The 72,089-nt window shown below is 36.3% G+C and overlaps 3 protein-coding genes and 2 pseudogenes across 6 annotated transcripts; 4 read left to right on the top strand and 1 right to left on the bottom strand.

Annotated features, from left to right (window-relative positions):
* The first annotated feature begins 28,387 nt into the window (after positions 1–28,387).
* On the top strand, positions 28,388–28,531 carry LOC113354783 (annotated as a pseudogene).
* A 5,299-nt stretch (positions 28,532–33,830) lies between these two features.
* Positions 33,831–35,693, top strand: LOC113353582 (protein DETOXIFICATION 51-like). Its single transcript, XM_026597135.1, has one exon. It carries the CDS (start codon positions 33,905–33,907, stop codon positions 35,558–35,560), a length of 1,656 nt encoding a protein of 551 aa, XP_026452920.1. The 5' UTR covers positions 33,831–33,904; the 3' UTR covers positions 35,561–35,693.
* Positions 35,694–41,215: 5,522 nt separating this feature from the next.
* Positions 41,216–46,537, bottom strand: LOC113348111 (nuclear poly(A) polymerase 4-like). Of its 4 annotated transcripts, none has more exons than XM_026591818.1 (13): positions 46,188–46,537; positions 46,029–46,106; positions 45,705–45,812; positions 45,053–45,115; positions 44,788–44,946; positions 44,369–44,482; positions 44,226–44,288; positions 43,820–44,152; positions 43,566–43,730; positions 42,440–43,423; positions 42,206–42,313; positions 41,934–42,050; positions 41,216–41,799 (listed from the first exon to the last, which is right to left on the bottom strand). In XM_026591818.1, exons 1-13 carry the CDS (start codon positions 46,323–46,325, stop codon positions 41,794–41,796), a joined length of 2,436 nt encoding a protein of 811 aa, XP_026447603.1. In that variant the 5' UTR covers positions 46,326–46,537; the 3' UTR covers positions 41,216–41,793. The 4 variants fall into 4 exon arrangements, with proteins under 4 accessions (XP_026447603.1, XP_026447604.1, XP_026447601.1 ...); XM_026591819.1 differs by having other exon boundaries at positions 41,974–42,050; XM_026591816.1 differs by having other exon boundaries at positions 42,206–43,423.
* A 17,847-nt stretch (positions 46,538–64,384) lies between these two features.
* LOC113348110 lies at positions 64,385–66,911 on the top strand. The gene is made up of 4 exons (XM_026591815.1): positions 64,385–64,531; positions 64,618–65,016; positions 65,238–66,343; positions 66,546–66,911. The coding sequence occupies exons 2-4, from the start codon at positions 64,665–64,667 to the stop codon at positions 66,615–66,617; spliced, it is 1,530 nt and encodes a 509-aa protein (XP_026447600.1). The 5' UTR covers positions 64,385–64,531; positions 64,618–64,664; the 3' UTR covers positions 66,618–66,911.
* A 156-nt stretch (positions 66,912–67,067) lies between these two features.
* Positions 67,068–72,089, top strand: part of LOC113351429 — a 5,087-nt pseudogene continuing 65 nt past the window's right edge.

Raw genomic sequence — 72,089 nt, 5'->3', positions numbered from 1 at the left:
TCAGGCACTCTGCTACTTCTCAGCACTTGCAATGCACTCAATATAAGTTCCCATTGTCACAGCCACTGAACCCTTCCTAACACCAGCAGCACAACCTCTCTGACAAAACTTGTCTCCTTTATTTCAGCCGCAAATCAAACTAATAATCAACAGAAGTCACCTTGCTCTTATCGGCTGTAGATTGATCGAAAACTGCAGCTGCAACAATACCATTTTACAGCTGCACTTCCACTGTACCTTGCATATTTTCACCTTCTCCAACTTTGAGTCCCTAGCTGCAATCGCAAAAAACCAACAGCGGCACAGCCACGACACATTCTTGCTAACTGTCACAGCCAGAAACTGCAACTCGATCCACCACCAGCTGCATCACTACATCCAATATGCAAAACACCATTATCAGCTCCATCAATCTTCCGCATGTAACTTGACACCACCATTTCACTCCATTGGCATCTACTGCTTCTTCAACCTGTCTGTAACTTCAACTGCAACGTTACCTGCAACATACACAATCAACAGCTCCGGCTTCACAAGCCAAACATCCACCAGATTCGCGGCTAATTTAGTTGAAAACTTAACCTTCTCTGCGCCCTTTGTCTCAAATCTAACACTAACAACACCTCCAGCTCCACAAGCCAACAAACCAGCGAACCCTTATACAACCACCTGCACTCCATCTCAGTCACACACAAATCTTACTTCCCATTTCAGTTCACAAACTCTTTATAATGTAACCCTTATAATCACCACCTGCAAGACTCAGACTTGTTTTTGATAGTAATCCATTCTTCTTTAAGATCATTATGCGAAGCTTCTCTTCTTCATTTTAGTGACAACCAAACTACTAACAAATTCAAACTATATAGTCTCAGCTGTCAATTTCAGTCACCAACAACAACATGACTAGCCACCTGCTCTTGGAACCAATCCTGAGCCACCACATCTTCCATAATCTGTACAATCAATTCCCAGCTACCATTCAACACCACCTGAGCTCAAACCCATCTGCAGCTGCAACTTCTTCTTTTTCATCTTGACTGCAACAGGTACAAAACCATTATTCAATTTCATGGCGCAACAGATCATTTGTTCATCTGAATCTTCACCTATAAACTACAAATCTTAGGCAAACTTGAAATCAACAAAAATAAAATGCAACCGGTTTGAAACCCTTCTCTATTTCATAGTAACATCAACTGATTCTCCATGTAACCTTGATCCTGAGACAACCCCGTACTTTTGATTCATCTCAAACCCTTGAATTTCTTCATCAATCCATGACAACAGCAAAGCTTCTCTGGATCTTCTTCCAATCAGATTCACAGCATAACACATAGAAACCCATTTAGATCTCGATTTCAAATCGCTCATATTTGTTTCAACAGCAAAAGATCCCATTCCTACTTCGATCCAGCATCATCTTATTCTTCTCTGTCGATGAAATCATTTCCAACTTCCCAAATTCATCGATTTCTTCCACCAGCAACCGCTTTTTCTAACTCAGATGCAGAAATAAACGAGAAAAAATAAATTCCTCTCGGCTTTAGGTTCTGGTAATGATGGAAATTTATAATGGCACCCACAAATATCATAAGGACTGTCAAACTTGTATTGGTGATGTAGACTGTCCTTTCTCCTTGACTGGCTCCCCATGTCACATGCCTGCGCCCTTATGATCCAATTGAACGCTTTCTCCTTCTTTCGAGTTCTTCCGCCTACAACAACCGTCTCTTATTTCTAAAATTCACTTCGTCTCTTCAATGTCTCTTCATCACTAAAGCAGTCATGCTTTTCAGACAGAATTCACATCACTAAAGCTGACATGCTTTTCAGACAGAGTTAAGGAAATAAAATCAAATAATGAGAAATAATTCGCCTCCAACACTTTTGCCCTGTTTAAGCGACGTTTCTTCTTCTTTTGTTCCAAATGACTCCAAAATACCTAAACACTCAAAAGAAAAGATAAGATACATAATTTATAAGAAAACTTAGCAAAGAAAGCATAAACAATAGATAATACTAAGGTGTTTTAGACACCTATCAAAGTGCTAGATATAAATTTCTTATTAACTCATTGTTTTGTCATCATTAAAATACGCATGACTGCTTTCAACGCATTGTTTTGTTATCATTAAACTGCTCATGACTGCTTTCAATGCGTTGAATTATTGTTAGTCAATGAATTAACCAAAAAAGAAGTTCATTTGTTGCCTTCTGAGAACATGTAGGGTATGAATTACTGATCGGATTTCAAACAATGTTCTGTATTATTTACTCATGCTTGTATAAGTTATCTTACTCACATTTTTTTAAGTAAATGCTAACTTATATTGTAATTGGACAGGCACTATATCTCACTGTAAATGATGCTAATACTTGTGGAAATATCTGGACTAGTGACTTCCAAATCAACATGCTTCTTAGTTGCATTTTGGCTTGCCTCTCGTTGTTGTTAAGGCCATGTTCACAAGTACCTTGAAAGAGTTAACTGATGAGTTAATCGTTTTAAGGAGAATGGTGAGCACAATTGGTTCGGATCAAGCTACTGTCGGTGGTAATGAAAGTGACTTTACGAAGATTAAAGTCCTAGAACCTAAGGCGTTTTCTGGCACAGAGATATGAAGGCAATGGAGAATTTCATGTAGGACATGGATCAATACTTCAAGGCCGCCAGAACCCCGGAAGAACAAAAGTTTACACTCGTTAGCATGTACCTGGAGGGTGATGCGAAATTGTGGTGGATAAATAGAACTGATGATGACCTTAATGCTGGTCTTACAGGCATCGTGATATGGGATGTCATGAAAGAATAATTGAAGGGTCAATTCTTACCAAGCAATGCATCTTGGCTAGCCAGAGAGAACTTGTGTAAGCTGCGGCATACAGGTATACCACGGGAATACGTGAAATAGTTTTCGTCTCTGATGCTAGATATTCGCAACATGTCCGAGGAAGACAAGTTGTTCAATTTTACATATGGTTTTCAATCGTAGGCTCAGGCCGAAGTAAGAAGGCAGGGTTCCAAAGACCTACCTTTGGCCATGGAAATCCTGGACAGCCTTGTTGATTTTAGGTCAGTTAATACCTCAACGGATGCTAATCGAAAGGGAAAGGATAAGAAGAACCATAAGTGTAATGACAAGGAGAATAAGAAAAGTTATGAGTCCAAGGAGAAAATCAATCAAAGCGATGATAGTTTAGCTGTGAAGAACAGAGCTGGTAGCTGTTTTTTATGCAAGGGTCCTCACCTTGCGCGTAATGGTCCTAAGAAAGAAAAATTGCCTGCAATAGTCACTGAGGGCAGTGGAGACAAAGAATAAGTTGATCAAGTGGTGCATGTTAATCATATTCAATTATGCAACATAATAGCACAAAAAGCAGCAACACATCATGGGCTGAGTGGCGCTGGCCTGGTTTATGTGAAAGTTGGAATTCACAATCATCGACTCTGGGGCATGAAAGATACAGGTGCTTCATACACTGTTATGAGCTTGTCGATGGAAGAGTACTTGGGTTTGGAAGTATATCAGGCTGATCACTGCATGAAGACAATGAATAATATAGATAAGCCAATAAAGGGGATGGTTTTAGAAAATGTTGAAGTGGGAGAATAGCATGGCCAAGTCAGTGTATTGGTAATGCATCTCAAGGAATTTGAGATGATCCTTGGTAACAACTTTTTCAAGAAAGTAGAGGCAACAATGATGCCTCACCTTGGAGGGATTTTCATACAAATTCCAAGTGCACCTTGTTTTGTGAAAGGTGTAAGGAAAGTTAGTCTGGTTAACATGAAGTGTGACAAAGGAAAGGCAAGTTACATTGCTCCTGTCCGTTCGTTCGAAGAGCTAATCATGCGGAATTTGGATTTCCTACGGATCTTAGTGTACCTTTTTCGCAGTAATTAGCGTGTGTATGAAGCAAGGGCCTTGCATTGTTGTTTGCAAATGCCTGAACCTACAAGGTTGCTAAAGTATGGAGACTTTGGCATGTTTCTATTACCTGTTTTTTGTTTGAAGTTTAAGTTGGGTGTTGCTGATATTATGGTTTTAGAAGATGGCACACTAGTTGTTGGTATATTTTTTTAGGTTATGTATTTTATTTCAGTAAGGTCGAGTGTTGTCCAATGGTGCAAATGGGAAGGATTCCCTATGTTTCTTATGTAAGGATAATGTAATTAATGAAGGTGGTGTTTAAGCAAAAACCTTGTCTCTTTTTGCTTAATGTAAAGCTAGTCTATTGGGGAAGCACTACAAGTATACTTAGTCAAATTATACAATAAGAGACGCTGAAAGCAAGGCCAGACAAGATTTGAAGTTGGTGGCATAGGCGAGTTTGTTGTTGGGAGAGTTATGTAGAAGTGCGACAGTATTTGGCAGCGATAGCATGGAGTAACGCAGCAAGAATGAAGATGTAAGTCCATCAATCATATGAGTTAAGAGAAACTCATAGTTAGGAAGAACATGATGTTGTTTTTCCGCTACATTAAAGTGTAGTAGTTTGAAAGAACAAGTGAGCCCTTGTTAGTTTCAAAGGCGCGTGAAGAGGAACCTGGTCTAAAGAGACGGTGGGATGTTCCGGGTATCCTAAGTCATGGCAAAGCACTTGAGTCGATTTTGCACAAGAGTGTTGAAAAGTGATTGAAGAACACTTAGTCTACAGTATGGCCTGTTGAATTGCAAGAGTGCAATGTCAGTCGGAATTGAATGCAGTAAGCTAAGTTATGCATATCAGGGTGATATGTTAGTTGTTTGGCGTGTACACTTAGGAACGGAATGGCTGGAGAAAATATTTGTGATGCCGATGCAACAGATGTGGAAAGTTGGCTGGGGATGTAGCTGGAAAATTCTGCTGAATTTCAGAGAAGTTCTGAAAATGCATGGCAACAAATGGTAAGAGCATTTGGGTGTTAAAATGTGAATGAAGTGGAATTGAAGCATAGTCGACGATGCGACACTGAAGCTGGAATTCGTAGGCTTAATGGAAAGGAAAACAAACTAAGTGGCGGCGTAAAGTACTAGGCATAGAAGTTTTGGCAAGGTTCAAGGACAAACAAAGTTGTTGATTTCTAAGAGTGGCTCAGATGCATACAAGGACAAGAAAAGTTCAGTAGAGTATGGATTGATGTTGTATTCAACGATGACGTTGAATGGATTGGGTGGGGGAGGTCTATGACATGGCCCAACAGCTAAGCGCAACAGTTGCGCAATACTGAAGTTGTAGCCTGGCAGATGGAGCTGGACAGTCTGACGATGTAGCCCCAACATGGATGAGACAAGAAAGGCTATTTAGCAAATGCAATACGACGCGATAGTGTTGCATATTCTTAAGCAGAGTTATCCCAACTCAAGGAAAGAGTAAAGGGTGAAATGCAAAGTCATGATATGACTTTGGCATCGTTCCAAGCATTGGCCAAGGATTGGACAATGCATATGCAACAATTGCGTGGCCAAATGCGTTATTGATGATTCTTGCTCGCCAAAAGAGATGCAAGTGATGCATATGAAGCAAGAAGTTGAATTAAGTAAGTCAAGATCAGTTGGTATGATATTTGGGTGTTGGCATCCAAATAAGCTAAGTGCATGATCAGGATGAATGAAGCGCAACTATTGCTAGATACTTGACAGAAGTGCAAGTCGAATGAAGCGCAACCATTACCTAATATTTGGCGTAGGACAAGAGTGAGTAAAGCACAATCATTTTCGAACATTGGCATGGGCCAAAGTTCATTGAAGCGCAATGATTTTCGGATTTGAGTTCAAGCAATCAGTTGCGAGTGTGTGTGCATCACATGCATGCCAAAGTGAAAGAGCAAGTTAGAGACGGTTATAAAGTGGATTTATAACCGAGTTTGGAATAGCCTAACCGTTTGAGACAAGTGCGGCGCCATTCTACACACCAGCACTAAAGTTAGCAGTTAAAAAGTAAGTCTGGCGGTTAGCGAAACTGCCTATGGACAGATAGTTGTTCATAGGGCGTGCAACAGAGTTGCATATGGATTTTCCCTGGTTCTTGGCATTATAAATAGCCATAAAACCCTTGCAGATGAGAGTTTTTCAATATTTCAAGTGTTGAGGAACCACATTGCAATAGAGAGTGAATTTTGTGTTAGTCTTAGAGAATAAGCTTGTAAGTCCATTGGTTGGACGAGTTTTGTATCTCCCTTTAAGCTAATAAAAGAGAGTTTGTTGGCTTACATATTTGTCTTAGTATTATGTTGATTCGAAGCTACTCCCTAATTCTGTGTGTAGATAGAGGATTTTCGACAAAGGCTAAAATCGTAAAACCATAATTGTACATACTCCTGATCCGACAATCATATGAGTATTGAGGCTCATGTCTCTCATTGAAGCATGAAAGCTCATGCCATAAAATCTCTGACTGAGAATGCTGTCTCTCAGAGTATATGAAGATGTGTAGTCTCTCATCTGAGGCAACGGCACATCTCATGAATACTAACCATTTCAGTAATTGTTTCTATATAGAATCGAAATATTGGACGGCTCCTAGACATCATGCCTGCTAGTATAAAGCAATAACGTCTTCAGGATGCAACAAGGTTTTTCCTGACTATATAAGAGAAATATGACGTTTCAACAAGCTCATATCTCTCAATTCTCAGATAATTAATGCTCCTAGATAGCATGCCTGATAGTATAGAGACATCAATTAATTATCTCTAATCTTTAACTGAATATTCAACAATATTCTACGATATTTCATAATATTTCGTCACTTCAATTTGTGGTTCTTCCCAGCAGAATTCCACGGGTTAGTGATAAATATTCAACGTACGGCATCTGAGCAGCTCTCGAGTAATCCCCGACCAAAATGGTGCAAGTGTACTCAGCAATAATGCACAAACGAGCACCTGAATGCGCAAACGAGCATTCCAAAACACGAAGGAACGATAAAGCCACGCAAAACAGGAAGAAAATAATAAATAATAAAATATTAATCGAGGCGCTGGGGGACTGGGAACCGGCCGGCCGGTCGTGCCGTGGCCAGTCCCACGCCCAATTTTATATTTTATCATATTTTTATCATTTTCCCTGATCTCATGAAAATCCCTTCATTTGAGCAAATCTCCTTCGTCTCAAGGAAACTCCCCAGTCTCATGGTGTTTCCTCGTATCAATGAAATAATAATAAATTAGGAAAGATTTCATGGGACTGGGCTCACTAGCCGGCTGGCCATGCTCTAGCTGTGGACGGTCCCACACCTCATGACTCCTTATTATTTTATTATTATTTCCCTCATCCATGAAAATTCATTGAATCTATGAAATTTCCCTCAAGTCGTGAAAATCATGTAAAATTAGAGAAACTCGTGGGACCGGGACCTAGCCGGTCTCACACGCCCCTTATTTTATTATTATTATTTTTTATGTTTCCCTCATCTCATGGAAACTCCCTGATTTCAACAAATTCCTTGGTTTCAACAAACCTCTTGATTGTATGATATTTCCCTAAAATAATGAAAAATATTATAAAATTGGGAAAAGTGCCTTGGGATGGACTCTTTGGTCGGTCGGCCATGCCTTGGCCATGGCGGTCCCACACTTCATGACTCCCTATTTTATTATTATTATTTCCATAATCTCGTGGAAATTCCTTAACTTCATGAAATTCCTCAGTTTCATGATATTTCCCTCACATCAGGGAAAATACATAAAATTGGGAAGGGTGTTGCGGGACCGAGCTTGCCAGCTGGCCGGTCCCACACCTTGCAATTGCCTATTTTATTAATTATTTTTCATCATCTCATGAAGATTCCTCAGTTTCAGCAAAACCCTGAATCCTTCATATTTTCTCAAAATGTTGCTCAAACGCGAATCAGAAAATATCGAAACTCTCAGGACTGAGACACGAACATTATGGTGACACGGGCATGTCTCCTTAACCGACCAAGGCTGGCCCTGAAGCTTGCAAAGAGCCAGTCCCACGTGTTTTAACAATTTTGACCTAATTTGCTCAATTGCTCATATTGGGCCCAAACTCTTCCCAAACAACTTGGAGTTTGCTCAAACGACCATCAGCTGGTCCCATGATCAGCAAGGGCCGGTCTCATGCCCTCTTGGTCGGTCCCTCATCTCTCCATAATCAGGTTTTACTACCTCACACTCACACGAGCACTATTTTAATAAATGATTAAACCAACATTTAATCATCTTTTCACCAACTGGTCTTCATGAGACTTTGGTATTTTGCTCACTTAAGCATCTGGGAGCTACACGGTCGATTCATCATCCCATGTAGTCGATCCCTCTTTCATATCATGAACGGTTTTCAATAAATCATCAATTCAGCAATTGATCAAAATTTAGGTTTCGAATCCAGAGCTCTGCAAAAAACATAATTCTGAGCAAATTCAAACATTAACAATTTTACGTTGATCCCGTGGTCAACATTTTAATAATTATGCTCGGCTCAGATGCCATCATCTTAAATCAACATTTGTTTAAATGAGCAACATCTGCTCACACCAAAGAATATTGGTTCAATTATTAATATTCAACAATTCATCAAATGAGCAACATTCGCTCAAATGGACAATATTTGTTCACGCTGAAGAATGTTGGTTCAACTATCAACATTCAATAATTCATTAGATGAGCAACATTTGCTCAGACTAGCAATATTTTCTCAGACTAAGGAATATTGGTTCAACTATCAATATTAAATGATTCAGTAGCACATATTGCTCAGGTTATCAACATTTATTCGACAATGATATTTTCTGTCTCAGTAGACATGTTCGATTCATGAGTCTCAAAACATTTGCAAATTATGTTCAACTCAGCAATACAAGGACTCATAGTCCCATAAAGTCAGCAACTGACTAACTAAATACACGTCTGTCTTGCAGACTCCACATTCATGAGATATCAATCGTGTCACATGGGGGGATATTAGCTAGGGATTTAGTCTGGAGGTCTACGGCACGTGTGTTCATACACACGATGAGAATGTGAGCAAGTCGTGCAATCAGTTGGAGGAGTTAGCAAAGTAGTGGGTGGAAAGTTAACCAAGTCTCCGCACGATGAGCAACTGGTTTCAACACGATTTTCCACTTCCCCACTCTTTGACTCCAGCAACTGTCACACTTCATGGGATCATGGTGTTTTCAATTCATCAATATAAAAGGCCTCTGAATCATGATTGAAACAGACAAGAATTTCTCGACAAGTTCATACAGACAATCTTTCGTCTACACGAACTCATCGTCTAAGCAATCACTCTCTAACTAACTAAATTCAATTATTCAGAACTTTCTTACCTAGAATACACAACACACCTACAATCTCGATCACCATTGATCTCACACATTTCTCAGCTTCCCTCTTACAGATCGACAGATCCTCTCTTGTGACCGAATTGACTCTGGAATGGCCATTGTCTTGGTTTAGGTCAGAGTCCTACAGATTGATCTCTCGAACTTAAAGCACTCCCTTCTTGCAGTGCATCTGTGTGAAGTTAAACATTTTGCTCGGTTCAAGGAAACTCCTCCGCACGGTCATCTCCTCAATTCCGTAAAAACCAGCAAATCGTTTTTCCCCATCTAGACTGTGAAGCATAATCATGGCACTAACCCATTTGTACGTAGTATGGCCTGCATTGTTGGTGAAGATAAAATCTAAGTCTTCCGTTGCATACTCAAGGTAGAGTTGGCTGTTTGCATAGGTGCAAACTTATAATACTAAAATATGAGTGGGTGATAAGAGATCACTGAACCACTGCATTGCCGGGTTATACCTTCGCGAAACATTGCTTGGAGCATTTGAAGGTGTGACACCTTGCATACGTGGACAATGATATGAACACTGAGATATACATATTATATTTCGACTTTAAATTTCATCAAACTTTGTTTACTTTAGTTACCAAGTTGACTTAACGGGGTAATTAGAAAAGTAATTTCGTTTTCTTTTCTCCAAAGGTTCTCATGGATACCTGAAAGCTTACATATGGTTGTCGTCAGAGTGGTAGTAGTGGAGGTGATCTGAGAAAGGACCCTTTGGCCTTTTAAGATTAAGAAGGGTTATTGACTTCTCTTTTCTACCGTTCATTTTACAAAGATCTGCTTTACTCGTGGAAATTATTACTTGGGACGTCAGCTCTTTACTCGTGGAAATTATTATTACTTTTTCCACGGAAGAGTATCATCACACACACAAGTTAATAATTACCATCAAAACTTTGATATAAGTTTCCAAGGCTGCTACACCTTACAGCGGTTAATGAGTTCCATCGGAAGTTACTACTCTTAAGTGAACATCATTTCTTTTCTTTTTTTTATTACGAGTTTCATAACGTGTGTCGAGTTTGGCAACTCCCAGTAGCAGTACTACAAAGTGTGGAAAATTTATTTACTTTTTTTACATAATTAATTACACTTCATAATGTAAGTTATAAAGCTTGAGAGCAACTACAATGGACGACTAAACCCAAATTTTTGGTCCAGATACGTGAGCAGTCGAACAGAGTAAAAATCAAAAACCAGACTATACCCAAATTTCAGACTATATTTGATGCGGATTACGGACCAAAACCAAATTTGGTCGAACGAAGTTATAAACTTTGCCCGGTAACAGACGTTTATATAATGCACGCTTCAGATGAAGCGGTTGTATACTTCTCCCCCATGGTCAGACGTTTATATAACGTACGTCCCAGTGAGACGAAGCTATAATGTACGCCTCATCAGGCGTGAGTATAATGTACGCCTAAAGACATGCGTTCATAAAGTATCCGCCCCAATTAAGTATTGTAGCAGTTCATCTCGGAAGTGCCGAGGCAACTTCATTTCACTCTTTTGTTTGGATACTTGTAAAACGACAATCAAGTATTGTAAATGGGTTTAATCAGCTCACTCATAATCAGTATTGCATATATGACTTCGTGATTTAAACGTTAATTAATTTGTTGATGTCGATATTGGATGTTGATAAGGTTGTTTTTGTATACATATGGTTCATTCTCATCTCTATATCTACGTGTGTTCATGGCGCGGAGATTATATGTACACCGGGTTTCATACGTGTAACTATATGTACGCCCCGTCAGGCGTAGATTATACCTTCGTTTCTTGACCGGCGTGAACTATATGTACGTTCCACAACGGGCGTAATATATATCAACGCTCCACGACCGGCGTAAACTATATGGCCGCCTCAACTGGACGAATTTTATAACTACGTTCCACTCTCAAACGTAAATTATACATCCACTCGACTAAATATACTCATCATCGTGACACCACGGACTAAACTTAAATTTGATCGTTTTGTTTGATCTTTGACCTTTGGTTTTGATCGCACCATTGTGGATGCTATAAGACAATCTTTTCTTCACCCAGAGTGTGCAAAATTTACAATATTTTATCATGCAAGATTGTCACGTGTTTACCAAATTCTACGGAGTTATCAAATCCCAATTCAAAAGAACTCGTTGACGGGATGCAATTTCATAACCCAACTTGTTTTACTGGGGCTCTGAACTGTAATGTTACGGGCGTGTATATATGTTTGGCAGCGTGAGGGATAGCGACCTGACCACTGACCAGTTGAGAATTGAACTTTTGCATGGGATATTATCAAATTATCTAAAATCTAAACCGACTTTCTTATATTATTTCAACTTGCAGTATCTTAATCCCTAATTACATACTAATTAATACTTCATTTGTTATCTGAAACCTAATAAACTGTACCCTAAAGGCTGCACTATGACGATAACACTATGATTATGTCTCAAATAAACACTAAATAATACGTTGAAATTTAATACATTAATTAAAGGGTAGTTAAAACTAAACATCATTTAGATTATACCACCACCATTGATCTAATCTTGTACTATGAATCCCATTTCTAATTAAAAAGAAATGTTAAACAATCTCATTCCACGCTCTCTCAAGATTGCTAAAGATCGTTCAAGATAAGATGAATCAAAATAAAAAGAATACAGCCGAATTTCTGATTTTCCTATGATTAGTCAATTCGATCAAAAACCTATGTAATTAATAATCAAATGCAGACTTTTGTTTCTAGACATGCTATTCGAAATCGACCACAAGAATCTTGTCTTGAGGTTGTTTTCAAGATTGAGATAGTATCCAGCTTGAAGATAATATTTTCATTTTACTTTTTTGTTATTTAATGTGGGCGGTAATTATATATATATATATTTCTCTGGGTAGAGTCGAGCTCTATTGGATGGAATCCTTTAAGGAAAAAGAAAGTGGTTAGACAATGATACTCAGATGTTTATATTGAATGACAATGACGAGAACTAACGTAATTATAATAGATCCTAATCCTAAGTTTAGCCATTACATTATGAAATCTTTAGGTCTTTCATTAGGTCCAATTTGGATTTGCAAAATCCCAAACAATCAGTATTGCCACCCTTTTGTGAGAATCCTCTTAGAAATGATTCCAAACAATTCTCACACTAAAAACATTTTGTTCTTATAAAATTAGCGATCCCCCACAAACCGCCACTTCTATTATCAAATAATTTCACCACCACTTGCTCGTTTTGAGACGAAATTGTCAACTCTTAACTTTTTTCTAACTTCTCTTATTGTTTTTCTCAGTGGATTTTCATTGACTGTTTTCTAGTCTCCTTCTAGTTTAATCCAAGATGACGAAAATAGTACGTCGTCATAGGATGGGCGTGTGGAGAAAAAACAATGCATGACGGAATCGATATAGACTTTCGTTATCCCCGGTTCATACGGTGTTTGAGGAACCATGATTTCTTTTGGGCTTGATCTCGAGTCTATGAAACTAAAAAAATTCCCGTGCCAAGTTCCTGTTAAGCTCAGACCTAAAACTTCTCATGCGAAGTTCTCATTAAGCTCAAAAAATTCAACCTGCAAGTTGCATGCCGCCAACCACTACTAATGGCCTTGCTCTTGTGTGCATAATTCAACCTGCAAGTTGCATGCCGCCAAGGCGCCAACCACTACTAATGCCCTGGCCTTGCTCATGTGTGTATTTGCATGAAAGGAACAAAGGACAAACTACAAAGCATTCCCCATCGGTGGTCACGTGAAGGGTCTGTTTGGCACGTGACAACCACCTACTTCGTTGATGATCATTGATCAATCTATCAGCATCAATGCAAAAATAACCAACCTATGGTTGTCATTGTCGAGCGGGGGCTTGATTGAAATTCGCCCCACACTCCAAAGATTTGTGAGAAGAATGGTTTCCAACTTCCAAGCGGGCACGCAATCAGCAAAAGCAAAAAGCAATATTTGACGTGGAGGGTTATTATTTGACTTATTTTGTACAAGTTAGAACAAACCACGTCATCACCACATCTCTACCATGTGAATGAAATGAATCCCACGTGGACACCTCATGCGTGAGGGCCTCTTTTACTTGGAATAGAAAAAATAGCACTTGTTTTTTTGATTTAGAAAGTCTTCCATTTCGGAGGAATACAAGTCCCACACACAACCCTAATGTTGAGATTATTAGTCTCATATTGTCTGGACAATCTAAGATCCTGTGGTTTATAATCCCTTAGGGCCTCTCCACTCATTGTCAATTGATTTTGAGTTGGATGCCCGTATTCTAACATGGTATCAGAGCAGGCTATTTGTGACGAGTCATTGACCGCGTCTTTATTCCGCGTCACCTGATTTATTGTCCACGTGTTAGACCCAACGAGGCTACACGTGAGGGGGCGTGTTGAGATTATTAGTCCCATATTGTCTGGGCAATCTAAGATCCTGCGGTTTATAATCCCTTAGGGCCTCTCCACTCATTGTCAATTGATTTTGAGTTGGATGCCCGTATTCTAACACCTAAAGCCATAAAGCCATGGGGTGGCTGTCTTGCCAGAATCTCCTAGCTCTATGCACAAATGACACTGAAGTTCTTCAACCTACACCAAACTCATTGAATGATCGAATGAAATGTGCTCAAATTCTCTATTGCATGCAAGCTGCGTTTATTTGACTGCGAGAGTACTATATACCTGTAACCACACTGCAGTAAGTATATCCCCATGGCCATATGCCGATTCTCGGAGAGCTAAAGTATATTAATCTCCTTTCCGGCGATTTCGCAGTTCTGGACACTTGGTTAGCTAGCTAGTTTTATACCCTTGGATTCGTTCCTAATCAAAAGAGACGGTCACTGACTCACTGTTGTCATCTGATGATGAAATGATGCAGGTGCAGCAGCACATCAGGAGACCGAGTGAGTGAGTATTAATTTGTCAGGCGGAGATGACTCGTGTGGGTCAGACACACAAGTTGGATGCCTGTCTAAAACTGAGTTCTGAATCTACCAGACAGACTTCAGCTTCGCTGAAAAAAGAGAAACAAAAGATAAAAACTACTGCGAATCTCAAATGAGTGGTGGTTATGAATAGTGCGGAGATTAAGAGTGCCACTATAAAGTCTTGTCCAAAAGCAGCAACTTAAGTGGGACCTACCAAAGCTCATTTTGGCCAATCACAAAACATTCTTCACCTTAGTTTGGTCCCACAAAAATATTCATTTTCTTGTGATATTATCTTTCGGGGATGACCTGAATAATCCCTTCTGGTTAAAAGAAAAAAACCATCTCCTCCCTCCCTCCTAAAAGAAAAAAAAAAATCTCAGAGCTTCCTCTTTTTTCTTGCTCAGATTTAGTCTTTTGATCTAGATTTAAGCAAGGATTTTTTAGTTTTTTATGAATAAGAATAATCTAATTTGTATTTTTGTTGTTTTTGGTGTCTATGGACACATTTTTTCGGTGTTTGGGCGATCTTTTCTTCGTCTTTGGACGATTTTCTCTTCGCTTTAATAGCGATTCTTTCAAATCTTCATGGTGTTTCTTGGCTTGCTATTCTCGATTCATCAAGAACATCAACGATTCTGCTCGGCGTCGCTTTGGATTCATCTTCAACAAGAGGAACTTAGGGCACTCGGATTCGTTTGGATCTATAAGATTTTGGGCAAAATACTCCATTTCATTTGGAGCATCTCTTATTGAAGAATCATTTTAAATGGTCGGAGTTGTTTCCGGTTCATACCATCATTCATCACTACTACATCTACAAAAATTGGACGTTTTTGGGGTTCATGGCTCTTTCTCTTCACGATGTACTTGCAATTGGTGTCATCATTTGTATTTGGGTTTTGATTATCTTGTATTTTGGTGTTTTTGATAATCTAATAAACAACCATGTAATCATCATTTTGGTTTGAATGAATTGAAATGTGATTTCCAAAAAAACAAAAAAAAAATCACCAAGAATTGTCGATAGGAATACATACTACAAGTAAAAATCATATCCTACTTCAAGTTTGATGGCGGTTTAGCTGATGTGTTCGTATTTTGTACACTGTGGTAAGTCCATTTTTTATACCGTCGAATCATTTTATTTTATTTTCTATAAAAAAAACGAAAAATGGGTCATTTTTTCAAATATTTCTAAAACATGGTTCAAATGGGCGAGTAAAAATTAGTATGGGTGAAATGGACACCAAAAAAATAGCAACGATAAAACTGGACTTAAACTTAAAAAATAGCAAGGATGAAATTGGATGCATCCTGATGTAAATTAAAAATAAGAAAAAGTATTTGAAAAAGGGTAAGATGAAACTGTTTACATCCTGGCTATTTTTACATTTTTGTCCATTTAAACAGTATCAAAATCTAAATGTCTTTTTCACCCAGGAATTGTTGATTTTGGTCTTTTTAACCAATTTTGTGAAAATAAATCATTTTATTGCAAAATTCCATTTTTATTTGTTTTTGATTTTTGATTCATTGTTTTCCCCAAAACTTTCATGATCGCTAGAAGGGGTTACCGCGATTAGCAGAGGGATATAGTTTGAGTGACCACGATCAAGATTGGTTTCAATTTTTTTTGTCTTATATGAAACAGAACCCCTGTCAATCCTGATAACCCCTGCAATCATGCAAATTTTGCACCTAGGTTTTTCCTCCATATATGTTAGTCAGCTATTGGTTAGTCATGATTTTCGTCCGAGAGAAAAATTAGAACCAAACAGAATGACGAAGCTTCAACTCAAAACAGTTATAGGAAATAATGGGTATTCATCTTAAATAGCTAGCATGAAATGGGAGGAAACATATGCTAAATATTGTAACTATATTTATATTAATTCCTAAATTGTGAATTACATTAGGTGTTTGTGCGCAAAAATGCTAATCACAAAAGGCGATCTGAAGAAGCGGGGGTATAACAACCACACCCAATAATTCATTCGGCAATATGTATGGACTAAACTCCAATATAATTCCGAGAACACCAACTTAAAAGTGAGACTCAATCAAGAAATATATCAAAGAGCTTTATCTCTTTCTCAATACAATCAGTAAATCGAACAAATAGAAATTCGTGAGTCTGATTGATGTGAGAATAACTTGAACGGTATCAAAGATCAATGCCCAAGTGTCAATCAAGTTATATCCAACAAACTAGGTCGGGTTTATCAACTGTGATTGATATACGCAAAACCTGTGATATTTCAATTATATAAACAAATATAATTCGGAAAAAAAATAACACAGACACCAAAAAAAAAATTTAACGAGGAAACTGCAAATGCAGAAAAACCCCGGGACCTAGTCCAGATTTGAACACCACACTGTATTAAGCCTCTACAGACTCTAGCCTACTACAAGTTAATTTCGGACTGGAATATAGTTGATCCCTAACCAAGTCTCACGCCGATTAAGGTACAGTCGCGTTTCTTACGCCTCTAGAACCACGCCGGATTCTGTGCACTTGATTCCCTTAGATGATATCAACTACGACTAAGAGTTGATACAACCCAAATTCGAAGACTTATACATAAATTTGTCTCCCACATATATGTCTATCCTTTATTTTTATTTTATTCCGTCTTTTGATACAAAGATCAAGGTGAACATGAATCAACTAATAGTCCGGTATTATACTCCCGAAGAGCAGTCTAGAAATATTATTAGTCACCTCACAATAACCTAACTGATTAACATAAGAAGTTTTTCCGGAATCACAAGAGTCTGAGATGAAGAACTGTTGTGATTACTTTTTATATCTTACCTATCGGAGATAAATCTCGAGTAAATTTTAGAGAAGATAAAACTCAATAAGATAAAACAAGTAAGATCAGAATATGCAACTACAGAGAAAATAGTTGAATCTGGATTCATGAATCCCAAATGAAGTCTTCAAGTCGTTGACCTAATAACGGTTTTGGAAAAACCTAGGTTAAGGAAGAATCGACTCTAGTTTGCAACTAGGACACACGAAAGTGTCGGGATTAGGTTTCCCATATGCTAGAGTTCTCCCTTATATAGCCTTTCAAACCAGGTTTGATTACAATCAAATCTAAGATATCTTAATAACAAAGCATTCAATATTCACCGTTAGATGAACTCTTGATTTAAGACTCAACCTAAGTCTGCTTAGAAACTAAGCAATCAATATCCACTGTTAGATGGTATTAGCTTGATACACACAAATGAAATATACTTATATTTAGATATGGATGAACCGTACCCAAATGTGTATACTCGGTTGGATCAATAATAGTTAACCGAAGTTAGCCATATTAACACTTATAACTTAGCCATATTCATCTAACACTTCTAGATCAAATATGATGATCAATCAATCATGATAGATAATCAGATGAATCTAAATGTTTTTTAAGAGAGTTGTTCAAATGTGCATCATCTTATAGGAATATGTATATGAACCATTTAAAGCAAAATCGGTTTGGTTTGTAATTGTACAAAGTACTTATACAAGAACCAATTCATGAACATAATGCCACGGTTTGTAAAACTAGTTCATAGACCATAATACACTAAAGTTCCAGGGACTTTAGTTCGCAAACGAACCTGAGTTCATGAGTATGAAAATCACACGTTATCGATTTTAGAACATAACCGATCTGTTCGAAAACTGAGTACGCGAACAAGAGTTCCGGGCTTTGGTTTTTTCTAGCCAAACAGCGAACGCGAACAGGAGTTCCAGACTTGGGCTTGTCTAACCCGTTCGCAAACAAGGTACTCGAACACAAGCTCCGGACCTTTTCACGGGTAAACCAGTTCGCCAACAGAGTTCGCGAACAATAGTTCCGGACCTGAACTAGACTTGCATAGTTAGTATACAAAGTATACAATCTGTATTTTATCCAGACATGGTAGTTCTAAAACTCTCATATAATCATTGAAACATCCTTGGAAGAAAACAATGGTAATCTTACACATACCACTAGCGTCAATTTATTTTCAAGTGATTAATCGATCAATACGAAACATCCCAAGTCGACATCAAATTATTGTCTTACACAAATCATATAAGATATTTCAAGGTAATTTTCACATGATCATCTTTTGACTTAATTTTTAGTTTCCAACAAATAAATTGTCTCCAACTAAACTCGTCAAGAATACGATGAACTTAGCTAAAGCTAAAAGCTTCCAACACATATTTTGAGAAATAGATAAGCGAGATAAACTCGGCTCGAAATATCAACTTTGTATAATGTAAAAGTATATATAGCTATACGACTTAGTCCCATTAGAAGATAGAATAAAATAGACTTCTGAGTGTTAGATAAGTTTTAGTCTCCACATACCTTTTTTTGATGAAGTTCCTCCAAGATCTTTAGTATATCTTCTTCTTCAATTGGTGTACGCCATGAAGTCTGAAGCTCAACTACACAAGTATATAGTTTTGATCAACTAAACTTGGCAAACAAGCTTGAGATAGCATCGCTTGCGAGTTTGACCGAGCAGTGCTCTAACACGATCAATAACACCCACACAAGGATAACTCGTGGCATTTATAATTAGACAACCTAAAGAATTCAAACATTAAAAAAAATGTATTTTTCTTCCAAAAAACATAAGGCGCAAAACCTTAGTCGTTGTTAAGTATAGTCCCACATTGTCTAGATTCCTTAAATTTGTGAAATGTATATGTCTTGGACAACTCTAACCTTGCGATCCGGTTTTTGAGGTTAGCTAGGTCCGTAGACTTTAACAATGATATCAGAGTAAGCGTATTGCGGTGGTGTTTAGACATTGTTTGGACGATTCACATGACAGGTGTATTGGGGTAGTTCTTATACATTGTTTGTCCCGCTAAGGGATTGTCTTACCCAGTAAGGGTATTGTTTCTTATTCTTCTTAACCTTGTCAGGGTTTTCGTCTTGTTTTACCCCTGCTAAAGGGTATTGTTTCTTCTTCTTCATTTGTACGACCTCATAAAGGTATTGTTTCTTATTCTTTTTCTTCGTGTGTATGACCCCTTAAAGGTATTTTTTTTCTTCTTCTTCTTCTTCTTCTTCTTTTTCTTCGTATGTATGACCATGTAAGGGTATTGTTTGGCCTCGGATCCAGGGGTTTTATGTATAGTCCAACATCGTCTAGAATTCTTGGATTTATGAAATGCATATACCTTAGGTAATCTTAACTTTGCAAGCCGGTTTTTGAGGTTAGTTAGCTAGACTCATAGACTTTAACAGTCTTCACTAAGTTTCGTCTCCTTTAAATACTTTCTAGATTCTTAAATCTCCTTTGAAAGGCGAGGGTACCCAAATATACCTCAATCTAAAACTTTTACTACCTGTAAGTCCTTTCTCCGAAAGTGATTGTCTATGGACTGAGTCGAGACAATACAACTAATCGGTTCACACTTCGCGTGATCGTCTATAGATACGAGATTGAGACAACACAACAACGAAGTATGTTTACTTGATACAAAGGTTCGGACTTAACCAAACAAAATAGGATTGCTTATCAAGTAAATAGGAGTTAACGTTTGTGTAATTTACTTTAATTATAATAAACAATTATAATGCGGAAAATAAAAGTAAATGACACAACAAGATTTTGTTAACGAGGAAAACTGCAAATACAGAAAAACCTCGGGACCTTGTCCAGAATCGAATACTCTCAGTATTAAGCCGCTACACAAAATTACACTAACTTCATATAGTTGAGACCAAGTAATTAACCCTGTAGTTCACCTAGTTCCGTCTGTATTCCCACGCCTCCAATTTAGAAATAAGTCACGTACTTGGATCAATCCCTTTGGTTCGTATTCCAAACAGTAAAGAAATAAAAAATCTGCTTGATATCAAATCTATTCAACCAAGTGATATGAGTCAGGCAAAGGCTCTTCCGTTTATCTCAACATAAACTCCTTCGTCGGGTTTAGATCTATCTTATGTTCAATCGTCCAAAGGTAATCGATTAAGATTAAGCCAACAACACCTTTAATCCGAAGAACCGTGTTGATGTCGATCTACTAAATTAATCAATCCAATATGCCACAAGGATAAACCGATTATTAATTGGATCCTCTTTTACCGAACCAAGTATTGTGCACACCAAAGATTGTAAAACCCAAGTCAGATCTTCAATATCTTCTTTGTCTTCAAATCTTCTTAAATCTTCAATAAAGACCTGCACACAATCACTTGAATCTCTTGTGATCAATCACGCACAAAACGAAGTCTGTTAACAATGGATTATCACAAGATCTTCTTTAGAACTAACAACAGTCTAAAGATCCCTGTCAAAACTCTGAACTAGTTTGAGTGAATCTTATATCAGAAGAGAAGATTATCAAGAATAAACAAACTAGGTGCAATCAGATTTCAACCACCGTTAGTCAATCAAATCAATCGAAAACAAAGATAAACCGCAATTATCTAGTTTTACACCAACGGGCCATGCTAGAGTTTCCCAATCCCAAAGAAGACTTTAAAATGAGTGACCGTAAGAGATTTCACCTAATTAGATTACTCTCCTCTCCGTTAGGAGGCTACACCAGTAACAACAACAAAAGAGTAAATCTGTTATTACGAAGGATTAGTTTGCTAGAAAGGCAAACTTCGTGTATTTATAGATAAGGAAGTTTGGACACCAAGGAATTTCCAAAACCGAAAATATTCTCAAAATATTCACTAAAGAACAAATTCGGTTTCCATAATTCCTGGAAATGCTTTGTCCAAAAATAACGATTAAAATCTCTCGGAAAATCTAATTAGTAAATGCACATTACTAATTCTGTAATTTTCCTACAAAATGAAATTAATAACCTTAATTAAAAGATGCTTAACTTACTTATGTTTCGATCCTGGGATTCTCTTACCTTAGCCGTTAAGGAATATCTTTGAACAATTATAGAAATAAACATTCACAGCACGTGTTCAAAGTTTATCGACATCTTTACCTTGTAAGTTCTCTTTCACACTTACAACCTTGAAACCGATTTGCCACACTTCCAAACAAGTTTAGAATTGGTTCATCTGACTTTCAAGAACTATGTGATTGATCAAACCAACATTCAATCACAATCATGGGTCTAACGGTTCTACCAAAACAAGTTTCGGTTCTACCTCCATGTGAGTACTACGCATAGTCACACTAGCTTCCCAAAGATTCGGTTGACTAGGTACTAGGATCGGTTCCCCACATATATGTGGTATCTAACTTATATGTGTTGCACATGTCCATAGGATCGGTTCTCATTTCTGTATAAACCTTGATGCACCCTATACAAGGATCGCTTCCCCTTGATGTATTGCACCCCTTACAAGGATCGGTTCCCTTTCCCTTACTAGGATCGGTTCCCTTTCCCAAGGTCAGACATAATACGATCATACCACAAGTGATTACTTAAGATTGGTTTTACTAATAAAAGTTATACCAATACATAAGTCAGGACTTTGTGAATATTCTACCAAGAACACAACAAGTTGTGAGCGGTTATACTCTATCACACATATTGGTTGTTCATAAGATATGCAATGAATAACAAAACCAATAACTCCTGGAAATTTCCTTTTCGGTTCACAAACAAGTTTATGAACTTACTTCCTTAGAACACATGTAAACATTGTTCCCTAGGATGAAATCCTCACCTCATACCCATACATAATCACAATAGCATTCAAATGATTATGGCGATGTCTTATCTACAAAGTTTAATGGTTAAGCAATACACCTCCTATTGTATTCCTTAATACTATGTCTATATAGAGTTCATATATGTTTCGCAGTTATGTTTTCAATATGCACGACTTGAAAGATACGTTAGGGAATGAAACAGTTCAAGTCAAATATCACTAACCTCAAGTGGAAGGATGATTGTTGTCTTTGTAGCTCCTTGCTTCTTCACATATTCAAGACTGCGCAATACTTGTAAGTCTCATATCCTCATACTTTCAAGCTAACCTATACGAAGTTTAACTCTAGTACATAATCAAGAGACTCTTAACATGAGTTTTGATTCACTAAAATATGACAACCAAACTTGACATACCAACGTTTGGTGGGTTCAACCGAGCAGTACTCTAACAATCTCCCCCTTTGTCAATTTTAGTGACAAAACTCTTACATCATATGGATAAACAAATTACAAGAATTCATTACACTCCGCTTGATTCCCGATTCAACAGCACAGTAAAACTGCTTACATTTAATCCTTGAAAATTCCGCTGTTGACATTATAATAACAATGCAAATACTCCTCCTAAGGAAGATAAGTAGATATTCAATCCGAACGTCTTTGTTATACCAATCTATATGACATGTTACTCCTCCTTAGTCTGTGCTTTCACTCTTTCGTTAGATAAAACATTCAAGTACCATTGTTCTTTTCCCCAGCAATTCTAATCAATATAAATATCAATGCCAGCATCACCTGTTTAATCCATATATTTCTCCCCCTTTTTGTCACAAAAATGACAAAGAAACGAAAAAATAAAGGACAACATGAAAAGAATCTCACAAATCTCATAATAGACTTGCAAACCTGTAGAGTTAGGCACGAGGGTTCCACACATCATGTTCTGATAACCACTATCAAAACCGAAACTACAAGTAGTCTTATTTTGATATGTTACCAAAGAAACAATTGTTCGAAACAATTTTTCATATTTAGTTTAGCAAACCAAAAACAACTAATCACATTAGCCCCTTTGCTAAACCGATTGTTCAAAAACAACCGCTTAATTCGATAAAACCAAAATAAAGATAAACTCCATTTTTCTCATCAGGTTCTAATTATCCATAAATTTAGACCTTTCAATTTTAAACAAGCCAAATACTAGGTTAGTTAAATAGAATTTCCTTGTTTAGGCATTCGATTAGACTTGAATAACCGAAACCTCACTTTGATAAGACAAACTAAGATCATAATTAACTTAGTTTCTTATCCGGAATCAAATTGGACTAAACAACTCATCCCGTTCACAAATTATTTCATTAATCCATAAATAATTCATACAAACCAAAATAAATAAACTTGCATAATTATTCACCTCAACCAGAAGCAATTGAAAAAACATAAACATTAAAAGCAACGCAATTGCACCGTAATTTTGAAAGCCTAAACAATTGATACCATACAAAAGAAAGATAACAATAGTTTTTCTTAACCGGAACCAATTGAATCACACACACATCAATTGTACCGAAATTTTGTAAGCCTAAACGATTGATACCACACAATAAAGCAGGATAACAATAGTTTTTCTTAACAGGAACCAATTGAAACACACATCCACACACACATCATGGAATAAATATCAATTGAACCTAAATTTTGTTAAGAAAAAGAAATAAATATATATAATATAAACTCGGGCTTTTCTTAAACAGGAAAACAATTAACTAACAAGATTGTTACCTCAAATTTCGCATCCACTTCTCCAATATGATATCATCTTCGTCCAGGGAGAATTGATATCGAAATATCACCACGTTGTCATCCTTATTCATAAACAAAAGAATAACAACTCACCTCAACTTTTACCAGAGAAAGGTTGAAAAACCAGTTTTAACAATTGCAAGCAAGAGTTGAAAACCGTCGAAACACATATGCTTTTATGCTAAACCAAAACCGATTCAACATATTGTGACTTTTTCACATATTTTTTCTATTAGAACCTCTCATGATCCTTTGATAAAGCCTACCTACTAGGGCTAGAACTTAATCCCGCTAAATCAAAAAGTCACCCAAACCATAAGGGTTCACAATAAATGAGATCGAATATTAAGGTAGTAAAACCGAAATCAAACATCCCATAAACATACATACCAATAAGATAAAAGCAATTAAGCACAAGTTATGTAAACCGAAAACTATCACAAGAAAAATTACCAATCAAATAATTTTATTCATAATAGTTTTATTTATAATAGACCAATACAATTAAGAAATCACAAATTGATGTCTATTATACTAGATTAAGTAATACAACACATCACTTAATCTTTTAGAATACTTCTACTTATTTACCGAAGATTCTTCGGAGACTTGATTCTTGGATCTTCTCTTCTCTTTCAGGTGATTGAGTCTTTGCTTCAGAAGATTCAATTCCACAATCGACTTTAAGAGGTTTGATTCAAGCAGTTTTTCATTCACAACTACAGTTTCTAAAAGTTCACGAGTAACTTCAAAATTTCTCATAAGTGCGAACATAAGCTCACGAGAAATATGGCTCCTTTTATGTTCTTCTGAGAAGTAACACTTGAATTCAACAGGAAAGGTTTCAAGTTTTCGAAGTTGAGATTCAATATCGATAGTGTTCTCACCCATCTTTGACCGCAGAAGAATCGGTCCCAGAGATGGTTTATATAATGATTCAAACTTGATTTCTAAGACTGAAATACCTAATCGTGGTATCTTATTTACGAAAATATACTCTAGAAAACAACACAGGTTAATCCGAAGTAGTATGACCGAAAGGTCATGACGAACTTACCAAAGATTTTATCAGGGACTTCCCAAAGATAGAAAGTTACTCAAAGTATAAAAATACTTTAGAAAGTTACTCAAAGTATAATGATTCTTGTGCTCCTTTTTTTTTAAGAATTTCCCTTTTATTTGAACCAAGCATATCAATGGAAATTTTATAGGCCAACATCAGTCGTTGGTGTGAGCTAATGATAGCTCAGAATTTTCGGAACAAGATCCATCACTATATTTCTGAATATCTATCCTTTTTGGATTCTTCCAAGAATAAACTTCTTTCACTGTGTCACAGCAGGAGTAATCTGATTTAGAGTAATCATCTTGATGATCATAATTGTGACATGAAGTTTTTTGAGTCATGTGATAAACTTCCAAGAATAAACTACCCATCTTTCATCCTTTTCCGTCATGTTCCCCCTATTCATTTGCTTGTTTCTCTGATAACCTCTTCCAAAGACAATCGAGATTAAAATCAAACTTTGTCCACTTCTATATTATCAGAAAGACCATCCAACGAAGATTGATCCCCACTAAAAATAATACAAGAAATAAATCTCTAGATTTAGAAACAAAGAAAGCATTAGAGAAATTATCAGAAAAGAGAACTCAATCTCAGAGCGTGAATCCATTGACATTACCTTTATCGAAGAACAAAAACAAAATGCATTTCAATGAGTTATATGAAGGATTATTGATTCAAGTAATAACGGGTATTGAGGATTTTTGGGATACAAGAAGGGTTAGTGAAAGTTGGGGTTTCTAAAAAGATGGTCGTGGAAGCTTGATTCAAGGGTTGTTTCCTGATTTGGATGGGAATAATAGTCCGAGAGTTATTGCAACTACTGTGAAGGAAAGATAGGGTGTTGTCGCAGAAGTTTGGAAGGGGAACCAGCACATCTCTTCGTTTGACTTTATCTTCATAGTGGTGAACAAGCACATTAGATACCTCTTGATGTGTATGAACCAATCTACTATCATCATCTTCTTCCAGTTCAATAATCAGATTATGAGCTTTTCTAGTTTCAGTATTAATATAAATGGAACTCTGGAGTTATGTTTAAGTAATGGACAAAATTCATATCGCTGTTGATGTCAAAATTGTTCTTCACTCAATAATATATCCTATCCCTTATGCACTGTATGTGTTTGAAAAAATTTCCAAACATGGCTAGGATATAATGTAATTTAACTACTTCATGAGGGTACTTTTGTAATTTTATCAGACAGTCAAGCTAGTCGTGGTCAGTCAACGACCCTAACACATCAACTGCATCTTTTATAATCCGGACCTTAATTAGGTCAAAAACATACGACCCTTTTACAAAATATCTCTTAATAAATCTATTTTTGTATTAAGAATTAAAAAAAAGACATGTAGACCAAGAATTTAGGTACGAAATTAGATTTGAGACAGGACAAAATATTTATCAGAAATAAAATCATTTAATCAATTTAAACCAACGGTTCGGTTTGGTTAGAAGATTCACCAAGACCAGTCCAAGATCAGTGATGCTGCACTTACGCCTAAATATCCTGGGAAAAGACCGGGGAGAGATCCAAAGACCATTTGGGTAGCGATTCTAGCACTAGCACAGGGATGGTGTAAAATGGGTCCCACCTGATCTCTGCCTATTCTTTCACACGGTTTTTTGTGCGGTATTTTCCACGGTCAACTAATCATTTCCAGTCCAAGATCATATATTTGTTCTTTTCATTTCTGACTTTGTTGGATGAGTTTTACAAGGCATACAGCACTTTGGCTTCCATAGTGGCTTCTTTTTGGGTTTTTCGAGTGAAGGAATGAGATAGGGGTTAATGAATACTAACTCCTTCCATAGTGACCTCTTTTTGGGTCAATTAATTTACTTTGGACGAGTTAATACTCGTCACAGCCGTGCTCTAATCGTAATCGGATCGACTATCTATCTGATAAGTCGGATAAATTATGTAAATAATCGATGGATAATAGTGATATCCACAAAAGTTCATACTGCACTGCCCAACGAATGAAGTTGCTAAGATTTCTATACTATTTGCGCATTTAGTTGGCTTGTTTCATCAGGTGTCATGGTATACTAATCATTATAGTTTCACAAAATTAGTCAAAAAGACCAAAATCAATAATTTCTGGGTAAAAAAGACATTTAAATTTTGATACTGTTTAAATGGAAAAAAGTGTAAAAATAGCCAAGATGTAAATATTTTTTTCTATTTTTAATTTACATCAGGGTGCATCCAGTTTCATCCTTGCTATTTTTAAGTTTAAGTCAGAATGAATCCAGTTTCATCCTTGCTATTTTTTTGGTGTCCATTTCACCCATACTAATTTTTACTCGTCCATTTGAACCATGTTTTAAAAATATTTGGACAAATGACCAATTTTCCGTTATAGTTTCCACCTCAAAATATACATGAAATATGACATGCTTTATGCGTAGTTTGTCATGATTTTTTAACTTGAGGTCATATAAAATGATGTGTTTGTGTTGCATTTTGCTTGTGCTCATGCATTGTGATTTACCAAATGCATGTACTGATTTATGTTGTGTGGTGACGTGTCTTACTCAAGCATGTTGTGTTGTGTTATGTCATTGACGTATTGTGTTACTCAATCAAAGGGTTCGTCAACCAAGTTTGACTTGTTTTAGCTAATCAAAAGCAAGTAATCGGTATCATCCTCCAATCGACCATCGGTTACGTACAAAAGCTTTTATTGAACAAATTAGTTTTTCGCCCGTGCGATGCACGGGTCTGTTCCTTGTAATATTAGATTCATGTGTCAAAATAGATTTCAATAAAAAATAAAAGTTTTATTAAAAAGTTAAGAAAATATAATAAGCTTGTAACCCCAAAAAAAATAGCGTGTTTGAATACCAAGTGTCAGTAATAATCTACATCAATATCTTATATAAGTGGCTTACATAATCATAGCTTATAGTTTCAAATTATTTCCATAAAACCAATTTTCACTAAGATTTACATCAATATATTTCAGAATTGAAATTACAATTGTCTAAAAAACAAAATTATTCACCTAATATTTGTAGTAAAAATCGTACAAACGAAAACCATAACTTTTTTATCTAATATCCATCCGGAGAAAACTATTTCATTGGTTTATTTCACATTTGATGCACTGTGTCCTCTTTTACTTATTTTGTTCCATGATCATTATCTTAACCCGTGATTTTTTCATTTATTACGTGTAAATAAATGAAAATAACTGTATACGTACCAATGAAGTCAACAAATATATGGTGGATTACATTTAAAGAGACAACGTGTGCAGAAAAATATGAGGATTGAAATGTCAAAATAACGCAACCCATAATTAATGGAATTATGTGCCCGTGTAAATAATTGGTGAAATTTTGGGTGAGTATATGTGTACCCGTGAGTTGTAAGATGATCGGGTGTATTATGGGTGAAAATTTACCTAGAGATATTCAACATTTCATTGCGTAAGTTTCCGGGTGGTCATAAATGGTTTTGTGCATTTTAGGAGGATATACTTTTATGAGTTTTTATATTTTTTGATATTTCAATTTTAGTCAATTATAAGATCACCATGGGGAATTTTATTTTCCTCTAAATTTTACAATGATATTTTTTTTTCCGGTATGATATTTGTATTAGTTTTGAAATCCCCTTTTTCGACCTTTTAGCTAAGATCAAGTGTAGTATTTGTTCGTAGTATTTGTTCTTATCAGTTTAATATCTAATATGTGAGTCATCGGTTCACCCGTCGTCTTTGCATTGCACTACTGCAAAGGCTTGGGGCACCCCACCAATTTTTTTTTTCTTTTCTTTATGAATTCCAAATCTTTTTATATATTAACACAATTGCCTTTTTAGTAAAGTCCGCTATAGATTTGTTAATATCAGAAACTACTCTCCTTTATATGCTATATAGTTCCAATCTTTGTAGAAAACAAAGCAGTCTTTCGTTTTCATTTTAAAATGTAATTTAGTTATAAAGGTACCTTGGTATATCTTCCAACAAACTGTGAAGTACCACATCTGTTGACCATTTAGTACGTAATTGGAAATTTTGAAAACCAGTATGGTCAATTTTGATGACCTTGAACCACTGTGTTTCTGTTTCAGTACGTCGTACAGGTACATGATCGAGATCCTGCATACATGTTGGTTGGGGAGACCACATGAGTTCGTGGGATATTGATTTTGTCATAATAACCTCATGTCCACGATGGTTAATTCTTATAGGGACTCTTTTTGGTCTGGCATTGTCACAACTTGCATGTTTTTAATCCATCCCACCGTATAGCAACCACGTCTGAGAAAACATGAACTAAACAGTAGGTTAATTAAACCAACTCATCAAAGAGCAGCGGCTAGATGAGAAAATAGAACAAACCAATAAGGTTAATATTGGCAGTTCGATTAATTTAATTTGTTGAGTTCCAACAAAACAAAGTGAGTTTGTGTAATGGAATTTCCGCTAAATCTGATTCAATATGCCGAAGATCTGTATTCCATTTACCAAATATACTTAGAATTGCTTGCAGGTCTTAATTCACCTTCGCTCACCAAGTCCAAGTGGGCCAAATTTCTGGTTTTATTCTTGGGTCAGTATTACTAAATCAAATACAATCGATATTTCACGCTATGGAAAATTTTAAATTGTGCCCGAGGATAACAATATGGTGACAACAAATGAAAATCAGTATCACCGTTGAGTTGAAAACCAATCTACCAAATACATTAAACACCCTATGCAAGATATCTAACACGTTTGGAGCATACACAAACTTTATTAGATATAAAAATAAAGAAAAATCAATAAAACCATTGTCGTTGTTAAGGAGGTGTGTACTCTACCTCACTAACTATAGATCGATTTTTGAGCTAAGGCCATGGCACTTGGGTCGGATACTCCCCTTGAGTTAAAAATAAACTCACAAAATAATTAACTTGGTGACTGCCAGTGTCTTGAAAATTCTGGCTTCCCACCTATAAATTTTTAGGTGGTAGCGGTGAAACAATTTGCGGTTATAATGTTTTCAGGCAACAACTATTTGGATACTTGTGACATCGATCTCCAAAATCCCTTACTGGATGGTTTTATTTCTTTTATACACAATTTATATTGAATACAAATAACATAACCAAAAGCAAAATCAAAATGGTTACATTTTTCTCCTTTTCTCTAACTGAAACCCCAAAACACAAAAGTCAGTCGTGCATCTGTAAGAAAATCAAAAACGAATATAACAAAAACTTCAAACCCAAAAACAACTGATACTAATCGTCTGCATCACTAAACAAAAATGAAAAGATAAAAAAACATCGAAAAACGAACCGAAAGATTTCACTGTTTGATATCGGAACAATATTAGCAGCATGAATTTATACCTTGATGTTGCAAGATGAACCCGGTTACAACAACTCGAGGGTACCTGGGAAACAAAAACAAACAAAAAAAACAAACTGCCCTAAATTGCAAGAAGAGAAAAAACCCATTAAGAAGAAAAAAAGATCACAAAATCAAAAAAAACAATGTGGAAACAATGAAGTTTGGCCTTACGTTGGGTGCTTATATAGAGAGTCATCAAGCCTAGAGATTCCATTAAAAAAAAATTCTATTCTCGTGTGCCAACTAATTTCTTAAAAGAGCCAGACTCAGATTTGTAATTTCTAAAATTGTATAATTATTATTTTTCAAGAGATAATAAATAATAATTTTTAAATATAAAAAATTTTAATAAAGTAAAAATTAATTTAGGAAACAATATAAATTATTATCTTAAATGTTATGTAATATTTATAATTTTGGATATATCCACTATTTCTTTTTGGATATTCATATTAATCGTCACAATATCTTTGCCCAAAAATATCGAGCATATCAAAATTATAAATTATTTCCTAAGTCTTAGTTTAGGAAAAAAAAATCCTTCGTTTAAGAAATAACATCTTAATAATTAAAACTTTTGTAATTTTGGAAAACTATATTATTCTCATATCAGTGTAAGTAGTGGTCACAAATATTATATTACGTATCAAGACATAACAAAATTAGAAATTGGCTTTATTTAATTTATTATTTTATGTTACTTATTTTATTTTAATTATAGTATGAACAAATTAAAAATAATAATATGAAAAATGAGGTTTATTATTTTGTTATTGCTTGAATTTTTCGTAGATTGCTTTTGCATTAGCTTGCTTTAGATTCTTGCTTCAATTTTTTTCATCAGATTTTAACAATTCTGTAATTTTTTACTTTTGAACAGGATCACTGTAAAATTTATTTGCAAGTAACACAACATCGGATTCAAAGGTTAGTATCCACGACCAAATTGATCAATTTTACATTTTTTTTGAATTTCATCAGAAGTGTAATCTTCTTTTTTAATTTTAATTTTGAGAAGTGTAACTGGACATTAGACATTGGACAACGTCTTTTTTACATTTTTTTTGTTCATTAATCATGTGATTGATGCATGATTGATCTGTTTTTTTATTTTTACAATGAAATCGTGAATGTGTAGTTGATTTTTGATTCAATGTATTTTTGCCAACATTGTTATTTTAAACATAACTGATTTAGGAAATAAAAAAATCATTTTTTCATTAAAAAAGATCTTATGGAGCCATAAAATATTTTCCACGTTTTTTATTATGCCACGTCAAAAAAATTTCCTTCAAGAAAAATTGATGGGACAGAATTAACCAGAAGCTCTGATTAACCAAAATGCTTGAAAAAACTCTGTTATTATATAAAGAATATCGCATCTCCAAATCATCGTCCCTTTCGATTCTTTATTAAAGACAATTTCCATATCAACATGGGCAAGTGACCAATTTGGCAGCTTAAGCATGCTGTAAATTGTAACAAGATACGGACACAAATAATCTTTAGAGATATTTTCAAGAGTGCTCCTATTTGTTTCGACCTAATTTTACTTTTTACTTTTCCTTTCCATTTTTTTTCTCTAGATTTTGTGTGTGGGTGGAGGTGCGAGAGAGAATTTTGACGTGAGATCATGGTCTCCTTGTAAAGGGACTAAGCTAGCCAGGCTCATTTTCCTCCTATTGGCGACAGTACTAGCTAGACCTTTCTGGTCATCTTTCCTTTTCTGTTCGTCGGTATTGTTTATTGGCTCCGTATTCCGTTCATTACTAATAAAATAAAACATGCAATTTACAAATCAAAAGTGATGTTGAGCTGAAAAAAGAATATGGTCCTATTTGGTCCCCCTCAGAGCAACGAATGAAATATTTACACTCATTTTAAAACAGTTTTACCTAATGTTTGCAGGTAAATGTTTCCAAAGGAATAATTACACGCCTTAAACAGGTTTTTGCGGAGACAAATATGGGTCGGAAGACTCGAAACTGTTCGGGTTCAAGGATGCACGGACACGCCGGAACAGGTTTAATGCTCGTGATACAATATGGTTGCACTCATCAAACTCGTATGACTACAAACAATGCATCAGTACTGTACCGGACACCCAAGTTAAGGGACAAGAATATTGGTGTGTGAGTTTAACATGCATGCACTTAAGAAACTCAAACATCTGTAGTTGGAGCCATGCATGGTACACAACAAAAACTCACAAGTTTGATGTAATATCAAGCTTTCAGAAACTTTTCTGTTCCTTTTTTCATCTACTTTCGTTTTATTAGAAAGATTCCTTCATATATAGCATAGAATTTTCGGAAGGCCATGGAAATTTTTTGACAAAGAAAACCCATTTTCAGTAATAAGAACAAAATTAAGACAGGCAGACATTGGATGGACATGTTGCCAAGCTGGGCCAAACTATTCATATGTGCTCAATTATTTTGAATCAAAAACCTTATCTTATGTGTACATTTTGTTTGATTTCACCAAACAGTATGTTTGAGATTAATTGCTCTCTAAATTGCAGCATTTGCCCCAGAAAGTTTTTTACTCATGCGTTGCTCCAGCATTTTCTATCTAGCAATGGTACTTCGATTTTTTGTTGTCCATTTGTTATATGAAGAGCAATTGGTGCAAGCACGAACTGTTTGAGCCTTTTTTATCGAGCACCGGATTATTGATGTTACGTAGATTTTCCATTGTCCACTTGTTATGACAAGAGCAATTGGTGCGAGCACATTTAATAAAATGCAGTAGATACCGGAGCTTAATGAAAAAGAGTAAAGAGACGTGTACTTTTTTTCAAAAGTCTTTAAAAATGTTAATAAACGGGCTATGACCGAAAGTCAAAATATTTTGAAAATTAATGCCATCACTTTATTTACCTTTATTACTATAAAAACATAGTCAAATTTCTTCCCCATATCAAACCATTTCATTGATTTTACCCTAAATTTCCTTTCCTTCACTTGTTTAACTCCATTTATTAGTGTGTTTATATTAAGTAAGAGATACCAAAACAACACTAAATGTACAATATAAGTGTGCCAGAACCAGAAGTGTCCTAAAGCAGGAATTAAAAAAAAAAGAAAAAACAAATGAATCAAGCAATTAATTTTATTTAAAAAGCTTAAAGCTCAAAAATTATGTTTTAAATCTCAAAACAGATTACTCCATACAGAATATCAGAGTAGTAGTATGATTCAGAAATGCTTTATCCACCAAAGAAACTGCATCGTGTGAAGGGATGGTGAGGCTCACTTCTACCTCATCCCTATCACAATGCAAAGAACGATAAACTGTGTCCGCGCGATAACAAACGGTACATTTGTCGGTGGATAATTTTCTGTGTGTCTAGCAAGTCTGTAAAATTATAGGGTGGTGACAACAGCCATCCGTATTCGACCCTTAAGCCTCTAATTTGAAAACGACCGTAAATCTGTGACATTGATAGTCTAGTTCAAACCACGTTTCTAAATGCTTCAGCGGAAATTTTTTTGTCGGATTCTCCGTGGCACGATTACTCCTAGAAAGACCAAGTAACCATACCCATAAATTCCATTTTTTTCGTAAAAGTAAATTTTGTATGGAAAATAGGAGCTCTCTGATTTTCTGACATAAGTAATAAATTACAATTTTAGCCCCATCCATCAGACTCTAGTTCCATAAATTCTCCCCATCCCTCCTCAACTCACAAGTTAGAGACACACACAGAGAGAGAAAAAAACAGAGAGCTCTTGATGAGAATTCTCTGATCAAGAAAATCAAGAAAAAATCATCACAAAATATGTGTAATCCAAATCCAAAAAGCCACACAACAAATGAAAAACCATCACAAATACAAGAAACCCATTTATATCTAGCAATCTTATCAACACTAGAAGATACAACAAAATTCTCCTCCTCATCCCCACCAGAAAAAACCACTACCAGAATCGAACATCATCATCATCAAAATCATGATCATGATGATAATGATAATGATGATATCCAATTCTACACATACCCAAAAATCTCAGAAATCATACGAGAAACAAAATCTCTTCTAAATCTTTCATTCCCAATAATCTTAACAGCACTGATTCTATACTCACGATCAATCTTATCAATGTTCTTCTTGGGTCGTTTAGGTGATACTGAACTTGCAGCAGGATCATTAGCCATAGCTTTTGCAAACATCACTGGATATTCAGTAATTGCCGGTCTGTCACTAGGAATGGAACCATTATGTGCTCAAGCTTTCGGTGCTCAACGTCCAAAATTCCTTTCTTTAACTCTTCATCGAACTATAATTTTCCTTCTTCTTTCTTGTATACCGATATCTCTTTTATGGTTAAACATTACGAAAATCTTGCTCTTTTTACATCAGGATCCGAATATCACACGACTAGCACATACGTATTTGATGTTTTCACTACCAGACCTGCTAACAAACTCAATCATACATCCAATCCGCATTTACCTTCGTTCACAAAATATTACGCACCCATTGACATTAGCATCGACTTTTGGTGCGGTTCTACACGTACCCATCAATCTTGTTCTGGTTACTCATTTCCAATTTGGTGTTTCCGGTGTCGCCGTCGCGTCCGTGGCGTCGAATTTCTTCGTGTTGCTGTTTCTTGTTTCGTATGTATGGTTTTACGGTTTACATGAACCAACATGGTCAGCTCCGACACGGGAATGCTTAACGGATTGGAAACCATTGATACGGCTGGCCGTACCGAGCTGCGTGTCCGTTTGTTTGGAATGGTGGTGGTACGAGATTATGATTGTGTTGTGTGGTTTGTTGGTGAACCCTAAAGCGACAGTGGCATCAATGGGGATTTTGATACAAACAACTTCATTGATTTATGTGTTTCCGTCTTCCCTCGGGTTTGCCGTGTCGACTCGTGTCGGGAACGAACTTGGTGCGAATCGTCCGAATAAAGCTAGAGTTTCAGCTGGAGTGGCAGTAGTTTTGGCATTCCTGATGGGTTTATCAGCAATGACATTTGCAGTTAAGATGAGATACAAGTGGGCCCAGATTTTCACCCTTGATCATGAAATCCTGCGGCTGACATCAGCTGCTTTACCAATCTTGGGGTTATGTGAACTTGGAAATTGTCCACAAACAGTTGGTTGTGGGGTGGTGAGGGGCACTGCACGGCCGTCCACGGCGGCGAACGTTAACTTAAGTGCATTTTATCTTGTCGGAATGCCTATTGCCGTTGGGCTTGGGTTTGTTTTGGGTGTTGGTTTTTGCGGGCTTTGGTTGGGGCTATTGTCTGCTCAAATTTGTTGTGCCGGGCTTATGTTGTATGTTGTTGGTACTACTGATTGGGAAGTACAAGCTAGCAGATCTCAGATACTGATGCGTGCTGGTGGTTGTGGAGAATCGGATTTGGAAAAGTGCAAGGATCAATCTGAACCGTTGATGGTTTCTATCAAAGTTATTTCATGAAAAATTAAAAGAAAATTCTGTAGAGAGAGGGATTACATAATCGAAGGTTTTGGATTTTTTTTTTTTACTTTCCCCAATATTTTGTTGGGTTGTGTATTATTAAATTTTTTTTGGGTTGGAAAAAGATAAAAGTGAGATTACATTTTCCATAGTTCCTTGCTCTTTCCCTTTACAATATGTTTTTGATGTGGTGGAGTACTGTAATGACTAATGTTCATCGTACAGTTGAGACTAGTATTGAACATACAACCAGGCAACAGTTTAGGAGCAGTTGGAGATAATTTGTCTGGGTTATGAATGTTATAGATCACTGTTGTGTCTAAAATTCGAGTATTTTACAAAAGATCAAATAGCCATCCGACATCAATAATATTGAACTTATTATATCTTTATGTTTATCCGAATCGATTTTGTTGGTTAATCTAGGCTTCATTTATCTCTGAAATCTTAAACTGTACTCGATATACATGTTCTACTTCATGTAAGCAGCAAGTTTACCCGTGTATCTTCTATCGCAAATACCTTCTTGCTTAAGTCCTAGCAGGTACAGATATAAAAATGTTAGTCAGAAATGGCTGCATAACAACTATTTTTAAGCATGAAAGCACATGCGACATACCGAATTTGCAAGATGCTAATAGCCACCACTATTCTTGCAAATCATTTTTTGTAAGGATAGATATTTTATACAAATAGGGTGAGACTTGAGAGGTGGGTTCCCCTCAGATACTGTATTACCACTGCAAGTGAAAGACTAGGTTATAACGATAGAAATCTATTCTTTTTTGTGTCAAATCAATCCATATCATAATGCATTTCAAACGTGGAGGTGGGATTAAACACAGATAATGGCATTCTTTTGTTACAGATACTTAAAACCTACCCTTGTCGCTTTTATGAAGTAGAAAACTGCAGTAATACAGTCAGTGCACACGAGGATGGAAGAAGGAATCTCTCTTTATATCTATCCGACTATCTCTCTCTCGGATTCAGGTTGTTGTTGCAGAAGTGCGTCAGTTACCAGTTACTGTGTTTATTATAGCAAGCATTCAAATTCCAATCAATGTCTCCACCCACTTGTACATTATCCTGTTGGTCACACCCAAGATTCTGAAAACAGGTTGTATATATACCGTTGGATTTAATCGGCTTCGAGGATAACGAAGAATCGTTTTCACTGCGAAACAGAGTTTTTTCCATTGCACCAGGAGGAAGATGACTTTTCAGGATTGTGGGTTAATAAGTTGCAAGTTGTTTTCATTGTTAGGTTGTTAGGAGGTAATGTGGTGTGAAGGGATCATCTGGTGAATGAGTTATCTGCAAACTAAAATTAATTCATGATAAGGATGTTCTTATATTTTATATTTAGACAACTTTTAGTCACTGCCACCACCTTAAGCTTTATGGAGCACAGTCCATTTGGTTTAAAAATAGTCGACGTATGGTGGCTGTGGGGGGGGGTGGGGGGGGGGGGGGGGGGGGGGGGGGGGGGGGGGGGGGGGGGGGGGGGGCGGGTGGGGACCAAGGGGCTAGCTAGCTCCACCAAACTAGCTAGTTGCTTAGATTTTATACCTGTACTTGCTTATGGGTGCCGGTCGTCTCCCCATTTTATTGTCGGATCGTAATGGAGTCCAACTATTTGCTTACCAAAAAGAATAGAAAATAAAAAGAGAATATGTCTTAATTAAGTCACTTAATATATAACTCAAGAGTGGCTCCTTAATCCCACCATGTCATTAAAACAACAGCATTTGTTGTGTCATATATAGGGGCTGATAGAGATCACGTTGCGAATCACAGGCGTTCCGTGGCTTAAAACGGTTGCAAGGTCTGCTAAAAACCAAGTTTACAGACGTATGCTATGGGCCACCTTAATAACGGTCACATAATCATGTGGTGCGTACTTACACCCCCATGCGGAATTTGGAGATAGTGATGATTCCTTGAAGATTGTCCACACTATGAAAATTACCTCTCAAGTCATAACATAACACTTACAGTTACAGTTACAGATCTTACCTATATTCTTTTGGACAGAAAACTAGTAATTCTTTATAAACAGTACAGTGTGCTTGCGAGCTTAGGAATCTACTGCTGAAATCAAAATGGCAGAAAACAAAACAAAAATTATTATGTATTTTTATCGAATTCTTAACGTTCGTACATCGCCAAACAATCATCAACTGGTATATAACATTCTTATATTAGATCAAGTACACTCCAAATTCTTTTCTTAATTCTTAGTTGATTACAGCCTTTAGCTTAACAATTGATAGATTCCTAAGCTAAGTACGTAAGATACAATTTTAAATTTGTACTAAATATTTTAAGGATAGATGTAATCGTATTAAATATTTCTAAGGATAGTATTAATCGTGCTAAATGATCCCCCTAAACAGTTATTTAAGGAAAAAATAAAGAAGAAAGAACCAATGACGAATATGCCTAGAAGAAATCATGATGAACTCCTACTTCACTAGCTAACATTATTCTTAAACACCGGTCTGCACACGCCTGGCTTCGGCATATAAATTATTTGAACAACCCTAGTACTAATGATTATGTCAAGCTATAAATTTATCTACAACTCTACCATTATGTCAACATGTTGATCATGCCTATTCATCAGCCCGGAGCCGCTGAGCTTCAAACCATCAGCTGGGTTATACGTGACCAAATGCCCGATATCACTGAATCTTAACAAAAATTGCAGTGATGTTTTGGTTATGCAAATATAGATGTGCTTGTCTTGACCATTTTATCTGTTGTAAAGATGTCCGGCTGCGAGGAGGTATATGCATGCAGACAACGAGGTGTCGTACAATATCTTCTCACTGCTAACTAGCTAGGCTGCGGACATGAGTGTATAGCTTAAGCGAGATAAATAATAGATTAAGATGTAGCTCGCTAGCTATAGTGATTTGATGTCGATGAACCCACAAAGACCAGTCTCGTACGTCACCAACTAATGTTCATTTAATTAAGAGCTAGATCTAAACTAACTAGTTGATGGAAGAAAGAAAACAACTCTTGATAGTGTCGAAGGGGTTAGGTTATGTTCATAACTGGAGGCCGTTTCTTACTGATCATCATATAGCACACAAAAGCTACAGGAAGATAGAACTAGGCAAGACAACATCATTTCTGACCATCGTGCATCTTTTTTTTTTCTTTTCTTTTCTATCGGAAACCAACCATCATGCATCTCACATGGTTATATAATATTAACCCATGTTTAATACTAAATCACTGTTCTTATAAACTATGGGAGAAGAAGAAAAGAAATATACAAAAGATGGTCCCATAATTAACATTCTCGCCATTCCTTACATTATAAATTCTCATTCTCACTCTCTGTCTCTCATGTCATGTCTCTCATGTCATCTCTCTCTCTCTTTGTATGTACGTTTCTTTATCCTTATGAACTGTGATATGATACACGGCGAGCATTTTTTTTGTGAAATGATACGCGGCGAGCATTTTTTTTTGTTGGTTCTTTTACGCCTCTACGTAGACATCCTAACAATTTTTGAGCAAGTAATTTGTTTGAATAAAAATAAATCACTACTAAAAAAAATGTGAAAGGCACACCACGTTGCCGCTCGCAAGTGGCAGATTTTTCAAAAAAACCCATCAACGTGCAAAATTCATATATCTACAGAAGACCCATTTTCAGTATGGTATAGATGGGCCAATTGACAATCAGAGAAAATGAAGAAAAACAATGAGCAAAAACACTATAGAAGGGCCATGTCTGCCTAACAAGTAACAAGGAGAAGTCACAAAGACCACAGTACTTAAGAATAAGATGCATAGCGACATACTATTGTGAATCTATGATGAAGGGAGTGATTGATATTTCTTGATATTTTGCATGTGAGTAAACCAGAAATCTGTATCATTGGGTTTTGTTGGGTAGTGATCAATTTGGTTTTGTTTCCTAAACAAGAAACTGATTTTTTTCACAAACATGGCATCTGCATGGCAAATATGTATTTTCTATTTGTATCATCTGCCCATCATACTCACTGACTCACCTAATATATTGAGTTGACACTTGGGACCCAAAGAATGATGCCTTGCTATATCAAACAAAATTTTGCTCCCTAATATAACGAGCAAGTTGACATGTTCATGCATGTTTCTTTGCGTAGTGCATACTTATCAGCAACATACCAGCAGACAATTCCTAATCTTACTGTCAAAAAAATTGCAAACAAATCCTAGAGAGGGGTGACATGTTTCAATATTGGTATTATTATTATTGAGAAAGCTATGTTTTGAATCTTTTGACGTAACTTTGACGACCTATGTTCAATCTGAATAATTGAGAATGAATAATAAGAGTGCCGAGAATTATACACAAAATGTTGAAGTTCAATTCGGCTTGCACTTTACGTTTATGAGCAGCCCTGCAAGTAGTATATTTTACCTTCTTTTTTTTTCTTATGCGAAATTACAGTGTGACCAAGTGCGCGACATATTAATTTTGGTAACATTAACATTCAACCTAGTAGTCTTGTATCTGAGGTTCTATGCGGGCACCAATTTTGTAATATTACCATTTTACAAGTGTAAACCTACTAAGATGCATTGGCTGCTTCATTCCCTCGGTTGGCGTTGTATAATAGACAATTAGAGAGGGGCAAGTCTTAGCAAGATTTTGCGGTGAAATTGAACCCAGCTTTCAGATAACCTACAAGGGCAGCTTATGCGAGACAGTATGAAAGCTTTATTAAACCTTCAACGAGTTTGCAACTTATAGGAAACTGAAAAGGATGACTTCTCTGTCAAGTGCTTATATACAAGAAAAAAGTGGACCTTGAGCATGCTAACTCAGCTCACTCTACTAACTGGAGCAAGATCTGGAAACTTGGTGTTACCCCATCTGTAAGAAAATGGAAAGCTGCTCATGGCATTCTGCCAACTAGTGCCAGAGTTGCTAAAATCCTTAAACTACACTGACCCCATTTGTAAGTTATGCAATCGCAGTGGGGAGTCCCTTGCTCATATCTTCACGAAATGCCCTGGTACTAGGGAAGTCTGGGATTATTTGCATTTATCAGCTAACTTTGCTTTTGGAAACAATCTCTTTTAATGATTGCAGAATTATTGGATAAATTTTAGATATGATCCTACAACTACAAGAGGCTAGCTGTTGGTTTGCTGGCCCATCTGGAAGGGTAGGTGTGATCCACCTTTCAGATTGATGCAGGCAGCCAAGAATACTTCAGCTCACCTTTGTAATTACTCTAGAGTGAAAGATTTACTATACAATTTGTATTTTATCCCAACTAATGAGGATATATTGCTTGGTTAATGTATCCCCTAATCGAAACTTCTCTCATATCCAGAGGGAAGGCATTGGTGCGAGGGGATTCAGTCGGAGCCTTTGGAGTGGGATAAGGAATTCAACCGGACAATCGTCGACTTTTGAAGCAGAAAATATGGAGATGCTACATAGAAGTAAAAATAGGTTGCAAAATCCAATAGGAAGTTCAAGGAAGATTTGCCAGATGACTAGTTAATAAATTTTAGTCTAATTACGAGCCACTGTATGTGGTAGGGTTACAATCCCCTTTGTGTGGCATGGGACCAATATCGGTGCTTTTTTTAATTACCTTCAACTATGACAATGGTCAGAATAAAAAAACATTGGAGAGATTTACACTAAAAACTGGATTATAGCAAATCAAAAAAAAAATGTATCAGGACACCCACAAATCATCTGAGCAACTTCTCTCATACACACCATTTAGAGCTACTTGACTCTTACTAATTTCAAGATTGAAAATAAAAAAAGGAAAAAAAGAAAAAAAAGGACTGCGAGTAAGTAAGCACACCCGAAGAAACATTGTTACTTTCACTGAGATTTCGGAAGTACTCACATCTTTCAACAGTACTGAACATTTACTTCACAACTATGGCTGTACACAACACACAATAACCACCACCTCTGTGCACCACCTTGCCTTTTCAGCGAGCGATCCAATTGTTGAACAGCAACTGAAAAATGCATGCCCGAAAAACCAAAATGAAAGCCAGAATTTTTAATATTTACTTACCCATACAAACACTGCTGGCTTTCTAATCTTCTGCGCGCTTCAATTCTCTCTCATTGGTGAAAACCGAAGTACAGAATCGAACTAGTGAATGGCTAATCTGCGGCAGCTTCAGGTCTTCATGCTGTTGATTCTGCGGCAGCTTTAGTTCTTCATGCTGTTGACGTCAAACTAAACCTGCCAACCACAACAACAAAAAATCCATAAACCAGAAAGGCATCATTGTTAAAGATACACAAAAACTAAGAAAATGAACTTATAAGAGTAATACATTATCAAAATCAGAACAAATAGAAAATAAGAAAACGAACATCCTTGGTACAAGTTATTAGGGTTCCAAATAGTCCATGCCTTATCACCGGTTTCTGCACAGGTTCTGCACTACCGCCACCGCGAGCTTTTAGAACCATACCAAGCACGACATTTGGCTTCAAAATCCAAACATGAACAGGTAGATGAAAGACAAAGAAAAACAGCTCAAGGAAGTGAAGGAAGGGAAATTAAAATAAAAAGAAAGAAGTTAGAAACCCCAAACCAATAACAACAGGTATACATGAGAAACATGCAAGATATCCAAAAATACCTTCAATTCTTGCGCAAGGCCATCTTGTAATATCACCCCACTCTCATTTATGCACCCATCATCCTCCAAAAGTACTATCTCTGAATTTGATTCACCACAAACAAAACCCTGCACATAACAACCCTGTCTGTTGTCATTCTTCCTTTCATGCCTGAACCCAGAATTTTCACTGCTACAACTACTACTGCGGCTACTTGCTACACATGATTCCAAGCTTATATCACATGAACTGACCTCACTATTGACATTAGTACTGCTGCTGCTGCTACTGCTGCACGGCTCACCTCCAACTTTTTCCTCACTCAATTGCCTTGCCGCTTCCTCAGCATGTCCTAAACCTGCACCTCGAGCACCTTCACTTGAGCTAGCCGGACATGTTACTCCTGATGCGCAACTAATTCCTGGTGTCCCATTCATTCTCTCTTCATTAGGTTCGATAGATGTCATATCCTGTATCCTACCTTGTTGTACAGACTCCTCCGAAACTTTTTCGTTGTCCAAGTGACTCGAAGTACAACCAACATCAGCAATAATACCTACTGTACTTGTAGACGCATAATCCATTTTACCCTCCACAGAACAGACTTGATTAGTTCCACTAGTAGAGCAAATTATAGGTGAAACAGAGTCCTGCCTTTGCGGGCTAATAGAAGCATGTTTTTGTGGTCTCTCGCAGACATCGTGACCAACTTCAGCATCATTTTTCCTCTGGATCTGACATGTTCCACTGCCAGACCGACTTCCAGTTTCAGAAGATAAAGATTCTCGCCTTATGGGGCTAATAGAAGCACGTTTCTGTAGTCTCTCGTCACCTGGACTCCCTTCAACATCATTTTTCCTCTTGAGCCGCCTCTCTGATGGAGAACCATTCTTGCTACACTCCCTTGTTTTTTCAGACTCTTGATGATGACTTGAAACCCTAGATGAGGTACGAGATCGTTTGTACCCTTCTGGAAACACATATGAGGGAATCTGCTTTCTACGAACATGAGAAACATATATGTCCATTCCTGGTTTCCAAAACATGTACATGTTCACTGAATGCCTAAATTCCTCCACTGTTCCCCGGATATCAAATTGCTGTCCTTCCTGAACCTCCACACCTTGATTCCTCTGCAAACCCATGAAAAATGCACTATGCGAGCATTGTTTAGAAATGTCTGCATATTCATGAGGATATGGATGGCACTGCAACATACCAACAGTGTCTCTCTCTATCTGCAGCATAAAAAATAAAAATAAAAAATCAGTGAGTGGTGCAAAAACTGAACTTAAACGATAACCCACTTGCAATCCCAATTCTCTCTTCTTATTGGTTTACTAGTTTCCGCTGCTCAGGTAAGGGAAGCATTAACTTTACCTTGAGAGTTAATTGCCTCAACCTGGACTCTACCCAGCCTTTCCAAGAAAGTAAATCATCAGCATCTGCCGCAATGATGTCAATTTGCAGATAATTTTTGTACGTTTCAAAAAATAGGTAAGGCTCAAACAAAGCACTCCAATGTGCTTTATTCAGTTCTACCTCCTGGAAACAGAGAAGAAAAATATTTTAGTACGTGATAACTAGGCATCGCACGAATATGTAAGCTCATGAGTAATTAATTATGCTATTACCTCACAGATCTTGTTACCCTTCTCAAATTGCTCCATCATAACTCGAAGCGTACTTGTCGAAACATTATAGCTGGAGTTCATGCAAGGATATGCAGGGGTAATAATCGGCATATGATGTGTTCGATCTCTAGGATTCTTACGTGGATCCCATACAGGCAACAGAAGTTCATCATCCTCCTCTATTGCACACAACATAACAGGATTCGGCCAGCGCCACTGGGTATATACCCTGAAGAATCTGGAAACCAGCATACTAGGGACTGCATTAGGGTAAAGCTGACATACACGCGCAACCAGAAGAGCCCAATTTACTCCACCGAGAAATCCAGTCACCTGAACCACAACAAACTTAGAGTAAGTAAAATGCGCAGATGAACTGAAAATCATAACATAGAAGATCACTCACATTTGAATAGACACCACGTCTTTTGGCCCAAAACTTCAAACATCGGAGGGTCGTGCGAAAATGCTAGCAGACAAAAGCAAACAGTTGAGGACAGGTAAACAGATGAGGAAAACATGAAAGTCAAACAAAACCCATCTCATTACCTCCACATTCGGAACAAGTCGAAGAATTTGATCAGCAACCCTGCAACCATTAAGACTCCGAACAGTTTGCTCATCAACATTGTACAACACAGATAAATCAGAGATGTCCAAATCCTGTCCAGTTGAACTTCTATCAGTTACAAACATAAATTACATATATCCACAGTATCCGGTTAACAATAATTATTTACTGGCACCATGTTGGAATACTGTGTTAGTCAATGGTATTGACCATAACCAAACAAGCGCTTTACTTTCACAGACACTTACTTCAGGAACAACCAGAAGGGAGACATAAATTACATATATCCACAGTATCCGGTTAACAATAATTATTTACTGGCACCATGTTGGAATACTGTGTTAGTCAATGGTATTGGCCATAACCAAACAAGCGCTTTACTTTCACAGACACTTACTTCAGGAACAACCAGAAGGGAGACACTTGCATAAAGAAGATCAATTGAGATCCCAGAATATTTGAATTTCATCACGGGAACATGTGCATCCGGAACTGGCTGCAGTTCAGTAACTTCTTCCATATGAGACAGGATATCATGCAATATAATAAAGAAATCCTGCAAAGGAAGAGAGTAAACACAAAGATTTAGTTTGATTGGATCAACCACATAATATCATGCCCGCAATATGCAAAACAACATAATAGGCATTTTGATAGTTTACCTCGCGATTTACATAGGATGGCCCAACACACAAGGTGTCTATGTCTGCTCCAGGGCCATGCACCTGCCAAGAAATAAGGTAAGTTGAAGATGATCTTAAACATGAAAATAAGAGAATGACTTTAATCCAAATCACAATCACATCCAATATAGCTTTCAGCAGCTCGAAGTGTTCGATGAAGCACGAAATGGATTTATGTGCCGATTTGCATAAAAAAGAGCAAACAGAAGCTAAGTCCAAGCTCTACAGCTTAAGTTTGAAAAGGTAGGCCCAAAATAAGTCGCTAGAACAATTATATGACGAAAGGACAACTACAGAGGACGCCCAAGTAATCAACTAATTTTGGGAGTGTTCTGTAGGAAATCATAGGACGCTCACGTAGTAGCAGTAACTTCGAAGTTTCTACTACATGTAGACCCACTAAAAACCAAGGTGTCCTAAAAAAATCCTTCACAAATGACACCAAGGGGTATCACGATACGACTCACTTATTCATAAAGAAAAAAACTTCTTCGTAAGCCTAGAATGATATCATATAAACCTTCCTCGAGCTTCAATATCAAATTCTGTACGTTCTACACTCAATCTCAATCATAAAGCAGAACTGAAATATAAAATTAGAACATAATATTACTTTTAGAGCAAATCTTACCCCCAAACGATATGATCCAAAAGTAAATAGAACAGCATTTGCATCTTCTACCATCTGGTCTGTATACCCTTTCTGACGAGTAAGTTGTTTAACCCATGCTTTCACAACCTAATACATAACAGCACCAATATTTATAAACACATGACTAAATTAAAGCAAAAACAAAAAAGTGTTTACAGCAAATTAAAACCCCAAATCAAACAACAGTAAAATATCTAAATAACCAAAATTCTATACAGCATTCATGGTTCCGCTAGACACACTTAAGCACAAACAGTATTACAAAATCCCACGAATCAAATTGAAGTCTGACTCAATTTGTACCTGATTGATCTGACTCAAAATCTCTTCTCTTTGAGCAGCTTCTTCTTTACTTTCGTATAATCCAGAATCCACCAAAAACTTCACAGATACAATCAAAAAACAAAATCAGAAACACAACAAACAAAACAAAACAAATCCGAAATTTCCACAAACTCATACCTTCTCCAATTCTAAGCTTCTCTGCAAATCAGATTCAGTTGGACCAGCAATTGAAATTGGATTTGTAACACCAAGCTTCTTCTTCACCATTGATACAGACGGTGATGAACCGCCACTCTCAACCTCCAATACCCCCATTTCACGAACCCTAAAATATTTTTTTTAATTTTTTTTAATCTTCACACAAACACACACGCAAAATAAATTTATGAATCGATGAAATCAAAATTGAAAACCCTAAATAATTTAACAAGATTGGGCGAAATTGGAATAGAGAAATCGAAACCCTAAGAGAGAGAGAAGAAGGAGGCTCTTCTGATTTCTGATCGGATCGAAGAAAGAAAAAAAAAAACTAAATAAAAAAGTGCTTTTTTGGGGGATTTTTATTAAAAAACTGATAATTATTTATATGAATTGTTAAAAATCCGATACGTGTTATGACGCGTTAGAGACCGTAGGATTGGATTGATTAGTTTGATGTGGAAGGTTTAGAGTGGTTGTACATATTGAAATTGGTAGAATTGGGTGCGCTGAATCATTAATTAAACGTTTTCTTCCCTATTGGAAGTCCTATTGAGATTTATGGGATAGGACGCGGTTTATGGAAACCTCCTAGATGAAGCTGATGAACTCAAAAAGGGAGTTAGGAGAATGATCTAGAAAAGGATAAAGTTAGATTGTCAGTGAGTAATAATGGAAATTTCACTGTTAAATTCTTTTGTGCTAAGTTTTATATGCTAACAGTTTCAATATTTGGTGTGTCTTTTTTTTTTTTGAAAAAATCTTATGGGGAGAAAATTGTTTTGCTTAATTGATAACCTTCTTTATGGATTGAGAAAGATTGTGAAAGAACGTCAGCTTATACGCAGGTAAAGAAATCTATAATGCCTTATCATAAATAACAATGTGTTATTGAAATTTTGAACCTGTGTTGAACTATTATTACTTAATGTTCAAGTATTTTCTTGATACTTAATGTGAGATCCTTAACTGAAATATTCCAAAATATCTTTTGATATTCATAATTTATATGTCTTTAATTTCCACTAATTAAAGCATATCTCTGGATACTATATTAGTAAAGTATATTTTTATACTCACTATTAATCCACCAGAGATTTCGGTACATTTGGTTGGATTACAATTGGAATTTTAGAAAACATAATATAGGTATTTATTGCAAATCTTTAGTATTTTCATATTTGGAAATCCTTGGTGTCCAACCTACATTGTTGATCATGATGAGACCTAAACTGAGAAGTCTCGCACCCGCTTGATATGAATGCGTGTGCATCACACCTCCTATGGTAGTTGCTATTGTTAGAGCACTGCTCAGTCGAACTCGCAAGCGTTATTATCTTAAGCTTGTTTGTCAAGTTTAGTGATCAAAACTATAAATCTTGAATTCTAGTCTACTTATAGCAGTGTCTCAGACTAAGATAGATTGTGCAATTGAGCTTTAGACTTCACGGCGTTCATCAATTGAAGACGGATAACTACTAAGGAGAGCTTGTGGAACTTCATCAACAAAAGGTATGTGGAGACTGAAACTCATATATCACTCGGAAAGTCTATTTCTACTCTATCTCCTATTTGAGACAAAATTCGTATAACTATATAGTGTTTGATTTATACATATTTGATATTTCGAGCTGAATTTAACTCGCTTACATATTTCTCGAAATATGTGTTGGCAAGCTTTCTCTTTAACCAAGTTCATCTTATATTCTTGACGAAAGTCAAAAGATGATCACGTGAAAATCGTCTGGTAACATCTTACATGATTTGTGTGAGACAGTCATTTGATGTAGAATCGGAATGTTTCGTGTTGATCAGTCGATCACTTGAAAATTACTTTGAAGATAATAGTCTATGTGAGACGGCTATTGTCGTCTTCTAAGAATGTTTCAATGATTGAAATGGAGTTTAGAACACTTAAACTTAATTGGATTATAGACATGGTATGCGTACTGGCATATATGTTGATCCAAGACCGGTGTAGTATGCATACCCGTACGCGTACTGGCGAGGTCAGGTGAAGTCCGGGAGCCTTGGTATGCATACCCGTACGCGTACTGGCGAACTCAGTTTGAGTCCGGGAACCTTGGTATGCGTACATGTACACGTATTGATTTCAACTGAGGTTTGAATGTGTGACAGTATGCGTACCCGTTTGCGTACTGTTGAACACAGTCCAAGTTCGGCTACTTAAGTATGCGTATCTGTTTGCATACTTGAGTGAGTTATATTCTAAAATCGGTTATTTCATGAACCAATATATTAATATAATAAGGGATGCAATCTTTTGCAAACCGTGGCTATAATGTTCATGAATCAATTTGAGTGAATCAAACCTATTTTGTTTCAATTGTGTCTTGTATACTTCTATGAGAATACAAACAATTGAACAACTCTAGAACTAGTTTCATTTGAGTCATTTGAACTAGTTGTGGTTAAGATGAATAAGGTTGATATGAAAGTGTTCATATGGCTAACTTCGGTTAACTATTATTGAGCCAACAAGGTGTACACGTTTAGGTACGGTTACTCATATATAAATGAAGGTACATTTCATTTGTGTGTAACAAGCTAAGTTCGACCTAACGGTTGAAAGATATTAGCTTGAGTCTAATCAGGTTTTCATCTAATGGTGAATATTGAATACTTTGTTACCAAGGTAACATTGATTGCAAACCCTGATTTGAAAACTATATAAGGGAGAACTCTAACAACTGGGAAACCTAATTCCCACACCTCATGTGTGATATTAGTTGTGACTAGTGTCGATTCTCCTTTAACCTTAGATTTTTTCCAAAACCCTGTAGGTTAACGACTTGAAGACTTCATTGAGATTGTGAAGCCAGACCCAACTATTTTCTCTGTAGTTGCATATTCTGATCTTGCAGGTTTCTATCATACTAAGTACTATCTTTCTTGTAGGTTTCTATTGTATTGAGTACTATCTTCTCTAAGATTTGCTCGAGATTTAATCATCGATAGGCAAGATAAAAAGTAGTCACAAATATCTTTGTCTCATCGTTTGTGAATATAAGTTCGGTTTATCAATTGGTTCATGTGCACCTTGATTTATCAAAAGACAAAACAACACTCATAGGTATTTTTGTGGGAGACAGATTTATCTATCTCAATAAACGTTTTTGTGTGAGACAGATTTGTTTATCAAGTGTTCGACTTTGGGTCAGCAACTCTTAGTTTTGGGTGAGATCAGCTAAGTGAATCAAGTGCGTAGAATCCTGCTGGGGTTCAGAGACGTAAAGAGCGTAATTGTACCTTGATCAGTGTGAGACTGGTTAGGGATCAACTACATTCTAGTTCGAAGTTCATTGGTAGCGGCTTAATACAGTGTGGTGTTCAAAGTTGGACTAGGTCCTCTGGTTTTTCTGCATTTGCGGTTTCCTTGTTAACAAAATTTCTGGTGTCTGTGTTAATTATTTTCCGTATTATATTTGTTTATATGATTGAAATATCATAGGTTGTGCGTTAAGTTCAATCAGCTCGTAAATTCCTATCTGTTGGATTGCGAATTGAATTGAGATATAAACTCTATGATATACTTTTCTAAAGATTGAGTCTGACTGTCTAGTTGATTCTCTTGAAAGTATATTGGAGTTTGTCCATACAGATTGCTAAGAGAAATATTGGTTGTGGTTGTTAGATCCCCATTTTTTCAATTGGTATCAGAGCAGGCCACACGTTTAAGACCTCATAAGTTTGTGTTTATAGTGATCTGACTCTATGGACAGTAATGCTATCTCAATAAATGCCCCACCAGACCCGGGGATTCCATAATTCTCTTCCATGACTGATTTAATAAAATCTGTAGAAGAAATTCTTTCTAAACCTCCTATAGGTTTAAAATCCCTAGAAGTGTTTTCAGGGCTTGAAAAGAAACTTGAAAATCTCTTGATGTTGAGTTATATCTCCAGAAAGAGCAAGAATATCTTAGTAAGCTAAATCAAGTCATGATGAATAATTTTCATGTTGAGGTTGATATTGATCTTCTTATCAGTAAGGATAATCCTTCTCTTTCATGTGTCTCAGACAAATTGGATATAATACAAGAAGTATATAAACCTCATCTATCAGTCAGTTCCTTCTCTGAATTTGACTTTGTTCATCAGTAAAACCCTGATACACCTCCCCAAGATAATGATATTTCCCTCTATTATGAGAATGTCATGATGGCTCTTTTTATCAAAAGAGTTTCCCTGTGCAGTATTGAACATTATCTGCAGAGACTGTGTGTTACACGGTGTAAAAGAAGAAATCAGGAACACAAATTATCTTGTGCCCTTTTTAAGTTCTTTGAAAAACTTGTAAAAACAGTTTCTTGGGTTTCTATCAATACTGGAAGTTGTAAGAGTTTTTGGAAAGAAACTCTCTCTTGGTGTCGTGGTGTGCAAGTATGTTCCTCTCTTGTGTCCACAATGTGTAGCTCGTCAAACGGTTGTTGAGCTTTGCTCCAATTCTCCTTTTCGTATTGGTTTAATAAAAATATGATGCTAAACAAATGAGTCCTTGTCACACACGTATGGTTCAAGTACTCTGGTCTTGTAACCATTACGTGTATGACCCGTTTTTCAGAACGTGTTGTGACGGTTCATATACCACCATGTGACATATAAAAGAGAAAGAACTCACTTCATTCTTTTCACCTCTTCTTCCTTATAATTCGAGTACAAAAAAGAAAACCCAAATGTTTATAAACTCTCAAAACCTTAATTTTTTTAAGTGTTATTTATCCCTTTGTGTTGACAACATGAAATCCTTCGACGATCTTGTCTTTGATACTTCAAATTCTCTAGTTCCGGAGGTTCACCATTAACGACTGTTCACATACTTCGTAAGTGGTTCATCATTCTTTGGTTTTTATGGCTTCTAGGAAAAGATTGAATCGTGGTAAGAGTTCGAGTACCAATTCTAATTCAAATAGGAGGTTGGTTGACAGTGATGATGAATTTGTTGATGATGATTTTGGTGTATACATTCAACAACCATACTTTTATGCTAGTCGTCGAATTAGTTTTATCAACATTTCTGCCAGGGACAAATATAATAAACTCTCTAGTGGCAATTTTATCATGGAAAGGGCATATGAGCGGTCGGTTCAAGAACTAGATTTTCACATATTCATGAACCAGTTCGTGTGAAGTGATATTCATAAGGGTTTGGGGGAATAACGAGATGACCTGTGAATTTTATGCTATACCAACTGTTGTTTCAAGATTTTGGTCAAAGGAAAAATGATTGAGGTGTTAACCATGGTGTTATAGCTGAGTTACTAAACTTTTTTTTACATCATTCTTTTGTTGTTCCTCAACTAGAAGGTCAAAGACCAAATAAGAATCAGTTGTGTGAACTGCTTCTAGAAAATAATGTTCCATGGATTGAAAGCAAACTCCATGTAGACAATATAAGCTTTCATTTGAAGATTTTTGGTAAGTTGGATGTGGTTAACTTAATCCCGAGTACACTCAACAAAAATCTCTGGGAGCAGAACTCTAGCTGAGTTGGTCTACCATCTTGTTTCTAGTGAAGAGGTTGATTTCTGTGGATTAATTGCTCGTCAAATGATTCATATGGTTTCACAAAAGAAAAACCTTAGTTTTCCATGCCTCATCCGCCGAATCTGTAGTCAATTTAAGATTGTTCAGTTTGGAACTTGTGTTGGTACTCCAACTCTCTTGAGCCAGACAAACATTAAAAAAATGAAGAAACCTTCCAATCCTGAAGTTGCTCGTCTTCTTCAAACGAATGAATGCTTGGAGTGACAGTTGGCTCATGCGGTGACAGTTCATCCTGACTTAGCTGAAACAATATCTAAGATTGCTGAGGATTTTGATCGCAATCAGGATTAGTGTCTTTTTCTTCATTTTGTTCAAACTCTTTCTTATGTTATTTCTGTTGAATTTTTTATGTTGATCTTATTAAAATTGTTATTTTTAATGGTTGTAATAATTTTTATGGTATTTTAGCCTTGAATGATTTTATCTTTCAACCAAATTGCTAAATGTGTTAAATCCATAAGAAGTACAAATGAAGATGTCAAAAGTTAAGTCTATCATGTGTCTTTATGCAAATATTGATAAAAGATAGAATGGACTTTTGACAACAAAAGTTAAGCCTATTATGTCATTATGCAAATATTGATGAAGATAGGATGAACTTCTGCAAATATTAAGTCTATTACATGTCATTGTGCAAATAGTGATGAAAAATAGAATGAATCTTTGATTATTCCACAGTATTGGTCTTTCCCTGATCCACATCTTTGTGAGAATACTGTGTTGTTGCGTAAGTTTTCTTATGTTGAGCATGGCCAATTGTATTAATCATTTTCTCTGTGGTTAATTCGATTGAGATTTTTGGATACAAATTCATGTTTCAAGTGATTTGATTATGTCGAAAGCAATCCTTCTTTTCTTGCAAAAGTAAGGTCGCCTTTGTTGTTCTTTCGGGAATAACATTTTATGGGGGAGAGTTCTTATTTGAACTTGTGCTTAATTGCCAAATCTTTGTTGGAAGTGCGAATGCGGAATATTGTAGGGGTTTTCTTGTATCTTTATAAACTCCTTGATGAATACACTAAGTTTCGACTATGTGAAATCATTGAAACAAAGTTGGTATGTTTTCTTTTGGTCATGAAGTATCTCTATAGAAATTTCATTAGGATCCCACTAGTTTTCGTACCTTTGCCAATTCATATTGACAAAAATGGTAGAATTAATGTGTAGTTCATGCTACAAATATATATGGTTTATGAATCATTATGTAAGGGGGAGTGGCTTTCATTGTGAGATGGAGTATTGACTAAGGGGGAGTGATACATATCACCATAGTATTGTTCTCAAAGTTGTGATACAATTGAACTTTGATGTTGTGTAATAATACTATGACATTGTATAACAATGATTCAGAGCAAATGTTTCTCATTGTTATGGCTATGGATCTTCGATAACTATGATGCTGAGTTGAACATGTTCAGAATCACTAGAGTACGTGGAACTGACGAAGATTTCGAGTAATGTTGAAGAACCAAGGAAATCAAGCATTTGTATGAGAAGCTACAAAGTTTTATTTATTTTGTAATCCGTATGTATTGATAGTTTTGTCACTAAAATTGACAAAGGGGGAGACTGTTAGAGCACTGCTCGGTCGAACTCTCAAGCTTGTTTGTCAAGTTTAATGATAAAACTATAAGTCTTGATTTCTAGTGTACTTATAGCAATGTCTCGGACTAGGATACATTGTGTAGTTGAGAACAATAATTATTAAGGGACACCCAAGTTACCAGCAAAGATTATATATTCTTGTGCCCTTCATACGGAACAATAAATTCATTTGTATTAGCTCTCTTTTCTGGAAACTTACTTGAAATGAATTTGAGTCGAAGATTACTGCAGTTGCTGGATACAAGAGCTGCAGCAGGAGGTAATTATTCATTTCTACTGAATCATAATATTGTGAGATATTATTATGCTTCTGAAGGTGGTAATAGAGTAACACAATTTGAACGTTTTGTGTGGGATGAGTGTAAATAAGGAAGGATTAAGAAACTCGATGATGGGTTGAGATACTTTGATCAGTTGGTTTCAGAAAGGCCATTACCATCTAATGTTACATTTACTCATGTGTTGGGTTCGTTATCCAAAATTAAATGTTATTCAGATGTCATTTTGTTGTACAAGAAGATGAGTTTGGTTAGGCCATTACTAAGAGAGCTTTTGGAACTTCATCAACAAAAGGTATGTGGAGACTGAAACTCATCTATCACTCAGAAAGTCTATTTATACTCTATCTCTTATTTGAGACAAAAGTCGTATGCTTAGGAAAATACTTTAATTTAAGAACTCTAGACGACAAAATATCAGGCTCAGTTACTAATCTCCAAGCCATTTTGGCTAAGAGAGCCAGATTGAACTTTTCCAAAATTTTGAAACCTAAACCACCAAATCTTTTAGGTAGACAAAGTTTATGCCAAGCTCTACGGTTGAAACCTCTTTGTTTTGACTAATGGCCCCACCAGTATCAACGTTGAAGAGTATCCAGTTGCTTAAGCATAGCTGCCGGTAAAGGGAAACAAGACAATTGATAAAAAGCTATAGAATTTAACACAACCTGGATCAGAATGACTCTTCTCGCCCGAGGGATAAGCTTTTCCTTCAAGCCATCTAATTTATGTTGCATTTGAATTATGAGAGGTTGGAAGCTAACAATTTTAGATATATTATGAAAGAAAGGGACACCTAAATATTGATCATAAAGCTTCATAGATTTCATTTGAATCAAATCAACTATATCTTTTTGATGATGCCTAGTTATGTTTCTGCTAAATGTAATGCCATTTTTTAAAGGATTTATAATTTGTCCAGATGCACAACTAAATCTCAAAAATATATCTTGAGCATATTTGAGTTCATCATTATTAGCCTCAAGAAACAATAAAACATCGACATGAAAAAATAAATGAGAAATTGAAGGCCCGTTTCGAGCTGTCTTAACTCCATGAGTATGCTTATGTCTTTCAGTGTGACTAAGATGACGAGATAAAGCATCCATGCATATGATAAAAATGTAAGGTGATAAACTATCCCCTTGCCAAAGCCCTCTGGTAGGCTTGAAATCCCTAAACACACACACGCTCTTTCTCCTCTTGATGTGATTTCTAATTGTTGTTGTAGTAATAGGATTCGAACTCTAAGACTTGTGAAGATTAAATTGAAAGGTTTAAATAAAATAATAAACAAAGGCGAGAGTTACTGGGACTAGGATTCCACCAAATATTCAAATTCATGCGATTCACCTATTTATTCTAAACCATTATAGCTCATTCAATAAGAATTTTGACTCTGATTCTTTCTCTAAGGTAGATTCTTAAAATATTAATTGTAAATATTAAGCATGGCATATCAAAAGAATTAATCCTAAGCGTAAACCATCAAACGAAATGACAATTAATTAAGAAAAATCTTTTTCTAATTTTAATTTAATGCAAATAGTCATATAAATAATTAAATGAATTTACCACATGACGAATTTTGGTTTCCTCCATCGACCCAGTGTAGAGGTTTAGCTCCACATGGTGAAAACACTCTCAAAATAATATTTCATTGCTCAAATGGTGTTTACAAAGAAGAGAAAAAAGAGAAAATCAATTAAAACAGGGAATCGCAACGTTTATAAGCGTTTCAAACCCATTGACACAAAGAATAACGGTAAACTGTCGCACTGGAAAGTCTTATATCTTAAGCATAAACGACAGAGTTTAACGACTGTCTTTGTCTGTCTGTTCTTCGTGTTCTTCACTATTTTTCTGCTGCTGCTGCATATTTTTCTGCAGCAATTTTCTCCACTTTGTAGCCTCCCCAAACACTCGATATCCCCACTGACTTCCCAACCTCTCATTTATATATGCCAGGACCAAATATATCTCCATTGAATGCGAATATCTTCTCTTTATTGCTCTCGGATTTTCACAGGAAATAATATCTTTTATTTTATTGTTTCGCGCGTCTACAGCTGCTGAATATTCTTTGTTTAACTCCTACACGATTCTGCATCGACCAAACTCTATCCAAACATGTGCATCACACGTTTAAACTCACCGTAATCCCGTGATTATCCTATCCTTACACGAACTTCCCTGTTTTCTCCGAGTTCATGTTGCGGCTCATTGTATTCGATTCTGATGGACTTACCAATCCTGTTTAGCTGCAGCAGGCCCAATCCAATTGAATCTGGTGTTTTAATCTCCCTAGAAGTCATCCAAAACCAGAAAAAAAATATCGGGTTTCTTTTCAAAATACGTAACTCCCTGAGCTATTCAATCTGCGTTTCCAACCAATTCCAACCAAAAACATCGACCATACCATGCTTGTTAAGCTTAATCAAGTTTTCTCAATCAATTCCAGCCATTTAGTCTCACTGAATCATGACAAAAATCCAACCACAGTTCTGCCAGTTTCAAACACATTTTTCCCGCCAATTTCTGGAATTTGAATGATGAAGATGGATGCCCCCTATCCTGAGCTGGGGTGTGAATAGCCATAGGTTCCAAATAGTAAAAAAGATGCCCCTTAGCAACTGGGCGCCCCTTAGTAATTGAGTTTCCCCTTATCCAAAATTGGGGTTCGAATAGCATGTGTCCTCCGGGGTACAAAAACCACTTTTCGAGCAACTTTCTCCATAAGAGCTTATTTCACAAAAACACCTACAAACAAGTTTATTAGTGATAAAATGAGTTCAAGCTAATGTATTTATGGGTGAAAATGCGTCGCACTTTCATGCTCATCGCCTCTCCTCTCCTTTAAGAATCTAGGTTTTCTTGAAGAAAACTCTCTATCAGGTAAATTTCCTTAAAATAGTTCACAAGAATTATACCACGCTAAATTTGTTCTTCTTGAGTTATATTACTGTTGGGTTACGTGATTTGATTCTTGTTTTTTTGTTTTCAATCAAATCTGGCATCTCAAAATGCGGGGGTACAACAACCTCACCCAATATTTCGATTAACAATCTGTATGGACTAACTCCAATATACTTTCTGGAGAATCAACTAGACAATCAGTCTCAATCTAGAGAAAAGTATATCGAGGAGTTAATATCTCAATCTCTTGATTTAATCTTTACTCAAGAAAATAGAAATCTGCGAGTCTTTATCACATATAAGGATAAAAACTTGGATGGTACCAAAGACCAATATCCAAGGATCAATCAATTTCCAATCAACAACCAAAGGTTGGATTACACAATTGATCGATACAACACACAACCTGTGATATTTCAATTATATAAGAAAGTATAATGCGGAATATAAATAACACAGACACCAAAAGTTTTGTTAACGAGGAAACCACAAATGCAGAAAAATCCCGGGACCTAGTCCAGATTGAACACCGCACTGTATTAAGCCGCTAAAGACACTAGCCTACTACAAACTAACTTCGGTCTGGACTGTAGTTAAACCCTAATCAATCTCACACTGATTTAAAGTACAGTTGCGCTCCTTACATCTCTGATCCCAGCAGGATACAACGCACTTGATTCCCTTAGATGATCTCACCCACAACTAAGAGTTGCTACGACCCAAAGTCGAAGACTTGATAAACAAATCTGTCTCACACAGAAAAGTCTATAGATTTGAATAAATCTGTCTCCCACGAAAATACCCAAGAGTTTTTGTCCCGTCTTTTGATAAATCAAGGTGAACATGAACTAATTGATAAACCGGACTTATATTCTCGAAGAACAACCTAGTATTATCAATCACCTCATAATAATCTAAATCGTATGGTAGCGAAACTAGATATTGTGGAATCACAAACGATGAGACAAATGTGTTTGTGATTTATTTTTATCTTTCCCTATCGGAGATATAATCTCAAGCCAATTATTCAGTTGAACTCGTACGATAGAAAATGGTAAGATCAGATAGCTCAACTACAAGAAAAGTAGTTTCGTCTGGCTTCACAATCCCAATGAAGTCTTTCAGTGGTTAACCTATAGGGTCTCGAGAAGAAACCTAAGGTTAAAGGAGAATCAATTCTAGCAAACCAACTAGTATCACACAGGAGGTGTGGGGATTAGTTTTTCCAGATGCTAGATGTCTCCTTTATATAGTTTTCAAATCAGGGTTTGCAATCTAAGTTACCTTGGTAACAAAGCATTCAATATTCACCGTTAGATGAAAAACCTGATTCAACCAAGCTAATATCTTTCAACCGTTAGATCGAAACTTAGATTGTCACACAAACAAATGAAATGCATTCATTTAGGTTTGAGTAACCGTACCTAAAAGTGTACACTTAGTTGGTTCACAAATAGTTAACCAATGGTTATCCGTATGAGCACTTTCATATTAACCGTATTCATCTTTCTCATAACTAGTTCAAATGACTCATAAGAACTAGTTGAAGAGTTGTTCAATTACTTAGGTCTTTATTCATAGACACAATTGAAGAAAATCGGTTTGATACACTTGAATCAATTGATGAACAATATATCCACGGTCTGCAAAGATTGCATTCCTTATAATTTATTGTTTTAAGTTCATGAACTACCGATTTGAGATATCACCAGCTTGAGTACGCGTACGGGTATGCGTACCTTAGCTACCAGATTTGAGTTTACAAACTCAGCAGAAATTTTCGGTTTGAAAACTTCTGTGAGTACGCGTACGGGTATGCGTACCTAATTAAGGTGACTGGTTCACTAATTTGCAAACTTACAAACTCTAGCAGAAATTTTCGGTATGAAAACTTCCGTGGGTACGTGTACGGGTACGCGTACTCAACCTGTCTCCTTCACCAATACCGCATGCACACATATGCACGCACTTGGCTTCCGGCACATGGATTTATACATTAATGTGCGAACACACTATATATGCTTATATCTGTAGATGGTAATCTCAACTCTACATTTCAATCATTGAAACATTCTTCTATAATGTTATAACAATCGTTATTCACGACTATCGTCATCAAATCTATTTTCAAGATTGAAACGTCATCATGAATTTCGTCACGAGTAAAGATGAAAATGGTTAAAGCGAAAGCTTACCAACACATATTTCGAGAAAAAGATAGGCGAGTAAACTCGGCTCGAAATAGCAAATGTGTATGTATGAAAACTATCATACTTATACGACTTTGTCTCAAGAGTAGGAGATAAAATAGACTTTTGAGTGATAGATAAGTTCAATTATCCACATACCTTTTAGTCGGATGAAGTTCCACCGGTTCCTCGAGTAGTTCTTCATAAGATGATCGCCATGGAGTCTGGAGCTTCAACTACACTTGACTATCCTAGACCGAGACTTAGTCATAAGTAAACTAGAAATCAAGACATATAGTTTTGATCACTAATATTGACAAACATGCTTGAGATAGCAACGCATGCGAGTTCGACCGAGCAATGCTCTAACAATCTCCCCTTTTGTCAATTTTAGTGGCCAAACTATCAATACATATGGATTAAAAAAAAGATAAAACTTTGTAGATTCTCGTCCACATGCTTGATCTCCTTGGTGCTTCAACATTCCTCGAAATCTTCGTCACTTCCAAGTACTCCAATGATTCCAAAGGTTGTAAGTTTAGCATCATTGTTGTTGAAGTTCCGTAGCCATAACAATGAGAAAAAAAAAGCTATCGATCATTGTTATACAGTGTCATAGTATTATTACACAACATCAAAGTTCTCATATCACAACTTCGACAACAATACTATGGTGATATGTATCACTCCCCCTTAGTCAATACTTCGTCTCAACACGAAGACCACTCCCCCTTACATAATGATCCGAAAACCATATGTATTTGTAGTGTGAACTACATATTAATTCTCCTCCTTTTTGTCAATAAAATTGGCAAAGGTACGAAAACGGGATCCTAATGAAATTCTCATGGAGACACTTCAATACCTAAGAAAAGTACATATCAACTTTGTTTTGATGCAATCATAAATCCAAAGATAAATGCATTTATCATGGAGTTTATAAAGATACAAGATAACTCCTCAAATATTCCACAGCCGCACTCCACACGAAGATATGGAAATTAAGCGCACGTTCAAAAGAACTCTCCCCCATTTGATGTCACTCCCGAAAGAGCAACAAGAGCGACCTTACTTTTACAAGAAAATAAGGATTTCTTTGGACACCAACAACCAAAAAATGACTTTGTTATCCAAAAATTCTCAATCAAATTAACCACAAGAGAACCCATGATTAATCTAATCGGAATACACAACCAAAATAATCACAAACGAATCTATGATTAGTTTAGTTGGAAATTCTCACATAAGAAGACTTATGGAGCCACACAGTATATACATAAAATATGGATCAGGGAACATCAATACTGCGGAATATACAAGGATTCATTCTATTTTCCATCACTATTTGCATAACGACATACAAATAGACATAATCCTTGTAAACAAAAGATTTTAACCTATCTTCCATCAATGAATTGACATAATAGTCTTAAATTTTGTTTGTTAAAAGTTCATTCATTCTTGTATCAATACATGCATATCGACATATAAACGAGATAACTTTTGACATCGTATGGGACAATAATAGTTCACGGACGCAAACACACATATCCCACAGAATATTGCAATATATAAAACCATAAAGATTAATAATGCAATCATCATATTCCAAAACAATTTTTTAGAATTTAAACAAATAAACCTAAAAACATGAAGATGAAAACGTTGGACATAGATATGTGTACTCACAATAATGGCTACTCCAAACTCTAGTTATTCTTCTAAACAAAACAAGAATAAAATTCTTATAAGAAGATTTACTATACATTAAGACCTTTGAAGAATTCTTTATGGTCCCCGAACTCCTTGTACTCAACAACCATTGGTACATATGGTTCATGAAGATAGGAGTTAATATCAATAAACCTTATTGGCTGATGATGTCGAACCAGGGCCTTCTGAATTTCCAATGATCTTAAAACACAAGCCTTTATTTCCTGAATCTCTTTTCTTGCCAGCTTCAACTCTTCAAGAACATCAGAAAACTTCTGAGAGTTTGAAGGAACAACTATTGGCTTCTTCACATTCCTTCTTTTTCTTTTTAAAGTTGGAGACAACAGAGACTTCTCTTTTTCCTTAGTGATTGATGTCTTAAAAATCATATTGATATCTTTCCCATCAGAAGACAAGGTGCTTAGAGTATCCATGAAAGCACGGTTTTGTGAGAGGAGTTCACAATCAAACCTCAACAACCAGTCTTAAGATATAAAGAATATAAGAGAAGGAAAAGGAACGTAGGGTTTTGAAACCTTGAAACAGGTTCGCACACGTCCAACTCACAACCTTATAAAGAATAGAATTGTCGACAATAAAACTCTTTTAATGACATACAGGGAGTTCCTAAAAACTAAGAAAAGAAGAAAAAAAACTTTTCCCGAGAGGTACAAAATCTTGTCTCTTTTGATCAGGCACATGAGACAAAATTTACAAATCAACACAATCAAGTTGTGTTGCGGTGAACAAAAATTTTTCCACCATGTTCCTCGAGGGAGGAATCCACATACCCCTGTCTATCAAAACGATTTGACCATACTTTCTTCTCTAATGGTCTTGTTTTGTTCTTGGAAACTAATTTTTTCAATGAAGATAAGATCTTACATACCTCAGCTGTTTTCTCCGCGAGTTTAAGCTTGGTGGCAAGACGATCTGCTCTTCGCTGAAGCTTGTTGACATATCTCATCTTGTGTGTATACTTGAAACACTTTGAAAATTCATGACCCTTAAGAGAACAATAGGATCATGTCAACACATAAGATGATTCAGGCGCTTGTGAAGTGCAAGCTTCTAGGCACAAAGTAGATCCTGAAGCATTAAACATAGAGTTTCCAAAAGAAGGGTCAATTGATTCTTCCATCTTGATTGGGTTCTCTTCTAAAAGATTATCAAGATTGATGTATGTATTGCTACAATTATCAAAATCCATATTTTCACATAGAAGAGCAACACTTGATTACCAAAACCCTTAAAACACAGTGAAGGAGATGAAACAATCGTGAAATAAAGAGTTTACTTATGAGAGAAAATGTCGTTAATGGAGGTTTGTCTTCTTAAAAGGAAACATTTAATTAAAATATTATTTTATGATGGATGAGAAGCTTTGTTGACTGTGTTTTGTTTAATAAATGCACTCTAATTTGCGTTGGTTTTATTTCTAGTTTACGCAGTGTGATGTGAGAGTACAGAATGTCGTGACAACTAAATGAATAGACGTGATTTTCAGGAATAAACATAAAAAAATGGTGTTTTTTATTTTCGCCCATTATTTTAATTTAATTTTTGATAAATTTGAATCCACCCAATTATTTTTTCTAATATATGTGTGTATGAGAAGGTGGTTCTTATAACTCATTCGTTTCGATGGAAAGTTTGAAAATAGGGATGATAAACATTGTTTTGTGCCGTATCTCTGGTACCACAACAAGGTTAAGATAATAGTTGAAACAAAATTTATGATAATGAATAACTTTTCCAAATTCGTTTCGATGGAAAGTTTGAAAAATGTGAAGATGTGCTTTATTTTCGTGCTAAAAACAAGCAAATTATTGGAAAAATTGATTGTTATTTCCCACTACGTTAAAAACATAATATACAAGAATCTAGTAGACATATTATTATTACTTCAAGTTGCCGGAAACCACCATCAGCAAAATGAACACAGCTCAACAGTCTTTTGGAGAAATAAGAAATCTAATAAGGGCAAACATTTCATTGGATGAAAAAATGTCGACAAGTCGAAGGAAGAAGGAGGTTTGGGTATAAGGGATCTTCACTAGTTTAACAGGGCCTTGCTAGAAAAATTTGCATGCAATATATATACATATAGTACTTTTATATGTGCCAAATCTCTTCAAGTAAAGTATTTCCTAGATGGACAACTTCTCAATATACAAAAAAAATGGAAATTCTACTGGGTCATGGAGAAGCATAAGTTCTGAATTAGACTTCATCAATAAATACAGTTGTTGGAGTATTACAAATGGTCTGAAAGTCTTAATTTGGATACACAATTGGATTTCCAGAGTTGGATGCACTATCTATTCCCAAACAGGGAGTCACTGATCGCCATAATTATCAGTTTGTAGTCTGTGCATCAGCTATTTTCATCTGACGCAAGCAGTTGGGATATTAACCTAATATTTTCTCTATTTGAAGCTGTAACTGCAAGATTTATTGTTAACATCTCAGTTCATAATGACTATGCGGATAAGATGATTTGGACCCTAGATTGGAATATATCTATCAGTTAAGTCAGGTTACATAAAGATGTATGAAGAGATTCATCATAATGACTCAGTGGGTCAAAGAATGCAAAAAAAATTCAAACGACTTTGGAAACTCCCATTACTGTAAATAATAAATCACTTTCTACGGAAATGCATCAACGATATTATGCCAACTAGAGACAAGCTAGCTCATTTTATTCAAAATCTGGATATAAGATGCTCATTCTGTGCTCAAATTACTGAAACTCTATCTGACTGCATTTTGGAGTGTTCTCTATCTAAAGCTGTATGGTTTGTCACTTTGGGCCTGTACAAAACAACATCAACCTTGTGGATTGGCTATGTAGTTGGTTTGACAGGTTACGTTCTAAGAAAATTTCATAAAAGGAGTTGTGTAAAATAGCGATCGTGGCTAGGTGCATCTGGTCTGAAAGATGTGACAAAGTTCTTCAAGGCAATAACTCCTACCCAGAAAAGGTTATGCAGAAGTGCAGGAAGTTCATATCGTAATATGAGAACAATCCAAAGACATCACCAAGATCTTTGCCTCGTCAGACTTGTGCTAACATCCATTGGATACCTCATCCTAGGGGATTTTTTTACAATTAGTTCAGATGGTTCTTTTCGTGATATTACAAAAGAAGGTGACATTGGGATAATACTTCGTGATTTTGCAGGGTCACACCAAGGATCAGAATACTTTTATCTAGCTGATTTAGCTTGTGCAGAGTAAGCACAACGCAAAGAATTACGAGAAGCGGTAAACTGGGCAAAAGACTTACGACTGGAGAAAGTATACTTTGAACTGGACTGAAAGCTTGTGGTAAATGCAGTGAATAAGGATACCTTTAGCATAGATCAGAGAATTCATAATTTAGTTTTAGATACAAAATGTTTCCATAAGGATTTCACCTTATTGCAATGTAGTTAGTTGCCAAAAAAAGAGAAATAAGGTCGTAGATATTCTGAAAAAATTAGGTAGAGTTGATAATACGAATGGTGTCCGGTTATCTACCCCTCCTAACAACATTTATGATCAATTGCAGAAAGGTGAAACTTACGTAATCACTTAATTCTTAACCAATTCACATTCACAGTTCAAGAAAAAGAAAAAAAATGTAACCATCCAACTAAATGATAGCCCTGAAAACAATTATAGGGTGTGCATTTATATTTTTGAGAAGTTACTTCGATTTAAATAAATTGAAAAGTCAACTGTAGGTGGTGACACAATTTTACAAATCCAAAAAGTTAGTTTTGGTATAAAATTTCACTTCGAAAAGCAAAAAGGTAGACTAGTAAAAAATTAAACTTTTTGTGAAGTAAAATATATTTGCTTCTGATTTCAAGAAGCAGAAGCACTTCTGGAATTAACTTCTAAATCCAAACGTGTTATTAGGTTCTCAAAGGCGCAATAAAATCACTTTTCTCGCCAGTGATAAGAGGGGGAGTAAGAAATCCTAAGGTGTTTACAGAGAGATAAATAAACCCTAAACTAAAATCTCCGATTGCTTTCTCTCCGATTGTGGTCACTCCAATTTTCAGGTAAGAAATTAGGTTTCCTTAGTTGTATTGAAACGGTCCTTAGGTTAATTTTAATCGTATCTGAATTGATTTGTAATGCTTTGTAGTGAAACAGTAATCAACTGAACAAAGAGACATTGTTGCTGTGGCGAACATGGTGGAGTTGTTCTTAGCTGAATTTCAGCGTAGAAGGGATGATAGTAATGATAAAGATGATGATGCTGTACGAAGTATATCAATGTTGAAGAAACTGGAATCTGTTATATGGTCATTGGTAACATCTAATGGTCGATCTGAGTCTCGGTTGTGGCTTTGCAACACTATAGCATGTTCAGATTCAGTGACGCCGCAAGCTCAACGGGAGCTGTTTGTGAGCTTATTGAGGTCTAAACCTTCCAATTTAACCCTAGCTTCTCAAGTTTTGCGGATGATTATTGAGAGGAGACCTAACAAAATTGGGCATATCATAGCTAAGAGAAGTCGATTACTCAAGAAATTCTTTAAAGGTGAGTGTTCTTCACATAATTATGATCTTCGCTTTGCATTTTCTGTATTGGATGTTATTTTTTTAGCATTCAAGATAGTGTAACTTGATTTTAGCAGCAACATTATCATAAATACATGAAATTCATTCTTGTGTTCAAATTTACAACTGAGTTAGGATAAGAATGTAATCAAGACGTAATTGTTAAGTTTGGAGAGTTGATTAATATTGTTGATGGTGCAGGAAACCCACAACGTATATTACAATGGTTTAGTAATTTTGCTGGTGTTGGTGAATCTGGGCATAGAAAAGGTGCAAGAGCGATATCTCAGTTTTCTTTTGTTAACCGGGATGTTTGTTGGGAGGAACTCGAGTGGAAGGGGAACCATGGGCAATCACCAGCTGTAGTTGCAACAAAGCCTCATTATTTTCTTGATTTGGATGTGCAGCGGACAGTGGAGAATTTCCTTAAATATGTACCAGAGTTTTGGTCATCTGAAGAACTAGCAAACTCGCTAAAGGATGGCGAGATATTACAAATAGATACAAAGTTCTTTGTAGATTGTTTTGTTGATATGATGTATGGGGAGAACTCAAAAGATATATGGGAAGTCATTAATGGGTTCTTTCTAGATGAGTCATTCTCGTATCTCTGCCATCATCTTCTAATACTACTTGAAGAACAAGATCTTCTCACGTTCTTGAAGTCACTTCAAAAATTTCTCACCATAACAATGGATTCCAAGTGTTTCACTCGTCCATCTTACTGGCTAGAGGTGTTGTTGTTTATGCTTGATGACTGTGCATCTGCTAGTGACTTGCTTCTATTGAACGCCATTCTTAACCAAAGCCGCCAGCTTTTGCGTCTTGTTCGTGACCAGGAGCACAAAGACCAGTATGATACAATTGAAGAGGTTTTGTTGGAAATGAACATGTCCTCAAGCAGCTCCAATGCTCCATTTCTGATAATAAAAGCTATAAAGAAAAAGAAGGCGGAAGTGGTGAAATTGCTAGGCCTTTATTCTTGGATTCTTCAGTATCAAGTGTTGCAGAATTGTGAAACTCCTGAGTCGTGGGAAGCCTTGTTTCTCAAGAACGGTATAAGTTTCCGGAGAGTTGAAAAGTATGATTTGCTACCAGATAGGTTCTCAGAAGGAAGTGGGTCTGATTCTGATGGTTGGAATTCAAGCAAATCCAAGAGGAAGAAGAAACAGAAAACAAAAAAGAAAAGAAGAAGAGATTCTGGTCGCAGGGATGCCGATGCAGATCTTGATGTATCAAGTGTTTGGCAGAGTTCTGATAGAAGCTGGTTACTCTCATCTGATGGTTATTCTTCCTCATGGAACAAGGTTTGCCTCCTTTCACTGTTGTTTTTCTTTCAGAATTCTTTATGTTGAGGCTAAGCATCAATAACTTGCTGAAGTCTCTTAGGTTGTTTCTGTGGATTACAAGTTTCTTTATTCATATACCATCTGAATTCTTACCACAGGGGGTTAGACAACTTCTGCTGATGTATATTTTCTCTGATTTTGTCATTTCTGTGTGATGTAGGTGGATTTGCCAGAACACTTGGCTAAGCATTGCTTTTCTACATGGATGAAGCAGGTGTTTCAAGTGGAATAATTTGTGGAGTCGATTACTGTACACATGGATTGCATATGCATATCCCCGAATGACAGGATATGGGATAGCTCTTTAGTGCTGCTTCAAATAGAACCTATGTCAATGTAAGAAAGTACTTTGGTAGTATGGTACAGCTTTTGTACCGTGGGTGTTTTTTTTCTTTTTTCTTTCCAGCTTTTGTACCTTGGGTGTGTTTTTTAATTTCCAGTTTTGTGACAAAGTGGCTGCGAAAGAGCCTTTTCACCTTGTGATGTATTTTTTTTTTTTTGAGAAAAATGCACACATTCTTGTTTTTCAATATTGACTTTGTAGAAAACATGTTACTTTAACCTGGTTTTTATCATCAGTCGTTGGAGAATGTAATTTTTATGCACTCCTTTTGAGCCATTGTTTCTAATTCCAGGTTACACGGAAGTAGTGCTCCAAAATTCCTCAAAGAACGAGCCATGAACATCCTCCAACATAACCCTAGCTTCTCAAGTTTTGCAGATGATTATTGAGAGGAGACCAAACAGAATTGGGCCTTTCTTAGCAAAGAAAGCCGCCTATGCAAGCAAATCTTTAAAGGTAAGTGTTCTTTACACAAAGTGTTACTTTTGACTTTGCAATCTGTGTTTTGAGTTTTTGTCTTCAATTCAAGATAGTGTAACTTGATTTTCCCAACCGAATGTTATCATACACACATGAAATTGATCTCCAAGGTAAAAAATGTGATAAGATTATAACCAAGACATAATCGTTAGGCTGTATTGAGAGAGTTAAATGGTTAATATTGCTAATGGTGCAGGAAACCCTCGACTTACAATGGTTTAGTAATTTTGCCGGTGTTGGTGAATCTGAGTATAGAAATGGTGCTAGAGCCATAACTCAGTTTTCTTTTGTTAACCAGGATATTTGTTGGGAGGGAACCATGGGAGATCACCTGCAGTAATTGCAACAAAGCCTCATTATTTTCTTGACTTGGATATGCAATGGACAGTGGAGAATTTCCTTGAAAATGTACCAGAGTTCTGGTCATCTGAAGAATCTGCAAACTTGCTAAAGGATGGAGAAATATTACAAATAGATACAAGGTTCTTTGTGGATTGTGTTGTTGATATGATGTATGGGGAGAACGCAAAAGATTTATGGTAAGTCATTGATGAGTTCTTTCTAGAGGAGTCATTTTCTCATCTCTGCGATCTACTTGAAGAACCAGATCTTCTCACGTTCTTGAAGTCACTTCAAAAAATCTCACCATAACAATGGATTCCAAGTGTTTCACTCTTCCATCTTACTGCTGGAGGTGCTGTTGTTTATGCTTGATAAATGTGTATATGCTAGTGAGTTATTATGTGCCATTGTTAATCAAAGCCGCCAGCTTTTACGTCTTGTTCGTGACCAGGAGCGCAATACAATTGAACAGGTTGTGTTGAAAATGAATGTCCTCAAGCAGCTGCAAAGGCTCCATTCGTGATAAAAGATATAAAGGCAAGGAATGCGGAAGTGGTGAAATCGCTAGGCATTTATTCTTGGATTCTGCACTATCAAATGTTGTAGAATTGTGAAACTCCTGAGGTCGTGGGAAGCGTTGTTTCTTAAGAATGGTTTAAGGTGCATAAAGTTGGAACCTATGAGTTATCAGAAACAAGTGGTTGGCATTCAAGTGAATCCAATGGGAAGAAGAAACAAAAAACGAGAAAGAAAAGGAGAAGAAATTCTGGTCGCAGGGACGACGATGCAGATTTTGATGTATCAATTGTCTGGCAGAGTTCTGATAGAAGCTGGTTACTCTCATCTGATGGTTATTCTTCCTAATGGAACAAGGTTTGCTTTCTTCCATGCCTGTGTTTCCTTCACCGTTCACATTGTCTAAGCTAAGCATTAGTAGCTTGTTAATCTCTTAATGAGGTTGTTAGTATTTTTTCAGGCATATCTGATTTGTACTTCTTTATTCATAGAGCTTATGATCTTTCTTACCAGATGGGGTGAATCAACTTTTGCTCTCTGATTTTGTCTTTTTTCCCCCCTCTTTTTTTCAAGAAAATTTTATTCAAACAAATTACTGAGTTACAACTCTGATGTCTTTCTTAATCCATGTGGATATCTCCATGTCTTACAAAATCAGGCCCTATGAACCACGGGACTTGATTTTTCGGCAGTGATATTTGGCTCCCTATTCTCCTCCCTACAATCTAAATCCCACATTAGGGGAATGGTGAACCCACCTGAAACCTGAATGCGAATCTCGATATGGATGTGGGGCTTAGATTGTAGGGAGGAGAATAGGGTGGTGGAGAATAGGGAGCCAACTAGCATTTCCGTTGATTTTTTGACAGAGTTTATTACATTTTCACTATCCGATTAAAACCAAAAGTGACATAGTATCACAGGCCTATAGCCTCACTGAGTCATGACTCTATCTTGCTTGCCCTTATCCACGGGGTACATAACAAAATATAAATATAAGCCGTATATGTTCTGGCCCCTGAGTGAACCCTAATATAAAATGGAGATGCTTGAGAGTTGAGACTTGAGACTTGAGAGAGAGTTGGTGGAAATGAGCAAGTACTAGATAGATAGATCTAAAGATATGGAAGGTTTTGTAAGAAAATTAAGTAATAAATCAAAAGGGTTTCAGCTGCTGTTTCTAAAGACTCGAAGATCAAGAAGAAGAAAAAGAGGGTTTATTTACTGATCTCTGTTTGAGCGGACTCGGAAAAGGTAACTATTTCACAAAATGTAATTCTAGTAATTGGTCATCAATTGATTTTTTATTTCGAAAACTACATTTTGATTCTCATATACTGTTTCTTAGTGTAAAGAATGCTCCAGAAGATCATCTAAAGAATTTGAGTGCAGCTGAGAAATTGGAAAGAGAACAAAGTAAGTTAAGTTCTTATAAAAAAAATAGAATAAGTTAAGGTGTTGATTAAGTTTGTAGGTTGATAATTAATCAATTTTTCATTTTTTTTTTGTAGAGTCCAAAAATGATGATAGGCTAGAGAAGTTGAAGCTTTTGGAGAGCAGATATGAAAAGATAAAAAACCAGGGAGCTGACTTAATGAAATCATCATACTCACCAATTGAGAAAGTGAGAGTGAAATCCACAATTTTTTCAGTCCTATCAGGAGTTTTGATCAACCTTCCAATGACTCAAGTTAATTGCTTGGGGCAGCTTCAAAGACATAAATGCGGATCTGATAAAACTCAGAGAACAGGAATTAGAGTGGTTTGCTCATGTTCTCATATTTTGAATATGTACCAAAGATCAATTGAGGCATTGTAAATTCTTGTGGTTTATTTATCTGTAGGACTTCCCGAAGATTAACATACTCATTCTAAGGCTTGTGTGCCGGAATGCAAATAATAACGCGAGGTATGACGATGGTGATGCTGATGCAGACTGATGATCATCTTCCATTTCTGTATGATAAAAATGGGAACAACATCACTATACACACCCCGTGGTACAAATGAAAAGCGTCTTGCAGATAAACCGAAGGTGTTAATCTACAGGGAGCGAAAGAATCTTGTGAAATTTTGGACTACTGAAGAGCATCATGTAAACTCACAACTCTATTACTTTCACGGTTCACCCACTAATTTTGTTCATTTACAATTACATTCATGTTGAATTAATTCTGACTTGTGTATTTGTAACTTGTAAGGTACTCTCCGTTCACAATATTAAGAGTAGAAGCCACCGAAAGCCAAGCATGCAACGGTTAGGAAACACATCCCTCAGCCCAGAGTTGAAATGGTACGTACAATCGCACATGCATATGTTGGTCTTTACAGTCACTTTGCATTCCTGCAACTCGAAAGCTATTGGAGGTTTATTATTATTTCGTCTTTGATTTGGTTTTTCATGGTTGAAATATTTCTCATATTTGTTTGTGTAAAATCGTCAAAAAACGTTGAATGGGAATACCATATGCTAGTAGACATTGGATAGTGCCGCACCATGTTTTACGGCTGCAAAAAGTTACGGAACTTTCACTCTTTCACATTAACTTGAATATATAGTAGTGCCTGCTCAATCTAGTAGCTTGCTTGTGTAGTTATGGGCCATGGCATTTGACATGATCCCAGGCCAAATCAGTTGCCATATATAGTAGTTTGCTTCTGTTGAAAATACGGTACAAATGGTATTACTCAAAAAGTATGTTAAGATACATAAAGTGTGTGAATAACTATGAAATTGAGTTAGTTAATGTACATGGATTAGCTGTCTTGTTCGGGAATTTTTTCTTTTACCAATGCATGAAAATCCATTATCCAATTGTCTTCAGCACCTGACATTTGGAATGGTACACGTTGTCTGATCATTTCTTAACCATTTTGAATTGAATCACACTATGTATAGTTTAGTATTGATTTTTATAAGTTATGGTATTGCTCTTTGGTTATAACTCCTAACTTTTATTGATATGTTAACTGCCTTTGACCTGTCCAATAGATGGTTGGGCAAGTCTTTCCGATTGGAAGAGCGAGAGAATGGTCTGGTAATCCTCACGATAGAGGTATGTGTTGTATATTTGGTTGAATTCAAGACATATGATTTGTGCAAAGGTGAAAGTATGAACTAAATTTTGAATTTTGATTTGTTGAAAAATTCCCATTTAATACTTGGGTTTGTAATTTTAGGGTTTTAAAATTCTGTGTTTGTTTGTGTTCTATAAGATTTTCTACTATCTTTTAGTGCAGTACTTGGTATTTTGAAGTTAAATTTTATATTGAATTCAAGACATATGATACGCGAATCTATGATACGTGAGTAACTGAAGTGGTATATAATGAGTTTTGAAGTTCCAAGTTTCTTAGTGAGAGGCAAATTTTGCAGGTCTTCAGACGTCTACGAATGCCAGACGTTTCACATTATCTGCAAAGATACCCAGAGTTTCAAACAATAGCTGTGGTGGTCCAGTATTCTATGAAGTTAGAGCAAGACATCAATTTTGGTGCTGATTATATTAAGCTTCTTTCCATTCATCTCAATCAGAAGAAATTTGGTGGTGATACTCCCTAAAGGTCTGTATACAATTTCTCAACCATCGCATTTTTCTTTTGTGTGTAAAATGTCATACTTTAAGCATGGTGGGTGACATGGATGACTTATTTTGTTGTGTTGTAATGTGGGTAGTATTGTTTCATAGAGCATTTGAATTCTTACCATACGGGGGCAGATGAAACTTTTTCTGATTTTGTCATTTCTGTGTCATGTAGGTGGATTTACCAGAACACCTGGCCAAGCACTGCTTTTTACATGTATGAAGCAGGTGTTTCAAGTTGAATACTCTGATGAGTTGATCATTGTCTAGTGCCTGCATGGATTTGCATATCCCGCTATGACAGGATAAGGGGCATGGCTCTTTAATAACTATGTCAGTGCAAGAAAGTACTTTGGTGGTACATTCGATATTCCATGATTACGGACAAACTGTTTTAGGATACTGCTTTGCTAAAATTCTGCAAAGCCTATATATAATA

The sequence above is a fragment of the Papaver somniferum genome, chromosome 2 (assembly GCF_003573695.1).
Source record: "Papaver somniferum cultivar HN1 chromosome 2, ASM357369v1, whole genome shotgun sequence".
Lineage (NCBI taxonomy): Eukaryota > Viridiplantae > Streptophyta > Magnoliopsida > Ranunculales > Papaveraceae > Papaver > Papaver somniferum.
Note: the sequence above shows the minus strand (reverse complement) of the source record. Positions and strands in the feature narration are given on the sequence as shown.

What these genes read in the sequence shown, in the direction of transcription:
- LOC113348111 (XM_026591816.1), bottom strand. Translation starts at nt 46,325, where the DNA reads ATGGGGGTATTGGAGGTTGAGAGTGGCGGTTCATCACCGTCTGTATCA. An exon ending in CCCTTCTGGTTGTTCCTGAA is followed by an intron (nt 44,483 to 44,787) that starts GTAAGTGTCTGT and finishes TCAACTGGACAG; the next exon opens with GATTTGGACATCTCTGATTT. An exon ending in GACTTGTTCCGAATGTGGAG is followed by an intron (nt 44,289 to 44,368) that starts GTAATGAGATGG and finishes TTTGTCTGCTAG; the next exon opens with CATTTTCGCACGACCCTCCG.
- LOC113353582 (XM_026597135.1), top strand. Translation starts at nt 33,905, where the DNA reads ATGTGTAATCCAAATCCAAAAAGCCACACAACAAATGAAAAACCATCA.
- LOC113348110 (XM_026591815.1), top strand. Translation starts at nt 64,665, where the DNA reads ATGGTGGAGTTGTTCTTAGCTGAATTTCAGCGTAGAAGGGATGATAGT. An exon ending in ACTCAAGAAATTCTTTAAAG is followed by an intron (nt 65,017 to 65,237) that starts GTGAGTGTTCTT and finishes TTGATGGTGCAG; the next exon opens with GAAACCCACAACGTATATTA. An exon ending in ATTCTTCCTCATGGAACAAG is followed by an intron (nt 66,344 to 66,545) that starts GTTTGCCTCCTT and finishes TGTGTGATGTAG; the next exon opens with GTGGATTTGCCAGAACACTT.